At 38.9% G+C, this 72089-nt stretch overlaps 3 protein-coding genes across 9 annotated transcripts; 1 reads left to right on the top strand and 2 right to left on the bottom strand.

Moving 5' to 3' along the window:
* Positions 1 to 29437: 29437 nt before the first annotated feature.
* Positions 29438 to 55492, bottom strand: zc2hc1a (zinc finger, C2HC-type containing 1A). 6 transcript variants are annotated; one of them, XM_044023624.1, is made up of 11 exons: positions 55413 to 55492; positions 54595 to 54662; positions 53884 to 54000; positions 53209 to 53235; positions 52101 to 52242; positions 51284 to 51423; positions 47854 to 47959; positions 47500 to 47575; positions 46665 to 46766; positions 46160 to 46263; positions 29438 to 30609 (listed from the first exon to the last, which is right to left on the bottom strand). In XM_044023624.1, the coding sequence occupies exons 1-11, from the start codon at positions 55429 to 55431 to the stop codon at positions 30524 to 30526; spliced, it is 987 nt and encodes a 328-aa protein (XP_043879559.1). In that variant the 5' UTR covers positions 55432 to 55492; the 3' UTR covers positions 29438 to 30523. The 6 variants fall into 6 exon arrangements, with proteins under 6 accessions (XP_043879559.1, XP_043879570.1, XP_043879598.1 ...); XM_044023663.1 differs by lacking the exon at positions 29438 to 30609 and adding an exon at positions 39984 to 40058; XM_044023643.1 differs by lacking the exon at positions 29438 to 30609 and adding an exon at positions 40403 to 40474.
* A 1559-nt stretch (positions 55493 to 57051) lies between these two features.
* pkia (cAMP-dependent protein kinase inhibitor alpha) lies at positions 57052 to 62647 on the top strand. Of its 2 annotated transcripts, none has more exons than XM_044024475.1 (3): positions 57052 to 57156; positions 59635 to 59812; positions 60984 to 62647. In XM_044024475.1, exons 2-3 carry the CDS (start codon positions 59662 to 59664, stop codon positions 61058 to 61060), a joined length of 228 nt encoding a protein of 75 aa, XP_043880410.1. In that variant the 5' UTR covers positions 57052 to 57156; positions 59635 to 59661; the 3' UTR covers positions 61061 to 62647. The 2 variants fall into 2 exon arrangements, with proteins under 2 accessions (XP_043880410.1, XP_043880491.1); XM_044024556.1 differs by lacking the exon at positions 57052 to 57156 and adding an exon at positions 59352 to 59544.
* Positions 62648 to 63054: 407 nt separating this feature from the next.
* Positions 63055 to 69810, bottom strand: bco1 (beta-carotene oxygenase 1). The gene is made up of 11 exons (XM_044024223.1): positions 69560 to 69810; positions 69323 to 69451; positions 69073 to 69202; positions 68460 to 68607; positions 68213 to 68363; positions 67529 to 67746; positions 66910 to 67167; positions 66717 to 66822; positions 66125 to 66219; positions 65008 to 65119; positions 63055 to 64209 (listed from the first exon to the last, which is right to left on the bottom strand). Exons 1-11 carry the CDS (start codon positions 69735 to 69737, stop codon positions 64055 to 64057), a joined length of 1680 nt encoding a protein of 559 aa, XP_043880158.1. The 5' UTR covers positions 69738 to 69810; the 3' UTR covers positions 63055 to 64054.
* Positions 69811 to 72089: the final 2279 nt, after the last annotated feature.

Below are 72089 nucleotides of genomic sequence, written 5' to 3'. Positions count from 1 at the left end.
TCTGATACCCAAAGGTCTGTGTGGCTCCCCATCAAAAGCCCAAGTGCAAGCAGTCAACAGAGATGGCATCATTGATTATATCAAATCAATATCTCCAGCTATTGCTGCTACAGCATTTCTATGATACACTCCTGTCACAAAATGTGGTACTTTATTGCAAAAAAACAAGAAATCATATAGAATGGATTTCTATGAAGAGGGAATATTACTGACTGTTGCTGTTGTTGCCTGGAGCGCAGATGTACAGCATACATATACAAATGCACGTGCACACAGCTCACTCAGGCAGCCGGGAGGCAGCGAGATAGGTGACCTAGATAGGGTGCTGAATTTGAAGATATGCAGTAGGAACCATCTGCATACAGAGTTAGAGATCTCTGCCCCAACAGTCAGAGAAACCGGGGATCAGAAGGAGAAACAACTCAAACCATTCCACCAACAGCATGTTGTAGATTTCCTCCCCATGTTTTTTCTTTAGTTTGACATCAGGAAGAAATACATGAAACGGAAGACATAAGGGAGAAATGTGATTTAATTTCATCCCAGACCTTTACTTTCATAATTTCAGGGGGAAAAATATGTTTTTTAAAGTAATTAGACGTTATAAATTGAAAGAATTGGATCTCGACTGTGCCTTTGCTGCCATATTCCTAAGAAGCACATAATTCTCCGTAAATGCATACATTTCTTGGGATAATCTCTTACGCTGTGGCACATTTGCACCAATGGGATCAACAACATAACTGATGTACACATTTTAACCTTAAATTATGACTAGTGTGCAGGAATTTTAATCCAAACCGTAAACTGTGGGAGAACTGTAACAAGACATACAAATATGGCCATCAGACTTTCTGGGATTACAAATGTGACATTGTGCCTTGTGCCTGGGGGAAAAAAACCAAAAAAAACACAGCCCATAATCAGGTTTTATCACCTTGACTGGCAGACTAATAGATAGTGTTGCTCATTAACACGTCTGAAATAATACTGTCGCCTACCAAAGCCAGAGCTGTCAGCGGTGAGGCAGCGTGCCACAGATTCCACTGTCACCTACCAAACCGCAATCCTCATACTCCACAGCAACAAAGGCGGAGTCAATACAGTGGGAAGAGAGAAGTATATGAGCAACAGAGGTCAAGTAATCAAGAAGACAAGAATAAAATTTGGGTGGAGGATTGGAAAGAACCGAGGGACAAAGACAAAGGAGGTTGTTATGTATACAGAATAAATCAGGTGTTTCCATCCCTGAGTGTTGGCTCGCTCTTTTGTCTCAGTATTCTGTCACACCTGTCAGAACACGGCGCACCCGATAATCTTTTCATAATCAGCATGTCACCAACAATACAAACACACCCGCCTGCTTTACAATGATATTAACAATATACGGGATTTGCTCAATGTTGTGGAAAAATTGCATACAGAATAGTGGCAAGTGCTATGGCAATTGTCTCTTTTTTATAAAACAGGCAGCTAGAAATATTGAGCTCTGCTTTCCTTGCTTTCTTGCTTTTTTAATAATTTTTTGACATCTATCGGAGGTAAACAGATTTGTTTATATATATATAGAATTAGAGGCTCCCCTAGACACATGCAGCCCGACATATTTCTCTTTTATTGTGCTTGCTACAAAAAACCCACATACATCCATCCCTTTATCCTCGTTTCTCTCATTCTCTCCATTTGCAGTACAAAGTTATCAAACAGTAGATCTGTGTGGAGAATCCCCACTGTTCTATATAATATGCAAGCCTTACGGGAACTGCAGCGTCTGCAGTGACATATTTCCTGAGCAAAAACATGGTTCACGCAGTAAGAGAAAGCTTGTACATTCTTTGAAGACATCCACGTAATGACATGCAATGTCCCCAAAATCCATTTACGGCAGTGAATATGCACTGATATCCGTCTTTGTAAGAAGAACTGGGATAAAGACTAAACAGATAGCAGCAGCCTGAGGGAAGGCTATTCGTGGCTCAGACCGTTTCTTTGCCAACACTAAAAGTTACATTTAAGTCTCTGAAGCTTTGCCCGTGACTTATAATACAACCCTGTGAGAGGGCACACGCGCGTCAATATGCATCTCACAGGGTTTTTACCTGGGAGAGTTGCCTTTAAATCGACTGATTTTGAGGAAAGCCATTTGTGAAAATAATATGTATTTATCATCAAGACCCCGGGGGGGTGTCAGTGGATTACATTTTTCCAATTACATTTTTTATTTTACATCGCTCTCTCTTTAAAAGCATAGAGTGAATGTTTTCCAGTTCCAACATTCAGAAATAAAACATAACACCTTTCTTATAAATTCTAATTTGTATAAGTTAAGGATTTTTGCAAGGCAGACAGTCAGAGATTGTTTTAAATATGTGCTTTCTTTCTTTCCAATCGACACCTTTCTGACATTTAATGGTAAAGATATTACAAGTAATATGACTTCTCAGTAATGTGATAGGGTTTTTCCTATTTCTTAGAAAATAAAGGATTTCTTTTTAATGCCTTAGATCCATCTAGCTGGCCCTGCTGGGGAAATTTAAGCATCATTACCCCTCACCAAGCAACACAGCTTGTTCAGTCTGAGAACATCTTGAACAGTTCAAAGTTCTTCATTAATTAATGATTGAAAGGGGGGTCCAGACTGACTTCTGTGGGCAACTACAGCTCCAAAACTCGCCCTTGTCATTTTGCCGTTTTGGAAAATCGACTGATATTAATAGTGAACAGGCTTTCAATGGCCATTTGAGGACCTGTGGTGGAAAAGAGTTTGTTGATGGTCAATTGTGGGCAGAAAAGTTCCAAACAGGACAACAGTGTACATCCTGACAAAAAGCACACCACTATTTTCTTTCCCTGGACGCATAAGACAGAGTTAATGAGCTTTAGCTTTTGATATAAAACTCAAACTACAAAAAAAAATATCATCGATGTCTGTTCACTTAGAAAAGCAAGTGCCCACAAATCTCTAACCCCTGGATTACAATAAAAGCAAAAGCTTTAGTGACTGTGAGTAGGAGTACATAAATACTGACTGTATGGCCACGATATCACTATGAAGTGTTTTGAAATTCAAGAAAAATAGCAACATGTCACCATCATTCATCTGCATCTGCACATGAATCTGAGCCACTGACTTTTGTAGAGCACCAGCCAGTTGGTGGGTGATGGAGATGACATGTTTTCCTCGCAGTGCTGACAGGCGACGGGATAACGCGACTAGACCAAAAGAAGTGTTTTAAAAGGATTTTCAGGTTTTCCCTTTCCTTATAGCTTTAGTTTCATACCTTTTTTTATAAATCTAATAGGTCTGCTGAGTAAAAAGGTTAAGGTCTGTGGCAAAAAAGGAGACCTTTTACATTTTCTTTCAGACAAAACACAGCTACTTAAGTACATTAATTTGATTCCATTTACTTTTTATAAATGGTGAAAAGAGGTGCTACAACTATGTATAGAACAAGTGAACAATAATGCATATTTAGAATATCCCAGCATGCCAATCTATTCTAGTAGAGTCCCAAAATCTAGATTATGAACCTGTAAATGGCCATAAATATGAAATGTGAAGACACAGAGAGGAAGGAGCGAGAAAGCATGCGACTGAGACAAAGATGTTACACTGGCAGATGGAAGTGGGCTCAAGCGATAACCGTGAGAATAAAGTCCAAAAGAAAATGTGGCCAGTTTTAGATCTGTTATTAGTATTTATTTATTTATTACTGTAATACAGAGGTCAAATGTGAAATAAACAGAGGAGAAATAGAGCAATTACAGCATGTATTTAAAAGGGCACCTTCCAACAAGTGGACAGATAAAAATAACAATAATAATAACAACAATAGCAAGAGCAGTTGTTGGCATTTGTTGACAGAGATCACCACAGTATGAAACCTATGAGGCCACAGTACCGATGCTGTGCTGGGGCTTTAGAAGACAAATATACCCCAGAGAGTTGGATAAGATCGACAGGGAGCTGCTGGTAACGTGACTATAAACGTGCACATCCTGCTCTCGCACTATTTGACATTTGATACTTGACAGAAGCGCTCATGTAAAAAATGTGCACACGGTTGCACGCGTTACCCATGACACTAAATCCCTGATGACTTCCAAAATGCAGGAAGCATCTTTCTGGATTCTTGCTTAAGTTCCAATTGGCTTTGATCACATGAATGTGGGCAGTTTATCCTTAATCCAGTCTTCTTTCTCAAACTCCGTCAGATTGGATGTAAATTATGAAGAGACATCTTCAGGACGCTCTACTCATTATCAGCATGGCCGGGGTGAGAGAATCCATTGTCTTTGTTTGGATTTGTTTATTGTCGTAATTAATTCAGTGAGGCTACAGCAACTATATTCATCTCTACCTTTGGCTTCTTCCACACTCCCCCCGCTGCATGTGAATAGCAACTAAATCATTTGACCAGGACTTACGATAATATCTCATACCACAATAAAAGCCACTTTAATTTACCCTTTAACACCGAAGCCTCAAAAGACTTTTTTTGCTTATTGTAACCATAAAAAGGGCCAGAAAATGTCCTGTGAGTAAGTGCTTTTGCCCATTTTTCCTGAATAACTTTCAATATCTGGCAGTTATTTACAATGTACTGCATGTTAAAATGGTCTTTTAACAATTTAAAATGAAGAAAAACAGTCATTTAATAAACAAAAACACTGTAGTCGAGTGTGCAAACGAATGCTACATCACATGCTATGCAGCGTATTTAATAGACCCTACTGCTATAAATGTGAAATATGTATGGGAACAGTTGGCATTTACACAACAAAAACCGGGATGTGGTGACAGCGCACACACACACAAAAGGCTTGGATGTTGTTTCCATGCTCTTCCAGCTGCTCAGTCTTCCCGCTGGTTGTGTTTGATCCCTCTGAGGTGCCATACATTCTGTCAGAGGAAGGGAGATCCCATCGGGAGCCCGCTGCCTCAGTCCTACCAGCATGTCGTCATCCTCTCACTCACTCCCCTCTCCCTCAATTTGCCCCTTTTCTCTCCTGCCGTCACTCCCACTACTCCTCTTTACCAGCCTGCATCTCTCTTCTGCCTTTCATCCCACCTCTCATTGTATAATTCTTTACTGTGTAGCTGTCATGTGTCGTCTTCCAAGACATTATCATCTGTGCAAAGAAAATTGTTGTGCAGCAAATGCAATATTTGAATTCCCTCTGCTGTTTTGTGATGTAAATCATCGAGCATCAAAAGTTATAATTTGTTTCAGGGCTGTACAACAACTGTTCATTCTGTGTCTGATGTGCAAGCATATGTGTGTGTGTGCATTCAAATGTGGGAGGCAGGGATGTGTTAAAGAATTGCAGCTGTGCTGGCATTTCTGTTTCAATGCAATTGTCCTGTACTTCTTATCAGCCACTAAACACATTCCTCAGTCAAACGCATTGGTAAACTGTACACACACACACACACACACACACACATTCACACCAGGTTTAGCCATAATTGCAAAGGTTTGCTTGGCAATGCCTGAAGTGCATAATCATTTGCAAATATGTGCGCGTCTGTCAGAGAGACAGTGAAATAGAAGGGAGATAGGGCAGGCAAGAGAGAGAGAGAAAGAAAGTGAGAGAGATAAAAGGCATTCAGTGTGCACACTCTCTCTGGGTCCAAAGCCCTTGGGTGTCACAGAAGAGTTCCACTGTGTTAATCTCGGTGTAATAACTGAATCACAGAGAAAACAATAGCGCTTGGTCCCTTTTCACAAGCCAAAAGGCCTTGGGGCGGCTGGTTAGTGTGTCTGATTGTGTTTGTGGGTATGTGTGAGTGTGTGTTCGCACATTCAAACATATGCACGCCTAAAAATTGAGAACCAGATAGTAGCGTGTAGAGCACTGTGCCTGATTTGGATAACACGACAGAGGTTTGACACCGTTTTTGCCTGAATCCTGACTCATGCTATTTTCCCACAACAACAAAGACACACAGAAAAAGACGAAACATCGAATTCACCATAAATCCAACGCGCAGAACAATGACAACAACACAATGTCCACAATGCATCTTTCAGTGATGCCTCGTCAAGTCCAATCTCTGCTACTTCTGCAGTCACTCATTAAAGCACTTTCTTTATTTCCTCTTCTCAGAGGTGTGATCGGATTGCGAAGCTGAAATGGGAGTTGTGTGAGAGCTTAATGTCCTGCATGGAAGAGAACCCTCATCACTGAGGTTGGGTGCTGCCATCCATCTGAGACTATAAAAATAGATATGAATGAAATACTAATGAAATTCATCACATTTGCGTCATATTTTTGGGACGCATTATCAATAGAGAAATATATCATCGTCCTGTTGTCTTGGTATATTTGATTACTGATTAGGGGTGGGTCAAAATATCGATTTGGTGATATATCGTGATCCTTCCTCATGTAACACGACAATCGATATGCCAGGGCAAATGTTGATATTTTAATTAACAAATTAAGGTGCTCTAAGTAAACAGTCCCTGCCAGTTTCACTCGCAGGGTGTCACTACTGCATGTACTGTATTGCTACATGATCGTCTTGCAATATACTGATTATCACAGAATCGCTGTATCATGATATTATTAGTAGCAGGGACCATGTATCACGTATCATATCACATCGTGAGGTACCCTGTGATTCCTACCCCTATTACTGATACACTGGTGCCAACATCCATCCATCATTTTCTACCACTTATCCAAGGTCGGGTTGCAAGGGTAGCCGAGCCGAGAAGCCCAGACTTCCCTCTCCCCGGCCACGTCGTCCAGCTCTTCCAGGGGAAACCCTTGGCGTTCCCAGACCCAGGTCTCTCCAGCTAGTCCTGGGCCTTTCCTGGGGCTTTCTCCCAGTGGGACGTCCAGAACACCTCACCAGGGAGGCGTCCAGGAGGCATCCTAACCAGATGCTCGAGCCACCTCATCTGGCTCTCTCAGGGAGAGCCCAGAGACCCTACGGAGGAAATCCATTTTGGCTGCTTGTATCCGCAATCTTGTTCTTTCAGTCTCTACCTGCAGCTCGTGACCATGGGTGAGGGTAGGAACTGGTGCCAATATCAATATCTTCATTTAAAAAATACAGCATTCTAATAGAGCTGATTCCTCATGGTGGAGCTCATCACAAGAATTTAGAATCGTGTAACATGAAGACAAGTAAACTAGCCAAAAAACAGCATTGACAATAGTTTTTGACAAATTGTCTTGTAGCATATTGATCATCACTCATCATTGTATCATGATATAATTATCATGTCAGAATTAGCCATTGAAAAACAAAACAAGTTCATTCCAAATTGAATCTGGAGAACATTTGCACCTGCCCTGACCGCATCCTCTACCAGTGTGCATGAGAGGGTGATAGATGGACATACACAGGGACAGAGAGAAAGAACAAAAGCCCAATAGGAGAGTGGTCTCACATTCGTGAAAGCTATTCTATTGATTGGACTCTAGAGAACCAAACTATCAGTGTAATTTGAGGGGGTTAAGTCTAATACTGAGAGTCTTTTCAAGTGTTTTTGGAAGGGCTGCATTGGGAGTTTAGCACAAAAACCAATAACACATGCCTCCCCCAAGTGATGGCCTTGATAGACTGCAGATGATAAGAGTCTGGTGCACATGATGAACAATGGTTGCCAAGGGAAACGGACAACAAACGCAGCTCAGAAGTCAACAGAATTGAACGTGTTGCCAAAAATAACACAGAGGAATAGAAACTTAAAATGGCAATACCTGTAAGTAATGATTTTTTTATCCTTGCAATTTTAACCTCATTCTGCCTTCTAGTTATGGGGGTCGCATTACAATTACTAGTATATTAGCATAGAAATAAATTTTACATTTTTTTTTTTTTTTTTAAAGGAGGGGAAACAAATCAGAGAACTAGATTATTATGGTAGAGAAGTCTGAAAATACTTTTGTTTATCCATGTATACATTTGCAATTCCACAAAATGTTCACAAAAAGAACAGCCAGTAAATCCACCAGTGAGACTGTGGGGTGAAATCAGAAAGCTGTTGGTTTGATGGGAGAAGTCCAAATTACACTGATCCAAATTGCCTAATTGTATTTTGGCCATTTCATGTCTTTGTGGTCTTTCTTGATCAAAACTGCAAAACAGAAGAACCTCAATTAAATTTTAATCTCACAGCCTTCCTTCAAATTCATTTTCACTGTGGTAAATATATTTATTGAGCTTGGTCTGGAATTAACTGTGATCAGCTGGAAGGTGTCATATTATGTTTGTTTAAATAAACACTGAATGAATTCACTGGCTAGATTCATACCCAAGATCCAAGCAGATATTTTGTCTGCCGTGTTGCTTAATAGCACTGCACAATAACTATAAAAATCTGATTAACCATTTATTAAGCCACAACACTGGTACCATATCAACTGAATGATAATTTATTTATTGCCTCAGGTTTTAAAACCGTAATAGGTCACGCCGTTATATTTCTCTCACTCAGTATGCGTGCCTGGCTGCGACTGAATATTAGAATTTCAAATTCCGATTTCCATTCCAACTGGCGCTTTAAAGATGGATCACCAGGCCATAGTTAATAAAACCCCCGTCTGTTTATATATTCCCACAACTGACATTTATATTTAATATATAAGTGATAAATATGAACATGAGAAACAGACTGATACGATTCTAAAGTTACTAATTAATAAAAACACACACACATGCACAGGTATGTCAGAACAGCCTCATAACCAGCTAATTCTATTCTAAATCCATTTCACCAAACCTAAACCCAATCTACCACATTAGGGCTGCTGTTGATAAAATAGATTCAGTACCTCTTACTGTACTTTGATGTAATCTCACAAAGTCACATCCCCTTCCCTCAAATGACCCATTATATCAGTGCATCTCTGCAGTGGGCTGATGATCTCTGCTGCCATAGCAACCCAGCAAATAATAACCATGGCTTCTCAACTGGACACTCATTTCACCCTGAACTATTGCAGGTAACCCGCTGGCCCTCTATTTATCCTGTAGTGCATGCGACAACAAGACATTGGGGGTATGTTTTCTTCACAGATTTGAGTATGTGCACTTTGATACTTCCACTGTGTCTGTGTGCATGTACAGAAGAGTACAGTGTAAAACGTGAGTGAGTCACAGCACAGAGCCATCTCCACTCATTCCCCAGCAGTCAGCCAACAAAGAGCGTCCACCGCTGAGCATGAGGCTGAGGGCAGTGAGCCCCTACTGGAGGGACGGTGGAGACCTCTGTGCTAAAAATGACCGTTTTGGCCTCCTGCCGTCTGAATGAATGTGCTATAATTGGAGAAGAGTGACCCTGCCTGACCATAACATTCAATTCACTGCGAGCAATCATCCCAAAACCTCCTAAGATGTATTTTGAAACAAGTTTTTATGTGAGGTTTTAGCCTGTGTCTCATTCACAAAATTTAAACTACTGACCCATCAAATTTATGCTGGGGGTAAAAAGAAAGACTTTCAAAACAGGATTTGTTGCAATAATCTCCTGATGGAAGATGTGCAAATGATGTAACGCTTGGAAACACCTGCTCAAAAATGTGCGCTCCAGGCTCAGCCCTCCCGTCACAGGATTAATGCCGGTGGGCTAATAACCACCAGAAGATCAAAGTCAGATGCTTCACTGTGTGTTTTGGCTTCTTTAGATCTCGTGATCCGAGAGCTCAACAAACTATATTTTTCATAAGACGACAAATTCCCTTTACGGACTTGAGGTGAATTAAAAAACAAATGGCCCAGATGAAATGGGAGAGACGATGCTGAGAGAAGGCTCCAAAGAAATTACATTTCCAATCCCATGGTTGTTTTATGAGGACATAACCTGGCTGCCTCCCAGCAATTCTGTGGTAAAGTCCAACCTCTGACCTGTGGCTGTGGCTCATGAAATAGAGAGGGTTGTCCACTAACCAGAGGGTTGGTGCACTCTCGTCCATGTGCCAAAGAGTAGTAATCCTGAGTGAATTATATGTAGGGGTGAGCTGATATGAAACACAGAAGCAGAATGGATCGGATACTAGATACTGGATCACTCATCAGGGAAAAAAAAATCCCTATACAAACCAAAGAAACCTAGTGTCTATCATATGATGGTGCTTTTTCACTACACAGTTCTAGCACAACTTGAATCAACATGGCTTGACTCTTCTGGGTTAATTTTGCTTTTCCGACACAGGAATCAAACTGATGAATGCCTAACAGTAGATCAGTTAAACAAGATTTACATTTCCTGAAAACATGTGTTGTATTTTTAGAAACAGCCCTGCCAAAAGCCAGCGATCATGAGCCGAATCATAACCCCTTCTCTGTCTGCGCTCGGGTCATGCAGCAAGTACTGAACAATTCAGTGAACAAATCTTTTTTAATTAACTGATTCTAATGATTCAGTAAACCGAAAATAACTGCTTTGTTCATAACTATTTTATGCGTTTTTGTCGCGTAAAAAAATGACATCACAACAGTTCTGTGCTGCCGTGCTATGACAACCCTGCCCACGCTGAGGAGGTACTTGTAATGTACTATTGTAATGGAAAACAACGTGCCTAACAATAACAATCCGTGCAGAGTTGAGCAGTGCTAGAACTGCATAGTGGAAAAGCGCCATAAATGCTTCACTGACCACAGTTTGTAAAAATGAAATATTGAAAAATATTTGCAATGCAGTTGGTGCATTGTTTTTAAAATGACTGATTATGGCTAGGTGGTAAATGCATCAGGACAAATGCGTTGTGAAAAAGTTAGCTGAAATGTGTAAAAAGGACTTCCTACTCAAATGCGACAGTAAAAAAAAAAAGGCTGCAATGGCTATATGTCTGATCGGGTGAATGGATGAATGACAAAACTCAACTGAGGTATTGTTGCAAGGTCGCCCGTTAAGATCCTAGTTTGACCGAGGGCCTTGTTGTGTGTGCATGAGAACTCCGGCTTCCTTCCACAGTCCAAGGACATGCAGTTTGAGGTTTGGTTTCATTTGTGACTCTGGGAGTGAATTGTTGTTTGTCTCTGTATGTTGGCCCTGCGATGGATTGGTGACCTGGGACCCTTTAAGTAGAGGATAAAGCTACCGAAAATAGATGCATATTTCCTAAATAGGACAGTAAGATACATCTGAAAACAAGTAGCAATGATTATCAATAATTATCCTTTTATTTTACTTTGAGTCGAAACAGTGTAATTTTCCAGTACTTTGAGGTGCAGTGGAAACGCAAACCACACAGACGACCAGAAATTGTTTTCCCTAGATAAATAAGTTCCTGGAAATGTTGGTGGAAAAGAGGCTAATGTGGGTATTTCAGGTCAGGGAAAACTATTAATGACAGTCTACCAAAAATAAGGCTTAAAATGTACACTATTTGCTCACTATTCGATTGCTGTAGGTATCAGTATTTGTAGAGGCCTGTGGTTACAGGGCAACTGGTTCCTCTGACAGTCAAATACATTTAAATATCACTTAAGCATAATGCTGAGCAGTAAAGAAATGGCAATAATTAGTGCACAATACCCTTTTAATAATTAAATCAAAGCTCAATATGTAGCGACATGAATCTTTAATTATCTGGCATGCATCATAATAATTATCAATATCAACTGACATGATCATTTTTATTAGGACATGTATTTGGGCATATTGCCCAGCCAAACCTAAGCAGCCATGTAGCTGATGTTATTTATGTGAATTAATCACATATGGGACAGAGTTACTAATGTGTATTTTCTAATACAACCTCCAGTTGTTTTTTCTTCCATCTGCAGCCCACAGAGGGCAAGAAAGCCGAGAAAAGAGAGATGTGACTGACAGAAGTGGTGCACGAATCTGCGTTTTTCTTTCCTCTCGAATCCCTTTAAAAAGCCTCTCCCCAACACACAAAGATATTCACACCAAATCCCTGGCACAAGCCCAAAGCTAGCAGATTTCTAGCCTAATTGGCCAAAACAACAGCGAGGGGTATCTTGTCTTCACAAATCACTGTGGGATTGTGTAAAGAATGTGTGAGCAGCATTTGTTTGGTTTGTTCAAAGCTGAAATACCTTCTCCTAAATAGAACTGAGCATCGAAAATTGCAAAGTGCACAGATAATGTACAAAATCAAATAAATTAAATAAGAAAAAAATGGTATTTATATATGTAAACAGCCAATTACTATCACTGTTATAGTGTGAGAAAAAAACATCCTTCCCATTTCTAAACTCTTATTGCAGCATTGCTTTATTTCTATTTTTATCAATCAGTAACGGCGCAGACACGACCACATTCTGTTGTTGTGTCTGCTAAGATTCAATACTCCACATTTCTGCAACAGTACAAGCCGAATCCAAGCATATCACTATTGAGAGCCCTTTCAAAAATACATAGTGTTTTCCCCCTGCAAGCAAGAGACAACAAAAGGTGATGTACTGCTGTGATGCCACTGTTTACATACGCCGCCAGAAATTCATGAGCCGCGCAATATCTAAGTTAATTTATATGCAGATATCAACGGAAAGATACTGGATGAATTATACATCGCAGATGCAAACCCACAGAAGACAGATGAGTGAAATTAATGTGCACTTGCACCTCCACAGCCTGGCCACAGCTGGGATCTTTACAGTTAAACCCATGTGAAGAGATACCGCAGAGAATGAAGTAGTAACATCAAATGTTATTTATGAGGCAATTTGATGTCAAAGGAATAACCACAGAGTATTCACTGCTGTGAACAGAGTTCCCACAATTTTGTGCATCCTGCTTAAAGACTTTCATTTTAAAACAAACTGAATTTGACAGTGGAGTCTGGAGCAGAGAGTGAGTTTAACACTGAGCCTCCAATCATTTGCAGTGTCCTTGAGCAATGAGAGACATGGTTGGCTTAAATGTGCAGTGTGTAACTTTTGGTGATTTTATTATTCTGCCTCCGCTTGGTCTTTGTGAACAGAAACAAAACAGTAAGGGTGGCAATGATTAATCGATGACTAAATTAATCTTCAACTATTTTGATAATCGCTTAATCGGTTCCAATGTTTTTTAAAAAAAAATAACACCACTTTTCAGGTTGTTCAGAATACTTTCTGGTTTCTTTGCTCCATAAAACAAAGGGATCATTAAAAATAAATAATTTTGGTTTGCGGAGAAAACAACACTTTTGAGAAAATCATCTTGAGGTTTGAGAAACGCCAACATTTTCTAACACTGTGTGGACCAAACAGCTAATCCATGAATCGGGAAAATGTTTAACAGATTGATCAATTATGAGAATAATTAGTTGCAGCCCTAATAACAGCTTCCTTTATTCTGAAAATGGGCTTTCAATATTATCAGTCCTAACTGAGGCAAGGCAACAAGCATTTATCTGAAACTGCTGAATGTTTTTTTTGTGCAGTCGATTTTTGTGGATGCTTCTTTGTGTTTTCACTCACACCCCAACCTGTTTGCAGTTGTCTCGCTTTAATAGCACAATGTTGCCACTGCCTCCGTCTGTCTTGATATAAAACAAATCAGTTTCTGTGTGCAGTGTGGGAATTTCGCCAAGCGCCACGAGATCTGAATGCATTCCCTGAGAAATACAGAGGGAAGAGGCTAAATCAGCATTGTGCAAACTCGTTTTTACAACAGTTTGAAAGTAACAGAATGAATAACAGTATAAAAATATCAATGTATGTACAGTATGCCACAGTCACTCCTATACCGCATGCTGTTGTGTCGTATACGGAAGCTGGCAAAATGGAAAACGGGTATAGCTCTGTGTTTTCGACAAGCAGCAGAGTCAGAAGTGCAAGCAAGTGGATGCTGGGTGGGTGCAAAGAAATGTGCATTTGCATAGATATGTGACTACCAAATGAAGAAAGAAAGACGCGAGAGGTCGATGAAATATGGGCCAAACCATTTCAATCACCTCCTGATGACAGGCTGCAGTATAGGTCATGAAGCCCACCTCCTCCATGCTACAATGCTTTGTTTCTGTTATATTAATAATCAGATGCAATGAAATGAAGCAAAAACATCCAAGACTGACAGTAGAGACTGACTCACTTTTGATCCAGGGTGTGTTTCAATTTCACAGCTCACCTTCATTATCACCACTGTGCAGACTCTGGCTGCTGATGATGTCATCGCCAGCACAAGACGGCAGCATTTGTATATGGGATGAACTTTGGTACAGTGGTATGAAATATTCACCATGTCCTTGCAATCTAATGTCATGGGGGGATTTAGTAATGGAAAATGTCTCTCAATGTGCCTAATGACATTTATCTACAGAAATACACACTTTTTCCCCCTGTCATCCATGCTTATCAGTCACCTTAAACAAAGCATTCCTTTCTTTTAGGTCTGTGATATATAATTCATTGCCCACCACAGGCAACACAACATCTTTCCATAACTTCATATGTCTGTGGCTCTCTGGAGTTCCAGTTTAGTCTGAAAACAGCGACAGAAGTAACGTGTTGTGTTCCGTTAACTTAAAAGACAGCAATTTTGTTGTCAGGCATAATAAAAGGATGCCTCAGGAGGAGGTGGGCATAAATAAAAGTGCTGAATATCAGGAAAGAGCACATACAGTGTGTACTGACATGAGCTTTACGCGGAACAAGCACAATGTGGAGCTGGACACAAAAAAAATCTGTCTTTGTTAGCTCAGGGACTGTGAAATGAAATCCAATAATGTGGACAGCAGGAACTGAGGCGCGACTGTGGATGTAGCTCTCCAGTGTCAACACACATCAATAAACAACCTAATAAAAATGCCCCATGGTCAAAACATCATTTCAGCTACTGTTCTCCTCGCAGATGTGCTGGAAACACTCACAGCTAAAGCCTCGCTCAGCGTCTTCCTTACAAACTCTACTAAGTAGCCAGCGTCCAACAAGTAGCCGGCTGTAACTTCACAGTCGGCACATTCTACAACGCTGCAATGTTTTTTGCACCGTATGCCTCGTCTCAGTCTAGTGTCGTCTTTTTACTACCTCGATTTCATCGCCTCCGTCTCTATACATTCTATATTTTTTTCTCAGTCTATTGATTGAAGGGGGTCACAGACCTACATCCATAAACCCTGCACACCAGGGCAACCGTGTATGGGTCAGTCCTTTAATGGGCCGCGTCGGTCTGATCTCTATCGCTGTCAATCTCTGTCCTAACCATTATTTTCATCAAATAGCTTCTCTACAGGTGTGCGCCTGGATTTGACTGACAGGTGGAAGTAGCCACAGGAATCCACGGCTAATAAGGATCAGCGTGTGTCCCGCTGACTGGCCGATCCAACCGCAGTTATTGTTATCGATATTTATACCAATATATTTGTTTGCCTGAGGGTGTGTATGTGCTGTTGACAGGGATTACCCAAGATCTAATGAGCAAGTTTTGGAAAGTAACAGATATGGTAATGAGTATATAATGCACAAAAAAAAACATTTATTCATATTTTAAATGAATGAGAAGTTTCATTAAATTAAACTAAACCTTTAGGATAGATAATATATGGCCACTATTTTACTGTTACTGATGATATGCAGTACTTTTGTCATGATTTGACTGCATCATAAAACTTGGGTGCCAAATGGTTTTATATTGCAATTCTAGTATTATTGCAATTTGATAGTATGGGAAATGTTCTTATTGGGACAATAATCCAATAGTCACATTTCCAAAAACGCAAGTCAGTCCGTCGGTTTGACCTATACTAAACTAAACAGTGGTACATAGTACGTACAAAAGAATGCCTGTATTCTGTAAGTTCACTGCAAAATTGAACTGCCCTTGCTCATAATAAAAACAAAGTAGATCATTAAGTGGTTGGGTTTGGCCTACTCAGTGTTCACTGAGCTGTGCTGTAAAAAAATAAAATAAAATGTGCAGCCAAAGTAAATAGATCCCCTCAAAAACAAGATGCAGCACAAAATGTGAGCCTTCAAATTAATGTGCTTCAAAACATACAAAATGAAAAATGTCTTCTCAAAACCTTGGACTACAGATAACACTGATGAACACAACTTCCAATCCATTTTAAAGATAAACAAGCGACTGCTACTTTTGACCGTTTCTGTTCTTCAAGCAAGTAGAAATATCATGATACAATTCTGGGGGAGAAAATTATTCTTAAAATGTAAGCAACAATATATCATCATTATTATTATTATTATTATTATTATTATTATTATTATTATTATTATTATTATTATTATTATGTTTAACTACAAAGTTACACAACAAACTCAAATGAAACATAAAACACAATTGAATTTTATTGTATTAACAGCACGTATGCGGGTGAGGTGTCTTTTCTATACCTGTCACAACATGGTGAACTTTTTTAGTTCCCCTGATCAAACAAATACACATGCAGATTTTTGTGATTTGGTCTGGAAAATAAAGCAGGAAACTACAGTTTGCTCTCAATACATTTGACCGCAGTGAAATGAACTTAAGCATAACATACTGTATGTGTTAATAAAACACTGCGTTTGTGAGTCCTACTGTGAGCTTTTCTAAAATAGCATGAACTACGAAGTCAAGTCAGTTTCAGGATTTCACACTAATATTGCACCATATTGCACACGTCGTTAGTCATACTTGACATGACGTTTAATCATCATTACACCTTCACTGAGGTGTAGAAGCAAGAGAGAAAACATCTCGATTCATCTACTGGTTAATTATGGATGGGGATGATGTGAAGGTCTGATCCAAATCTTTCATGTTCATTATCAGACACAGTTTGATTATGGCTTAAACTATGTGAAGATGCATTTATGACCTCAGAGATCTATGCACTTTTATGACAGGGGCTCAAAAACCCATTCATTAAGAATTAGATAAATACCAATATCTGGAGATCAAAGCAGTTAACACAAATTAAAATACATTTACTTTTTCACCTACACACACATACATTATACACACACTGATAGATATTGCCTCATTTGTCCTTCTGATATATTCCATTTTTTATTAAACTATTACTGTGAACAGAGAGATAAATGGGAGTATACAACATGAAGGTTAATGACAGCAAATATAATTTAAGCTCGACTTTTGTTGCCACATTATTCTAGAATCATCCAATGATACTTCCCAATTAAAGCACTAAAAACTTGTAATAAAACTCCTTAGGCAGTAAAACTGTCTTTTTCAGACCAGTATTGTTTTATTGTTGTGTTGTGTAATTGTTTCTGGGCACTGTTCCTTGAACAGATGCTGCTACACACACTCACAAACTCAGTTTGTCATCACTGCATTTCTGTTCCACACCAAACTTCTTGCAGCAACAAGCTGAATTATACTGTTCATTTTTCATTGCCTGCAGCTACAAAAAGTTCACAACAGCAGCAGCAGCAGATGCTTCCTCTCTGGCCTGTAGGTGGCAAACAAACACTGGACAAAGCTGCAGGTCTGGAGCAGCAGGTCCAAGTGCACTTGGATATCAATTGCACGCCACCCTTTAGTCGATAAACAGCAATGTGTGTACACGCAAATAGCCACCCCCACAGTCAAATCAAGACACAGGTGTTCATATGCCTACAAACACATAATTTCCCACTTAACCAGGCACACAGATGACGATATGTTGCCGTGCAAAGAGACAAAGCTCCAAGTCAACGCTACACCTCCCTTTTTTCTTAACTCTTCCACTTCCCTGTAACATTTTTTTTTTTTGCAACAAACACAATTTTATGAAAATCACTTTTCAACATCTTTGGAAGTCAGACAAGTTGGCAACACTGAGGAAATTGTCTAATTACTTTATACTCCGCTGAAAGAGTCAGAGCCAGAAAAAGATAGTCAATAACTGTCCGACAGATATGGAAAGGTAGGCGGAGAAACACAAACCTATTAATATAATGTCAAAGAGCAGCAGCATGCTATAAAAACCTTAAACATACCCACACACAACCTGCAAAAACATGCAGACCTTCACACAGACTCCATGACCTGTAGAGATACACTATATATTATATATGAATTCTTATTAATAGCCATGCATACCATAACAGCCATGAATTCACTCCAGTGGACGAACACCCACACTTAGTCATAACAGTGGCCGGCACATTTTAGCCCGAGGAAAATCGAGATGATCTGTGCTCGAGCTATGGCTCGTCTTTGATGCTCAATTAGCTTTGACAGACCTGGCGAGCTGATCCAATTATTAATTCAGCTTGGCGAGTGCTATGTGACAGGCGCAGACATGATGTCATGGCTAGGCAACCACAGAGTTATTGCTTTCACTGCCAAGCCTGGCCTTAACACATGCCATTAGCTTTTAATAAGCAGCATTTTCACATAGCATGGTGAAAGCGGAGTGACTTTAAACTGATTACATTCGCTGCTATTGTTCCTTTTAAATTCACATTTTTTTACTATCACTTGCATTTAATGATTCCAAGTGGTTTGGTGTCTGCAGAACAAAGACAGGTAGGTGCAGGGAAGATGTGAATAGTAGTAATGGGAAAATGTAGGATATTATTGCTTCTTGGTATTAAAAGCACTTACAAAAAGGTAATTGTGGTGAATTTCTATTATCATGTTAATCGTGAATGAAGAAAAACATCTATATTTCCCAAAAGTGACTTAAAAATCATGTCAAACTCATGAGCAGACAGTGCTTCTGATCTTTTTCTTAATCTTTCCATTTGACTTATTACTCATTTGTCGTCTATGATCCTATGAAATGATCTTCCCCTAATGTCTCTGACAGAAAGCTGCAAAAAAAAAAACACTGTGCAAAGAACAAATCATGGAGCACAAACACAATTCTGATCATTGCAAACAAAAAGTGTATTGTGTTGACACAAATCTAACTCCATAAACCCTGAGCAGACAGTCGCAGTATTAAAGAATCTGAAAAGCAGCATGTGGAAACAAAACAAACAAAATCTGCAAACTCACCTGTTTCCTTTGCTGTTAGCTCCACCCAAGTGAGGCAGCGTGGCAGGAATCACAGACATGTGACAAATAATAACAATAATACTGAGAGTAAAAATAAATAATTCCAACATGTTTGTCTGTGTGTGAGGGCACAGGGAACATCTGAGTATCTTCATTCCAACTTGATTTTTGACAAAAGGGACAGTGCCAGGGAGGAGAGGAGGCACAGACACGAGGAAGGACAGGGATAACGAGACACAGGTGGAACTCATTAGGGGCGTGACAGTGCAATCACAAAGGCAGGAAGTAAAACAATCACAGCACAAATAAAAGGAAGATGTGTCAAAATAAAACAGGAAGTCCACACGGGAGTCCCCTGATAAATGGGCAGATCATGAGTGCCTTTCACAGTCAGCATCTTTGCCTCTTCCTCTACTCTCCGCTCATAAGTCTCTGCCCCTCCCCGCCGAGCTCTGTCAGGAGCTCCTAAACCTTCAACCTCTCCTTTCATTTTACAACCCATTTTTCACAACTTAACCCCCCATTTTGAAATTTCCCATCCTCTCACCTTAAACCCTCCCTCTCTCTCTCTCTCTCTCACTCTCTCTCTCAAGTCATTTTATGGTATATATATATTTTTTTTTTTTTCTTTATTTCTTGACTTCTTCCCTTTCTTTGTTTTCCTTTTGTACTAAAGACTGAAGGGAAGAAAAGAGCATAATGGATCGGGGGGGAGAGAGGTGGGCAGACAGAGGGAGTTCCATCTGCAGCGGGCTCATTAGAAGATGGGGAGGAGAACTGGCAGCAGAAACACACTATAGGCATCCATCCACACACACCCTCTCTCTCTCATACACACATATTGCTTCCTTGCAATTCTCATTTCAACACTGACACATTGCTACCCCCTTCTCTCTCTTTCTCTCTCTCCCTCTCGTTCCCTCCGTCTCTTTCTCGCCAACATCTTCCCGCTGTGATTCTCAAAAGTCCTGCACTCATTAATCACTTCAGTATACAATACACAGCGGTCGGGGAGTGTTTTTTACCTTTCACCATGAAGGCTGTATATATATTTTTTTTTTTTATTCGTCATAAATAAAATCCAAAGCGCTGTTTAACTTGGACAACTTTTCTTCTTCTTTTGTCTGATAAAGGGAAGGAAAAGACACGTGTGAGGCATCACTGACAGGAAGACGAAATGCTCAGTGGATACTTCTTGGTAAATAATGTCATCATATTGTATGTTTTATCATTGTCATAGATCATATCTAAAAATTGGATTCTTCCGGTTTCCTCTGTGAAGTCAATCAGTGAGTGACAATATGTCAAATAGCCACCAGGGGGTGACTCCACTGGTTTGAAAAAGAAGTCAGTTTGAGGAAGTCTATGGGAGAATGAGTCTACTTCTCTCTTGATTTATGATATTTCCCTGTTAGTTTTGAGTCTTTCTCAACATCACATGTTGTAAATAATGTTCCCATTTAGAAATGATGATGAACAGTGTGATTGACAGGTGGTATCATCCAATAGGGGCCTGGTTGCAGGTGACGTCTCTGAACTTTCGGGTTGCAAAACATCAACATAATAGTTTGGTGTGTCTCTTGGTTACTTCAGCTCTTGCTTTTAGGAGCCACTCAAATGCAAAGACGCCAAGTTCCAAGGCAATCAAAGCAGTCACTGTCTGAGCTGCAGTGATGTGATGTCAGTAATAATCTTTTTTTGGGGCTTTTATGTGAAGGTCAGCAGATAATGACAATCTAATTACTGTGCTGGGGAGCATGAAAGAAAGAGGTCATCACATCAGCAGAAGTATCAGGACTTTGTCCCGCGTTGTCAATTGGTTCAAAACCTCCAGAGAGAACTCCGTCATCCTGCTTTCCCCTCCCAACCACGAGATCAGAGTGTAAGAGGCAAACCGACATCCTCTGAGCTGTCCTGCTCAAGGACACTCCAGTGAGATAAATGGGGCCTTGAATCCAGACCTTTGGTCTCCTAAACAACATGATGAACAGCGAGATGTGAACATGACATCGCTGTCCACAAATACATCAAGTCACCTCTTCAAAACTCGACGATTGTGTTTTACATTTAAATAACGTTAATTGTGAGTGTGTATGTTATTATTTATATTATCATACATGGATATACTAAAGAGCTTTTACATTACAGACTGATCTACGACACGCCAGCTTGATATGAGCAGAAGGCAAAGTGAAAGGCACACATTCACTGTGAGGACTTGCAGAGTGTTACACACAGTCTGCAGGGCTCAGCTGGCTGTTGAGAATCAAATACCTCCAAATCACACCTGGACTTCTTGTTCAGCCCACATCCTCTCTGAGTTTTTTTGTTTTTTTTTGCTTTCACACAGATGTGACAAGATTGTGAAAGGATTTGGGCTTACTGGAAAAAGAACACCTTTGGATAAAACAGTGGTGAATAATTCCCATTCGTAATGGTAATGTAACTAATAACCTTAATACTGTCAATTTCCATATATCTACACTACACAACACTGTGGTAGGGAACAATGAATCATTTTCAAATTAAAATCATAATTTGAAACAACACAAATCTGCAAATTGGAAAAGCTGCTATCAAACTGATCTATATTTGATTGTCCTATAATTTTCTTTAAGTCGTCATCCTTGCATTTGAGTATAGTAGTTCATATTTTGATGGTATCTCATGTGATTATGCTCCAGCTTGTCTTAAATCTATGAAAAAAATCATATCACAAATCAAGTAACAATCGCAATATACGTCTGTATGTTGATATTTTACCCCAATGAATCGAATCGCAATAAGGCCTACTGCAGTTTTCAAATTGCAAATTGTCCTGACTTATACACGTCATATTCTACAGACTGAAGAAAGAGATCACCTTTGTTTCTCACAGATCTGCACAATTATCACACAAGTAATCATTTTAAATATGTTATTCAAATGAAATGAAGGATTATGTAAACAGATGATCTGGTGACTGACTGAAATGGACAAATTTGAGTTAAAAGTATCTCTTCAATGATAATAGCTGGACATACTGTATCCCACTAAGACAGTGGGTGCACTGCACAACACCCTTGAGGAAAAGAAGAGTGATATTAGAGGCTTAATGGTGTGTAGCATGTCAGCAATCTTGTAACAATTCCACTGTAATGGGGGATATTGTAAAATTGCCCATTAGCAGTGACACATCAGTGTTTTTTTTTAATATATATATATCATTAACAAAATCTGAAGCATCAACGTGAGCATGAAGACTTCTGACTGATGAGACCGTCAGTTAGGACTGCACCCTGTGTCGATGGATATGCATTTAATGCAATCAGCAAGTGGATCAAATGTCTGCTGCCTGAAGTCCACTCACACTACACTTCAGTAGATATGTAGAGGAAAAGACCTGTACAATAAACAGCATAGCAGGTAACAGAGCTCAAGGACATCAATGTACAATATCAAAGAATGCTTATTTTATTCTCCTTTTCCTCTCAATAGCGTTTCATGTTCTACAGCTGTTTGTTCTTTAGATACACAGAAATGGAATAATAAAAGGACGCGTACAGAGTATCTGAACATACGGATACTTTCCCCCATTTGTTGATTAAAGACGAAAAGTTCATAATGGTATTTGTGTAGCCGTGACAACTGCAACAAAAGCTTTTGTTTACTTCATTGTGACAGATGAACAGCATCAGATGCTGCCTCTGGGCTTGTGTCACACCTCAAAGAGTTGCCATTGAGGCTCGTCGCTCCTCTGGGGGGAAAGCATCTTGCATCTCCAACAGTCATCTAATCAAATATTTACTTCATTAAACACAAATGAAAAATACACCAACAAGGAGATATAATTTTAACTTGTTTCAGGGACTGAAGTGGAGATTTAGGATGTGTCTCGTGTTAACGTGTGTGTGACTCGGGAAGTGGCCTCGAGATCAACAGTCAGTCACCATAATTCCTAACTGATTTATGAAGAATGCTTGACCTAAAGACATGAGGAAAAAAAATGAAAATAAGCTCATCCCAAATCATCCCACATTTAAATTAGTAATTAAATATATGTAAAATAAAAGTAGGAGATGAGATTTCATCACTGGCATAGAGGCTCAAATGTCTATTACCAGACTGCTGTTAACTACGCATCCGCCATCAATCATACGGATTTGCTCACATGTCCATATGCCGTATACACCAGGGACAAACAATGAATCATTTTCAAATGGAAATTCCAATTTCAAACAAGCAGCACTGAATGGGGCCTCGCATCCCTCATGCACCCCTCAGAGGCCACAATAATTTGTTATGTCAGGCTATAGAAAATGTAGACCACACCCTGAAAGCTTCATGTCGCTGAAGGCGTACTTCCTTTTGCCAGTAGGTGGCGCAATAACTGGCTTTGAAGGTTATCATCGTTTATAGATTGGCCCTGAAAAGAAAATTAAAAAGAAAAAAACAAATAGAGACTGCTGCGTGTGCTATTCCTACAATTTTTAACTATTCGGATTGACCTTTTGTTCACAAACCTAAATTATTCGGTTTTAATTAGGGATGCACAATATTGTCGGCAGATATTGGCTTTAAAATGGGATATCGCAAACACACCGGGATCTATATCTCTACATCTGCTGCAAATATGCAAAATATAATGTAAATTTCACCACAGAAGAGACTAAATGACATCTGCAGTAACCGATATAAATATCGGTATTGGTTATCGGCCACAGCACCCCCAATATATCGGCATATCAGAAACTAGGACAATATTCACATTTAAGCAGCTGAAAACGCTTGTTGTAATTATCTTCTTTAAAAAATCAATCAATTGATTATTGGTAATATTGATTATTAATCAATTAACTGTCAAAGCTCTAATTGCAAAGGGTCATTAAAAGCAGTGTTTTCTCCAAATGGTTCAGCCCTCATAAACACCACGGCCTCTTCAAAGCCTGACGTGCTGTACATCTCTAATACACTACATTGACTGCATCACATCATATTTGACACCATGTGCACTAAACCACACCCAACTTTCACTCTCTGGTGATGGGAAAAATGAAATTCATATCAGTGACAGTATTTTCTCATCTCCCTGCCCCTGCTCTATGACTGGGAGGGCAACTATAACTCAGAAAGTCTTCCCCTTTCATCAGCACCGCTCTACGAGGCAACTGCCAGCCCAGCTCGTCCCAGCAACTCTTTGGACTGTCGTCAGCACTCCATCCTGTGGATGGCTGCCAGCGGCCCCTCCATCCGATCAATAAGCACCGGCGGCTGGCTTTCCTCCTTTGCTCTCACCCTGTCTTTCTCTCCTTCTCTCCCTGGAACCACATGCAGTATAAAGACTGTTCTGTTCTGCCAGCACAGCAAAGTGATTAGGCCTTAGGCCTGTGCTGCTGTGTGAATTAGCCTAATCTGTGTCCGTGATGAAGGACAAGGCGTTTCATGAACACTGGAGACAGCCACTGACAGGACATAGAAAAAGCTAATCTCCAGGAAATATATTGAAGAGTGTGAGGTTGTGTGAGGAACATGAGACACTTCCCACAGTGAGTGAGGTCTTTTGTAATGCTGCCTATCCTTAAACACCAAAAAAAGTGGAGTTTTTGAAGATGTGACTCATGAGTGGGGAGAGTGTGATGTTATCATCACTTTACACTATTGGAAAAGTGGATTAAGTGCTGGCTTGAACTCACTGAGCAGTGATGATCTGTGAAGGACACGGGAGGGAGAGAGAGAAATCTTTAGCCCCTATATGTTCCTGCACCAGAGGTGAGTTTAAGGGGAATTAAAGGGGGATTGTATTCTCCTTGTTGCATGGATACACAACCTGGAGTTGCCTAACCTGCAAACCTCGAGCCACGTTTTATATTTTCTCAGCAACACAGCCCAAAAGATAAACGTTTAAATAATATATGTCCGTCTATGCATACCTCTGCCTTTGCTGTCCATCATGTCCAAGTGCTGACATGCAGCTGAACATGAACCCACAGCACACAGCCCAGCCCTCCTCCTCCTCCTCCTCCTCCTCCTCCTCACCTCAAAATCATCTACTAGATATATTGTTCGCCCTTGACAAACTGCCAGTGCACAATCCCCCCTCCTGCAAATGTGTATTGATCAAAGTGCAAGTGCAGCTGTGGGAAAAGGTATGGAATCTCACCGACACTCTTATCCGTGCATCACTTCATACTCCACAACCACACATAGACAAAAGGAGATTCCACGATTGGGCAGACACAATAAGATTTATGGAATAATATTCAACAACACTGTAGAACCTGAGGCACAGAATTTTCTCCACAAAGAAAACCAGCATGTTCCCTGCCTTCCCTTCCACATGTTTGCACGGATATCACAGCCATTCTAGTTGGGAAGTGAAGTTGTCAAAACAAAATAATCCATCATCTGCAAAAGCAGACCTGCTGTGATGCCTTTTGTTTACATGGTGGGGGTTTTTGGGTACTTTTACGCACAGCCAATGGTGAATTTGGGTCAGCAGTCATTTGGACCCACATGTATAAAGTGTCTGGTGATCTGAGCACAGCCGGATGCTTGTTCTCAGAAGCAGGGCATTATTTCTTAACAGTTTCTTAAGCAGTTTCCAAATATCATCCAGCATCTCCGCGCCACTCTGATGAATGACAGTGGGATAAAAAGCAGGCGAATGAGCACCTTGTCACCTTCTCTTTCCTCTGCTTTGGGAAATATAAGAGGAGGACTTACCGAAATGGGACCCTGGCCACTGTCAGCGACCGGCGTCTCCTCGTTTTCCCCCCGAGCTTTGGTCTGTCTCTCCTTCAAGTCAATCCGCAGTGTGCTCAGATCAGAGGGGAGCAGAACGGTGCGCCTTCTCGCTGTGTCCTGCGTCCAGAGTTGCTGAAAGATGGAGCGACCATTTGCCGGGATGCTTGGCCAGAGGTGCAAGGCTGAGGCATGCGGGGGGAGGAGGAGGTAGAGGAAGAGACACGAGGGGAGGAGGAAGAGGGAGAGGCGCTAGGTGCAAAAGCCAGAGAGAAAGAAAGAAAGAAAGAAAGAAAGATAGAAAGAAAGAAGGGGAGAGAGAGACAGGAGAGAGCGGTAAAAGCACTGCACCGACCGTGAGGCAACACCATCAGAAAGGAGGCAGACAAGCAGCTCTGTCTCCCCCCGCGCGCACACGCACATGCGCGCAGCCTTTTGTGGCGCCACATAGCCGACATACGAGGATAGGGAGCGCCATCTTCAGGTGGCGCGTGATAGGAAGCGACTGGGTGTTGTCTCATACGTTGACAGTGTGTCATTATGTGCCCATTCACGTTGATTTATTAATTTGTTTGTTTGTTTGCCCCTTTGACAGACACCTGGATGTGTCAGTGTGTACTTACTGCACCACCTTGATTATACAGCGAAAGCTGTTTACTGATGTGTCCTTAATGTATGCATGTCATTTAAAACTGTCTCAAAGTCATCCATGGTATAATCCTTTGATCCATCTCACACACGCACACACACACACACACACATGTTTGTGCGTCCTTAGTCCTTTAGCATAACTAGTTAATGCCAAAAACCTAGCCTTAACCTATTCATAATCCAAATCTTATCCTTAACCAGTTCCTCGGACATGAGATTCTTTCTCATTAGAACAAGGTTTTTATCCTCTATGAGGACTACTGGTCCTGACAAGATCAGTGTTTATGCCAGAAAATGTCCTAAAGAGGCTGCAAATACAGGAATACACACACATTCCTGTACAGCATCCTTAGTGATGATACTCACAGACATTCCATAGCTCCTTGCGCTCATAATAACCCAACTGCATAAGCTAATACATACATAATTCTACTCCTAACCCTAAAACCAAGTCTTAACCCCCACACCCCCAACGCACGCACACATATGCATACTCCATGGCAACCAGCTCCCTACAGGCTTAGGATGATGATGATATCACCTGACTTGCCCTCCATCATTTCTCTACCCCACATGCTACCCTTTCACTACCTGCTTTCCCAAGGTTAAGAACTGCAGAGCATTTCAAACATGTGTGTCTATATGTTCCTCCTGGCCACCCCTGAATCACTATAACTGACAGTTCATGTGGAAATGGTTTCATATATATACCACAGCAAAATAGGAAAATACATGCAAGTATTTCATTTGCTCAATAATCACTAAATTATATAAAAAAAAAATGAAGATGTAATAGTTTAAAATACTGTATTAGTGGCTTCTTCCACTTTGTCTTCAAGAAACATTTCTGTTTAGTATAATAACGCCAATATTTGTCAATGCCTAATTTTTATCAGATATATACATTATTATATTACAGGAATTCCAAATTTGATCTTATAATTATGGGACTGAAAAAGGGATCCAGAGGTGCTACAAAAAAAGATGATAACAGTGATGAAGAAAAAAATAAAACAAACTTGTGTGTCCACTTCACTAGTAAGTACCATGACACAAAAGTACATCACAACAATGTCATTACGTGGAAGTTGAGGACAAAGGAATGGATGTTTACGAGACAGATGAGAGAAGAAGGCAGCATTTGGAGGGAACGTGTCAAAGTGGTGGACGGGGAATCTATCTAGGTTATGTCTGTCCACCACAGCTGATTACAGGCCCACCAGAAAAAAATACAATTTAAGAGGCAGATCAAGTTGAGCAAAGGTGGGCGAAATATGCTTGAAATGACCAGCGACCCAGGACCTGGATGAGATGGTGAGCTAATATGGAGAGCAGTGGCTCTCAAATATTGATAACTTGATGGTATGCAACCATGCAAAACAAAGGAAATCCAAACTGATCCACTGCATGTGAATATCAAAGTCAAAAAAATATGGATGGTTATGTTGAAGAGGCTGGGATGATGAGCACCTCAGGAAGTCAAAAAACACTGCAAGGCATCAGGTTTCAGGGTTAAGACAACCATAGGGGGTATGTAGCCTGAGCATAGAGGACGGGAAGAAGACAAGAAGGTTAAAGTCATGAGTGGAAAAGCCCCAACTGTGAAAGCGATCTGTTTCCACAAGCCTTTGATGACCATACTAACGTGGAAATCGGCACTAGACGTATAGGCTACAATCAGTGACTCCACTTAAATTTAAAAAATAAACACATTCCTGCTCAGTTGCTCTAAATGAACGTGGGTGAGAAAACTGCAGAGGAACACGGCGACCAGAGAGAGGAACATCACAGCTGGTACGTGGTGTGAAACACCTTAAAAACAATTCCAGCCACTTAGGTAGAATGAGCGAGCGCTCGAGGCCAGGACAGCGTCTTCTGAAGTAGTGGAGACATTTCCCAGCTGTGGAGCTAATTGAATATTGTCACTGAAAATGGTGAACTGCTGTGGGATGAAAATGTAATTCTTGGGAGTTCTAGAAAGAGGACTACAACAACAAATCTGTGATGTTGTTATAAGTGTGAAAGTGGGCAAGTTTGGGGATAAACCAGTTTTGAGGCAGCAAAGATTAATGTGAGTCTGCACATAAACTATGTGACAGCTGCAGAATGAAATCAATGGTCACTTTAACTGTGACACCATCAGAGCTGGTGATTATGGACTTCCGAGATTCCTTCATCATTCATTCCCCAAAGTAAGCTTCTTGAATCTTTCTTTATATCGCTGCCAGGAAATCAAAAATCAGAAAAGGAAAGTATGTGATTTTTTTGGGATCCATGCCATGCGCTGGAGATGTTCAGTGTAAATCAGAGTTAAAATGAATTAGCATAGTTTTTCTGTTAGAGCCCAAGCCTGAGTGGTGAGGAAAACAAAACCTATTAATTACTTTACTGGAGCTTGAACTGTGCAGTCCCTACTGAACTGAAATATGGCAAAAGGCAGAATAATCCTCCAACTTCAGGAACACAGACATTGTGAGACATAAAGAATTCTTGATATTTTAGCCAAAGATACTGTCACTCAGCGATTGTACCGTGTAAATAGTTGCATTGAGTCTGTAAAGGGTGTATGTGAGGGTGTGTGTGCATGTACATGTTTGAAGAAGCACCACTAGATGGTGCCAATTAGCAAAATATGACTTCTACCAAAACCAATGAATACATGACTATTGAGTTTGTTTGTATTATAAGATGCTATTTTGGGGCTGTGTTTGCAACTCCTCAGCCTTGAATATGCCCATGAATGAAAAGGGTCGACAACAACATACTAAATCATGTTCTATCAAATGCAACAGACACGGTTTGTCTTCTGAGATGTTTTCCATTAAATTGTGTGTGATTCACCTTTGTGCTCTTCATTGCATGTCTGTGAGTTTGTTTTTTGTTGTTTTTTTTAACTTGAACAAAGACAGTGAGAACTTGTAAACATACAAATCGTGTGGGGATGAGGTTTGTCGTTGAATAACCTAAAACGTCACTGCCTGACTCTGGAAAATCTGAGACTGGAAAGAATGAAAAACAAGTTTCACTTTCAGCCGTTTTGCGGTGGATTTCTATATAAATTGTGAGGTGAAAGTGTGGTAAAGCCACCCCCTGGTTGGTTGGTGTACAACGCTGTTTTGTCCAGTGTGTTTACATCATAATTTTACTTCCAACCATGTGGAAAAATAGAGACTGGTCACTCTCAAATACAAAAACACTCAATATTGAACAAAAATGTATTTTATTTGCACAATGTAACAGAGAGCAACAGTGTTATATAATCTAAAAAAAGGTCAAATAGCAGCTGTGGACATCAAAAAGAGAACACGTCTCCAGACTTGTTCACACTAATCTGTGCTGAGCTATTGATTTATTTAAGGTTGTCATCGTGCATTCAACTTGTGCATTTAAATCACAAGAGAGCACAGGTGATGTTTGCTGACCATCTTCAACTGGAACATGGCTGTAAATCTGCGGTTATAAAACACAACCACTGTTTCAGAGTCAGACTTTCCAACATGTTTTGGAATCTGGCCACCTTTGCTCTCTTCTGTTTTGAATTCTTCTGAATTTGTGTAGTGATGTGGGGCAATGAAACCTAACTACGAATGAACTAACAAAAAAAAATATTTTAAGCTGGAAATTATCCAGCTAATGTCATGTTATCTTCACTGTGAGCACTTATCAAAAATCTCCCCATTCATAAAATGTGTTGCAATACAGTTTACGGGAAATGGTCTCAGGAAATGTATTTTTCACTCAACAATATGAAGCAACAAGTTATTCCGGGATGTCACACCCTCATCGCTCTCTGTCACTGTGAAAAGCTGCATACAGTATCTGGGTGTGTGTGCGCAACACATTTTCAACACACACATACAAGTGGACAGATGTCTCTGTGTCATGCTTATTGTTTATTAGGCCATCAATTTGACTATTTGTGTTGTATGTTGGCAATTAGTGGCCACAGTTTTGTGTCAGTAAATCAGGAACATGTGAGAAACTACAAAATAATGTGGATGTCACATACAATAATAATCAAATTTACAGACCTTGTGATGATGTCAGCTGTTAAATATAAATGACATAGTCTTATTATACATTAAATAAAAATAAAGTGTGCGTTATGAATACTTGGCAGGTTAACAAAAAGGAGGAGACACACCCAAAATTGGCAATAATTAATCAACCTTTATTAAAGACAATAATAAGACAATGGTAATAAACGCAATGTAATAATATGTAATAATTACTCAAAGGTTTGGGGGTCATCTTAAAATGAATGTTAACCTAAAAATAAAATAAAGTTCCTATCGTGTTGTACCTGCTGTTATAAGGGTTGCTACTGAGTGACCGATGGTGCCGTCTCTCCCACACGGTCCACACTTCCTGTTGCCTAACGAGACAGAAACAAAAGCAATGTTAAAGTAATGTACAAAATGATTTTGACACACGCAACGACTCTCAAAGGAAATGTTCAAGCTGTAAATGATTTAAGACCAGTTTCTACATCTGCTTAAACTTTATATGCTAATATTTTCTCTGGTCAGCGCATGTTTTGTATATAAATGAGCTGAAACAGGTCTTTAACACTTGTGCAATCATTTAATGGCACAACACATACAGCTGTTATGAAGGTAATGAGATGTTGACTGAAATGCTCCATGTTAAACACCTCCACGACATCTCACTGTGCTAAATACCACTGAGGCTTGTGATTGGAAAGTTCCTCCCTAACTTTAATCAAAATCAGGGCACCACACCAGTGTATTAAGGGATACTTAAATTCATTATACAGGTTTATTCATCTTTTAAATCTTGTTAAAACTCCGTAATTGAATAAAATATGACACATTTTTAACAGTATTAATTCATTTTTTGTTACATTTTATATTTCCACATTTTGATTTCTACCGCTTTACTCGTTTACTGCTTGTTTTTCTTGTGAAGCACATTGTAAATCTGTTTTGAAGGGTTATTATTTATTATTATTGTTATAAAGATAATTATTATAATGACAGATGATAGAAGACAGATCTTTGCTCTTGAGCGAACATTTAAGAAACCTTTAAGTGGTTCAACAGAGAGAGAACACATCTGAGGAAAAGCAGGTGCTTGCTTTTGTTTGAATAAAAGTAAGAAAAGAAAACAATAAATAAATAGCATTCTAAGTATTTTAATATGTTGTACCTCAAAGTGTGTTTGTACAATATATGAACATATCTTTACATACTGAAGGTAAATCGCCATATACAAATTTCTTTTGCCACCTGTCATAAAAATGAGGAAAAAAAACATTTTAGAAATCTTTGAAAAACTAAAAACTGAATTCAAATTTTTATACCCAAATTTGAGCCGGTTCACTGGGCTTCTACTGAGAAGTCAGAAATGAATTAAAAGTGTGGCATTTTTCTCTTCAGAAACGCAAGTAAATAACTATAATTTCACATCGTAATCAAGAAATAATAATGTGCTTTACTTTTTTGTCTGCTTTGTTGTACATCTGAAAATTATTTCAAAAATATATTATTATATCTTAGCATTAAAAATATCATTTTTGGTTAAAGAGCTTCTACATACTGGTGTTTTAACCATTCCAGAAACATAAAATGTTTTTTATAATTACCAATACTGTTAATTTAGGGCACCTGTGGCATTGGGTGCACTGTTAAAAAAGAAGACATTAAAGTTGGTTGAACTCAAAATTGTAAGGCAACAAACTTGAACATTTTTTAAATTGTTAAGCAATCAAACTAAATATTCTAGGTCATGCCGTTGAGTTTGTTCAACTTACGGTTCTAAATTGTTCATATAACTTAAGATAGATAAGATATGGATTTACAATTCTTCATTCCAATAACTTTTAATCATAATTTGTGCTCACTTCATTAAAACTATACAGACAAATAATTTTACATTACAGTTATTTTAAATCTTAACCTCCGCTGACTTGTACATAAATTGTAATGACATATCATTTTACACTGTGATAAGTTTGATTCCTTTCTTCAATTACCTACAAAAAGTTGTACTAACTTAAAATGTTAGAATGTGATTACTATGAATTGTAAATTCTGTAGACCTATAAGTGCACTTACATTTGTTCAGCACTGTGTTTCCCCAGCCCTTATGTAAGCATTTGTGATGTATTAAGAAATTAAAAAAAAAAAAACCGAGGAGAAAGCACCATGGTGGCCACAACAACATGGCACATGACTCATTGTCAGTGCTGAATGTCTGAACATCAAAGACTTCTTATGAAAAGTGACACGTTCAAATTGTGCACCCTGCACATAGTTTTTAAGTGAATCACAACATGGCTTGTGTTTGACTGTCGTTGTCATGGTAACCCCGGTCATGTTTCCTGAAACCACTGTCATAAGCTGATGGATGTCTTTAATTAGTGCAGACTCACATAACACTCCTCCACTAAGATGAGATGATACCAACTCAGTCCAGTACACAAATTCTATGCACTATATTGTTTTCATTCCACATCTATTGTTGCTGTAGGAAGCATTTTCTGCCCTTCTGCCAAACAAAGCATTCACCTAACAACATCTGCCTGCTGCTCTCCTGATGACACTACAGTGTGTGTCTAAGCTTTGTCAACACTTTCTGTGATGCAAAACTACACGCCTACTTTACAAGAGATACAAGATGCTTCGCTGTTTACTTGACAGAAAAGAGGTCACCGGTTCGAATCCCGGTGGGAATCCCTCAAATTCAAGGACGACAACAGCTTAAGATGGAAGGGCAACTTGTGTCCACTTTTACTGGTTTGTCCTCTGGATCTTGAGCAAGTCAGTCTTAGTCATATTCTTTGGTGAGCCAGAGGTTAGGAAATCATATTCCCCAAGTGCATGGAATCTCAAGTCAGCTGCAGAGAGAGAGGAACAGTGTACAGTCAAACGTGTCACCGGTGATACGCTCGGTGTAAGGTTGTTTTTTTTAATTTCTTTGTTGCACAAAATTCAACCACCTTTAGTGACCCAAACTTGCAAGTAATTCAAGGACCGATGGGAGTAGTTCATAGTAGCAGTAGTTAATAGTTAAATGGACACTTTAAATTGACCATAGGACTGAATGGTTGTGGGTCCACATGTGGCCCAATGGCTCCAGCCGTCCTGCGAGCCTCAAGTGTAGGACAATGAGTGACAAGCAGGAGGTGAACAGGTCACTGACAGCTGTTGTGTTAACAGTCAAAAAGTTGTATAATGTATATTAAATGACATATAATTTAAATCCACTCTATGATCAACCATCATGCATTTGGCCACTGAGAGATTTTAACAGCTAAGTAAAGTTAAATGCAAGTTCTTCTGAATAAGTCACAATGTAATAGATTCTATAGCAACCCTCGCATTCACTAGTCCAGTACATTTTGAACTATATAAAAAAATAATGACTTTTTGCTGCTCGCATCTGCCGCTAAACATTAATGATTCCAGTTGGCCACCATCAGAGCCCAACCCCTTTGTCATAAAGACTGTTTACAGGCCATTTAATGCTACATTTATTGCTTTAGTTTGTCTTTCATTGGCATTGTCTTTTTTATGAGCATTGGTATAGACCGTCATTGGCAGACAACAGTGTTCTTATAGTTTGAAAGGACACGTCCAAAAACTATAAAGACAATTTCACTTATCTAGCTTGTAAACCTAAAGATTGAATTAAATTATTTGCCTTAAAGATACAGTTTGTGCATCTCATGTATTATAAGTGTAAGTGGATATTTTAAAGTCCTAAAATGTCTGAAGTTGGTCCCAGCTGAACGGGAAAAAGAGGCATAAAATGAAAAATTAAACAATAACTGACACTTTAAGTACCTGGAACTGGTTGGTGGTCAATTACCCGGAATATCCCTGAAAATCAGGGGTCATTTTATTCACTCCAGGACTGGTCGTGACAACCTGCATGTTTAAAAATGTGTCTGCAGTAGAAACACACTTGTACCCACACTTTACTACTGCAAGCACTGGCACATCAATAGTACATCATATATTAATTTCAGATTTATGAAACAGTGCTTGTTATAGCTTACAGTACTAAAGAACACTTAAATATTAACATTAGACATTTAATGAGGAGTGAACATCTCCTGGCCCTAACCCAGGGGTGTCAAACATGCGGCTCGTAGTCCAGAACCTGTGGCCCACAGGATGAATTGTTAAAATTAAAAAAAATTCAAATACTATGTTTTTCAGTTCCTGATACCTGTAAACTTAGGCATTATATTGTTGAAATTTTTCATAATTAAATTTGTGAAAAGATTCAATTCAATGTATTTGTATAGTGCAAATCACGACATACATTGTCTCAAAGCATTGTATATTGTAAGGCAAAAAGATACTTCATTAAAAATAAACCAAAAAGACAAAATGTTGAGTTGTTTATAGGTTAGATTGCAAGAAATTTACTGGTCCAGCCCACTTGAGATCAAATTGTGCTGTATGTGCCCCCTGAACTGAAGTTTGACACCCCTGCCCTAACCCTGGACCATGCTGGACAGGATTCTGGTTCTTACATAATAGATAATAACAGAGATTCAGGGTGCAAAGTAGGAATGAAAATAAGCCAAAGCATTGTACACTGTAAGGCAAAAAGATACTTCATTAAAAATAAACCAAAAAGACAAAATGTTGAGTTGTTTATAGGTTAGATTGCAAGAAATTTACTGGTCCAGCCCACTTGAGATCAAATTGTGCTGTATGTGCCCCCTGAACTGAAGTTTGACACCCCTGCCCTAACCCTGGACCATGCTGGACAGGATTCTGGTTCTTACATAATAGATAATAACAGAGATTCAGGGTGCAAAGTAGGAATGAAAATAAGCCAAAGCATTGTACACTGTAAGGCAAAAAGATACTTCATTAAAAATAAACCAAAAAGACAAAATGTTGAGTTGTTTATAGGTTAGATTGCAAGAAATTTACTGGTCCAGCCCACTTGAGGTCAAATTGTGCTGTATGTGCACCCTGAACTGAAGTTTGACACCCCTGCCCTAACCCTGGACCATGCTGGACTGGATTCTGGTTCTTACATAATCGATAATAACAGAGATTCAGGGTGCAGAGTAGGAAGGAAAATAAGCTGGGTGTTTTTAAGCTAAAATAGACAATTTTTCAACTTAAACTTCATATTATGATGGTAAAAGTGAGTGTAATATTGAAAGAAAAATTATAAGACTGAACCATTTTCAGATTCAGGAAGGAAGACAGCTTTAGGTTCTCATAGTATGTAAAGATATTGCTTATTCCACCTACTCACAGCTCTATGATGCATGTGTCTCCCACATATTAAATTATGCTTCAGGTATCTGAGGATATAGAGAGTGTTACATAGCAGATTCTACACAGAATAGAGCTGTAGGCTGTTTTTAAAAGTAAGTGCACATAAATGTGGTCCTATTCTGGCCACTCAGGGCGACATGGGTTAGATTCCCGGGTCAATAAGACATACATATGAAATGATACGATTGTGCAATCAGCTTAAAATGCCAGAAAACAGGGTAAATAAGAAGATTTTAATTTGGAGTAAATCACACAATTCGCCATCAACTAAAAGGGACTGAAGCTATTTTTAATAGTTAAGTTAATTTACAATATATTTACCTTTGTTTCTAAAGCCTGGAAAAAACACCAGGATGGTTTATTTGTTCAAGATTGTCTGTAATATAAGAGATGGCTTTGGGAAATTAACAGCTGCATCCCACTTGGAAAAGATCACGTGCAATCTAAAGAAATGAATATGACACAATTCTGAAGATCTGGCAGCCATACTTATGTTGATACTTTACCAACACCTTTGTCAGATTTTGCATAAAAGTGTTAATGGTTTGATACATCATTGGTTGGCGGGATAAGCCAGGATTAATTATTATTTCTTGAGTATTACCTACTCCTTTTGAGTTTAGTCTCTTTTAGTTTGTGGGTGGGACCTGGTGCCATGTTTGTGTGTTTTCTGTGCTGTGTATGTCTAGACAATAATGTTAAAATGGAAAATTGAAAATAAAACATTCCAAAACAATTGTCTGTAATGTATGTATTGTGATTTATGTTCTAGTCTGACTTGCTGGTCTGTACTGTATGTCTAAATAATGATGTCTTGTAAGGCCATTTGGGCAGTGTATATTCTTGGGGTTATCAATCAATATCTACCAATAAGCTGTTAGCAACCACCTTTAACCATAACCAGTCATTTCTAAAACACAATTTTATTGTTCTATTATTCATGTCTAAAGTGTGATTGTTTAATTTTGCTCCCAAACAACAAAAACAGCATATACTGTGATACGATCCAGTTTAAACACTGTTGCTGCTTTTGTTTACATTTTACGACCTGTACTCAGTGAAGTGTTTATAGTGATATTTAGGATTTCACGGTCTTCTTTTTTCCCCCAATATCTGATCCAATTATCGCACTGATACTGCTCTAATCTAAATAACAGTGTAATGCTGCTCTCATATGCTGATGCTGCTTTTTAGTATAGCTTTTTAGTTTAGTATTTAAATAATATTTAGGGTTTTTGGATTTCACATTAGCTTTTTCAGATGTCTGATCAAGTGAATCTGACCAGTATTGGACCGATTGGACTTGATCTTATTATCTCATCACTAAATGAATGACACCATCACCCTATAGGGGACTAATATAATGGTGTCACGTGGATGAAGGCAAAGACTGCAATTAACGGCAAGAATTCTGTCTCCATGACAAGAGAATGTTGAGTTCAGTATCCCGTTTTAAATGGCAGATTATCGTATGATGACACAACACCAACTAATTCGCTTGTGACATAAATTCTGTCATCCACATAATGTGAATGTGAGCACAGCTCCAGTTTGAGTCGGTGCAGGACATACTTTTTTTCTCAAAACAATGAAGAAATTGGTAACTGTATATTGCTTGAGGCTATGTGAGGACGTTTGCTGCTGGTGTGTGCACATGTACAAGTCAGCGCAAGGAAGTACAAAAGAGTGTAAACTCCAGGCCAAAAAAATCCAACGATTGCAATTGAATATGAGCTCCGGTATGTACAAGTGGAACGCTAGACTGATGCAGACCCTCACTTTAGTGTGAATGGGACCGCAGGCATGAACATAAGTGGGATATGACCCATTGACTGTGATGCTTTGGAAAGAGTTTACCAAACACAAAGTGGGTGGATTGAGGGGGAAAACATTGATCTGTTTATATCAAAACTGTCCAATAAGGGCAGGATTAGAGAGGTGAGCACCTGAAACCACCACAAAAGCACTGGGTGTGGACTGGACTGACGAACATTAACATCTGGAAGATAGCAAACCTGGCAGCAGTGCTGTTTTTGGATTAAATAGCGAGGTTTTTTCCCAGCAGCGTTTCAGTGTTATGCTGATATAGAGCAACTGGTGAATGAATGAATGATTCCTAACACTCGGCCTGTGTCCTGCACCTGAATGAGCAGCGGTGCGTAATTTGTTAAAAAAAAAAACGCACTTTGCATCACAGCATGGAAGCGAATTTTCACCGTTTAACGCGTTAATTCGAGAGTAAAGTGAAACCTCTGCTTGTGAGGACGGAAGTAAAATCACATGCTGCGGTGTGCGAGGACCGAGTTGCGCAGGACGTGCACGGGAAAGGACTGTGTGAAAAAAGAAAAAAGAAGAGGTGCCAGGCCCGTGGAGTTGGAAGGACTGAGCTTATTTCTCAGTGAGGAGCAATGAGTGGTGAAGGCGAACGCAGCGAGAGCCACGTGAGTGTCCGTGTCCACCTGTAGCCCACGGAGAACATGAATGAAGAATGACCAATGGTGAGTACAAAGACAACATTGACACTACTGCATTAACTCAAGTGGCCTGAAATGGTGACGCACTGAATAAAAGTGAGGTTAAAGCCTCCCGACTGAAGCCGAAGTGAAGCTCGAGTGTGACATAATGTGTGTCACGTACGGTATAAGAATAGCAGAGTAACAGTGAAGCCTTTTACAAACTTACCGGGAGCCGATTACACAACCATCCGTCACGCTGCCCTCTCCGCCGAGGGACTGGCGCTGATTTACTCCGACTTGTGCTTTTAATGGCTTTTCCAAACAGGGGAATTCCGTGTGAATAACTTCCCATCTGCCACCTCAGAAGGAAACTGAAATAATTCCAGGATTTACGGGAAACGACTGTGACTTTACAAGAAGTGTAGACACAGGTTGGGCTGCTTTAATTTTCCACCTTCAGTGACAGGTTGCTTGTTCAGTTGACCGCAGTCAGTATTTGGCATGGGGTGAATGGAGGGGAAGAATAAGTTGTCACAATTGTACAGAATTGCCTTTTTGTGCGGATTGAGTGTGGATTCTAAAAAAAACAGGTATGGGTATTTTAATATTTAAATAAGGATTTAATCAATTAGAAAAAGACTGCCAAAATCAATATATATATATATATATATATATATATATATATATATATACATATACATATATATATATATGTATAGATAGATAGATAGGTTAAATCAAACAAGGAAAAACAAAAGCACAAACAATACAATGTGCAATTAGAGTACAATTAAAATGGTACGGGGCCAGACAAGGGACAAATAGTCAATATTTTTGAGAAAAAGATATCTAAATAACAATATTTATGATATTTCACATAGGTTTTTTTAAATTATTTTTTTAAAGTGTTTGTTTTGGCAAGAAACAATAAATAGTTCACAATATAAACTTATGCAGGATGCAACATTAATCTATTAATAAAGAAAAAACAAAGAAACTTGTTCATGTGGTTCATTTTGAAAATAAAACTCTGAATTTAGCTTGTTAAATGTGAATTCTTCTGTTGCCTTTGCCTCCTGTGACAATAAACTTGCGATCTATTAGTGGTGGGAATCACAGGGTACCTCAATGAAATGATACAATATGATACATGGTCCACGATACCAATAATATCACGATACGACAATTCTGTCATAATCAATATACTGCAAGCGATACATCACGATATCTGTTAAACGTTAATGTGAAAAATTAAAAGTGAAGGATTTCTCTGTTTATTCACAACATAGAGGACATAGTGCATAAAGTCTATATATTGAACCTAGATGGGGCCTCTCAACGTACCTTTCTCCCCCGTTATCCCTTGGTAAACTCCCCCCTCTTCAGCCTGGTAACTTCCGCCCCAAGTTTCCCTCATTCATTTGAGCAGCGCCGCCATGAGGAGACATGTAGTAGCGACACCCGGCGAGTGAATTTGTAATTTGTTAATTAAAATATCGATATTTATCATCGCATTGAACGAGGAAGGACGATGATGTATCACATAATCGATATTTTAGAGATTTGGCAACAGTGATTGACATTGTGTGGCTCAGACAAGGAACTGATACTGATACTTGTCGCCGTCTATGTGTTTCTGAAACTTTTCGTATGGGGACCAACTTTTAACTACCACGTTCCTAACTTTACATTGTTAAGCATGAAGACATTCTGATGTAATTTTTTTCTGCTTTTTGAAATAAACATAATTACATTGTCAGTAAGGTGTGGTTCTGTGGTTTTTGAAATTAAGTATAATGTGACTTATGGACATTTGAGATCACAGTAATAATAATAATGATAACAATAATAATAAAACAACAACATAAGAGTGAGATAATTTGGGCTGGAGGGCACAGCAACAAGGCTGCATTGCAAATAACGGAATATTTACATTTTTGAGGAGCATTTTTCCTTTAAAATATGAATGTGTCGATGTTTTGTGCGCAAACATTTTGGATCAGGTGACTGACCTCTCTGTCTCCCTCTCTCACAATCCCTCAGCCTCTTCTTTGCATCAGTCTCCTCGCTCTTCTTCTTCTACCTCCAACTCTGTCCTGTGGCAGCAAAAGGCCTCATGAAGAAATAAGAAACGATTACATGGCAATCGTGCAAACCGATCTCAACAACACAGTAAGACGCTGATTCTGTTTGTTCAGCCTCATGAAGGGTGTAAAACGTACGGAGTAGATTGATGGTGTATAATAACACCTGAACCCGTGGGGACAGTCATAATAGCTTGTGATGAGAAACAGACAAGTTAGAATAGCGTGTAAAAAAAACGTAGAGTGAGCAAAAAGCAGCTGCAACTTTGTATAAAGTAATTCACCATACAGCCAGATTTAATTGCCCAGTTATGAAAGGTGAAGTTGGTCGCAATAAAAACAAGGTGACAAGCTTGTTAACAGGTTTGCTCATTGTTAAGTGACAATGACATTTTATCTAAAACTTGCTTGGAGATCTTGGTGAGCCACTGAAAAACATGAAGAATATTCAGGCTTCTTAAGGAAAATTCTCAATCCTGCACATGTATTTTTTTTTAACAATTTCCTGTATGAGCACAGTTTCCAAGAAGATACAACAAGTCTTTCAGGTTGAGTGTATATTGGTATCACGTGGTTCTCTAGACAACTTGCTCTGGTCCTGCTCCACAAAACCCTCACTTGTGTTATTAACATTGATCATTGTCACATTCTCATTTATTCAAGAGAGAGAAAATCACAGCCTTGATGCCCAGCTCATCTTGCCCGGCGCTGAAACACAAGCTACGAAGCTGCACGCCTAACATCACGGTGAATTATTATGATTATTATTATTTTTTGTAGTTTTATTGACATATCTATATGCTCCTTTATGTTTGGAACCAGGTAATGGAAAACTGTTCAAAGAAATAGAACAGTGTGCGGAATATTCATCAGTGCTAATATACAAATGCTGCACAAATTAAATAACTAATTTCCTAGTATATGCAGCTTTAATGTCCACATTCATAACTTATTCAAGGAAATCCCTGTCCCTGCTTTTGACATGTATCTGCTATATACACCTCTGAATTAAGTAAGTGTCTTAATTTCTACAACTGCAGAAGCAGAGAGATAAGTATAGTGGCAATTTTAACAAACTAATTTTATTTAAATTTACAGAAAGCAGCAGCATTATATGCAGTGGTGGCCCCTAAAGGAGACGCTGAAACAAAAACTGGAAAAAGAAACCGGAAGCCTCCCTGTTAATAGTGCCCAAAACATTATCACAATAACAATTTTCTTATTAGTGAATACCAGTAAGTATAATAAATAAATAAATAAATAAAATACATTTTACTTTTAAACTTCTTTATGCTTTCAGAACTCAAGGTTCAAAGAAATGATAGGTGTTAGATCTCAAAGTGTGTTTGTTCGGAACACGAACATTATAATGGATGTACAGTACAATGTTTGTTGTATTGCTACCGAGGTCATTTATACTGCGTTATAATCACTGCGATTGTCCGTCAACCTTTGGACAGCTGTGCACTACCCGAGGCCAAAAACTGTGCTACTGAATATGGGTTTCAAGTTCTCTGATCACTGTGGTTGAACTCTGCATTGCTGAATTGTTTTCAAGAGACTCACATTCTCTACTTCTGCCCCGACAGAATATTGAGAACACCTTGCACATCCTAGCCTGCAAAATGAAGAACCTAAGGCTTTCCCACACAGACAGACTGGCAGTAACTGTCCAATATTCAATACGATGCCCTTGTCCTGAGAAATCGGTAAGTATAACTATCATAATCTGAATTATAGTTTGTGTAGTCGAACATCTCTAATGAAAGGAGCAAACACAAGGTCGTAAGCTTGACAAAGCCAAGTCTTTGAGTTTGTGACTTGGCAAATATGCTGTATTCTCACACAAAGAATAGAATGTTGGCAGGCTGAAATGTTTCTTTTTGCCACATAGTGAGTGACTCACTTATTACTTGATGCTTACATAGCTGGATGTGTGACTGTATCCAAATATGAGCCTACTTGTTTCATAAGCTTGTTACTTTAAAGCCAGAGAACAAAGCCAGTGTAGAATACATAAGAACTTAAGTGTGTTTGGTTGCTCAAGTGGAAACAACATTTTTCATTTGTCTATTCATGTCCCACAAGAATGCCATGAATTCAGATACCTGTGTGACTTCAAGAAGAACTTAGAAGTGCATCCGATGATGCAGCACAAATAAAAGCAGTTGGTATAGGTTTCAGTGAGCATCTGTATTTCATTTGTACAGCCTTACATATACAAAATCAAATATTCTCACTCTCATTTTTAGCTTTAAAGGTCCAGTGCATATGAATGAGTAATGGTGAGATTGCCCTTTCCCAAATGTGTCAAGAAAACTACAGTGACCAAATACCTCCTTCTCCTTCATTGGTTTATGTGAGCGGAGCTGTTTTTCTTTGCTGTTTGAATTCTAAGCTTCCAGTGCTGCTGTGGAAACATGGCGGGCCTCCGTAAAGCAAGGCCCTTGCACCTAACAGACTTATTCTAAGACAAAAAGACAAAAAACATTTTTTTAAAGCCAGTATACACTTATACAAACACCATTATGGGTAGAACATTACATTTCTGCCAATACATGTTCCATGAAACAAGTCCTATCAAAAAGTATGTATCTAAAACAAAATGGTTGCCAGATTTTGATTAATCTTAGACAGACATCCTCACCTTACCTTCACTTTGATAGGGAAGACATATGCATTGATTATTTGTAAGGCCAACACCTCACAATCAGCAAAGCATAATGGTATTATCACACTAACAGCAGGACTTGTTAAACCATTACGTATGACAGTAGTAGTTATAAAAATAAAATGTTTATTTACTGATGATCTGCACTAATTATGACATTGTGACTGTGATTCCACCAACTAGACTAAAGAACCCAGCTTGACGTCAAGACCAGCGAGAAGACGGAGGAGGAACCAGCACAACAAGAACAAGGAGATTAAAAAACTTTGCAAAGCCAAAGTACTCCTGTCAACTGTGACTCAGTGCTACGAGATACTTAACGCCATATTAACAGACATCTGAGCCCCGGCGCGCTGTGTAGCAAAGAAAACACAACCGGCAGCTCTTCTGTACGCTACATCAATGGATTATACGAGAGGATGTTTCCACTTCATTTAAGCAATCCTGTCAGGCACTAGTATATCTTTCCTGCAGCTGCTGTGGGTGTTGAATGACTACTGACTCTTTGGATGTATTTCCAAGCTACACAGGAACAAAGGCTATTAAGCCAACTGGAAAAGAAAATATCTAAGCCCTTCCCACATACTGTGTGCAGAAGTCAGCTGACTGAGTCCACAAGAGGCGCATGATGCTCAGCACAAAATTGTTATTCGGTTCATAAGTGTACCAAAAAATTGCAGCTACAAAGTTGTTTTTTCTCAACATTGTAAAAGAATATGCTACATTTACTTGCACTAAGTAGTGACTGCTGAACCATGACTAAGGGAATACTGAGGTACTCAACAGTTTTGCTTTCATTTTGGATAGCATGACTAGTCATGCATTTTTTGTGTGTGTGTGTGCGTGTAATGGGAGTTTGCTGTCGCTTTCAGATGTGTTGATTAATCATGGGAGAGCGATTTGATATCTTAAAGGCATATTCTGCCACAGTGAGGTGGTTTCAGCTCACGGCTCAGCCTGACTATCGCGTTCAGTAAGTTCTTTGATGAATAGCATCTGCTTAATTTATATATATATATATATACACACACATATCTATATATCTATATATATATGTATATATGTATATATATATATATATATATATATACACATACTGTATATGCAATATATAAGGGGGCATACAGGTTTAACTGCCACATATTTTTAGTTTATGTATGTATATGTTATTTTTCAAATATGTCAGTTGTCTGTCAAACGTACATGTAAAATGTAAGCATGCAGCCTCAGAGACCATACACAAAGCATTATATTACAGCTTATATCTTTAAAATGAGCAACTAATATTTTATATAATCGATGGACTATGTATTCCAAATATATTTATATGTGAAACAACGCAAAGGCTCATCATCCTAAATGATCGACATTATTCAAATAGTAAGTTTACTTGCTTATTTCTGGACACTAATGAATGGGAACTCATGTTAATTGATCACATAGCAGTGTGTCTCAAACATTTTACACCAAGTACCACCTTAGAAAATATTCTGCTCTCTAAGTTATACCATTATCGAAATACAGTCAAGATTTATTCCCAAGAAGATCAATTGCACTCTCATCACCCTCATATGTATAAAATTTGTTTAATTTCCTACGCACTGCGGTCAAAATTCCTCAGCTCCACTCCGACCACATACCCTGGTACATACAGTAGAACAGTATTTCAGATTTTCCTCCAGGGACACAGACAATTCAGCAGAAATCAAAGGTCAAAGACTGTAAAGACTAATATTGGTGTTTGACACACACACACACACACACACACACACAGATACCACCACACAGATCAGCCACATCATTGAAACAGTTACTCTTCCGGGTAAAAATATAAATGACGCTGGAAAAGTGGGGGAAATTCCCCAACATTACTGAATCTCCAAACCAAATCACAAATGTTAAGGCTGTTCTATGAGGTCTCCTTTGATGGCAAGGGCAGAATTGTTTAACATTTCTGTTCATGAAGCCTCACACCTTAAAAAAACTATCATGCATATTTTTACAGCACCATCTTTCCTGCTTCTTTTCTCTTCAAAAGGACACCCACAACTCCGACAAAGCTTTCCTCATCAAAGTTTATTGATGGTGAATATACATGGCATTAAGTGCACAACTGTAAGTGAGAATGTGTAATCACGAGTACAGGAAAACATACCTGTCCGGTCAGTTCAAATATTTCCTGTCATGTTGTGTCATGTGCTACGTATTGCAGTAATTTTATTTTTGGAACTTGGAACAAAACTCTCATTCTGAAAGACATCTGTTCACGATTAAAAGACCTTTCATACTGTCCCACCTGTAAATGAACTGTGTGGGGGTGATAAATAATGTTAATGGTTTTATCAAGCAGTTAAAATGACTGTAGTGTTACCATACTGTTGATCCTACATACTTTAATGCACTCAATACTGACTCAAGAGAAAGCCTCTCAAGAAGAAAACTTGGAATAATTCTCAGTCCACTGAGGTGTTGTAAAAAGTGAAATAAAACTAATTTGAATGCTAAAGAACATGAATAAAAAGATGCAGCCATTATACATTTGGGTGAAATCTAAAGGGAATAAGAAAAAAAACAACTAATTTCATAAAATGAGAGGGGCGGTAAAGGTGATGGAGTAAATGCTACATTTGTCGAGAAACACCAGGCCTATGATAGTAGCATTAAAAGAGGACAATTCCCTGTTAAATCAGGGCGATATCTCCAAAGATTCCTCAAACGCTTCCTTTTACGTAAACATGTTGTTTTCTTCAGTAGTCAATCATATTGCACTTCAATGACAAAACATTGTCTGTGAGAAAGCAGATGCAGGTGGGATTAAGGAATGTGTTTTGAATTATGGTTGACTGGGGATTCACATACAGGAGCAGTAACACACACCTCTAATGATTTATCCAACTCTTTTCTGTCTTTAACTTTCTTGTTTTTCCAACATTTTCCAACCCACCGAGCTCGACTCGTCGGGATTGACTCTACAGGCCACCGTCAATTCGAATTATCAATCCTCCATGAACTTCTACTTTCACAGCAATTTCTGATGCATTTGGAACAGCAGCCAGCAGAAGAAAAAAAATAAGAATATAGCTGATAAACTTTACCAGAGTTGCCCCTGTTTCTGTCATATTAGTTCCCTATATCATGAAAGTGAAGTTATTATACCTCTCCGATGTAAAAGGGCAGAATTTACACTCTTCAGCAGGACCATGTGAGAAATATGAGATAACGTACCAGTCCTAATCCTCAGCTCAATGTGTACAGTGATAAGAAAGGAAAACAAAGTCGCCGGCCACTTCACTGCTGTGAAACAAAAGTTTGAAAACATGGGGTATAAATGAGGTTTGCTGAGACTATCTGATGTGACCTTGAGTGCTGCCATATTCTAATTTCCCTCTACCTTCTACTCCTGAAAACCATCAAATACACATCCTCCTGACTCCACACTCACAGCAGAATTTGGCAGATTCAACAGGGTACTTGGTCCCACACGAGTGACAGAACTTGCTCTTCATTCCACCGTTATCGACTTCATCCCGGCCATCCACTTCATTCCTGAGAAATTTCACAAAGGAGAGTTGATATGAATATCTTAAAAGGGCTGGTACTTTCAATCATGTTAGTCGATGCTAAAAATGTTGTGTACATAAAAAGTGTTGTGTGTGGAAATTACATCCTGGACTTCTGTGACTTACATTTATAACTGCATGCTGTAAAGGTTATTTTGTGTAAGACACCATTATGCCAGAATATGCATAGTAAAAAAAAACCTGAAAAACAAGCTGATAATTAAAATAACATTCAAGTCTATAAGCGTCCTTGTATGTCTACAGGATGGGGCCAGATTAGTGAGTTGTATGCAATACAACAACAATCCACAAGAGGTCAGGGAAGCTTAGTCAGACAGTGTCTCATTTGACTTTCTGTCAAGCAAATGGCCGAGTGAATTAGCTCACCTAGATATGTTGGGGTCTACTCTCTTCTTGAGTCCTAGTCCAGAGTGAGTGTTCCTCACAGAGCCATAGCTAGAGCTCACAGCACGTGTCTTTGTTCCAACACTATCAGAAGAATCAGAGAGAAGACAAAAGAGAAAGTTTAAAATACAAGACCCTCTGATTATAGCAAGTCACAATATAAGCTGTTAGTGACTTCTGACTGGTATCAGCCCATTAAAAATATTGATAATATTGTTTTATCAACAATTTTATTCAATAATAGGCACAAATAGATCCACAGCAAAAGGTTATAATATAAAGGTAGATTGTAAATGTAATATTTTTGCCATATTGAGCTCCAGGGATGTAAAGATATTCAACTTCCTTTAATCACAGGAAGGCATCATCATGAGAAAGTTCGCATTAGACAATCTAATCTACAAAGTAATCATATTGCCATTGAGTTATTATGATTGAAGATCCTGTCATGGCATGTTCTTTATCAATTCAACTTGTTTATCAGGCACACTCCCTTAACAGCTGGGTTCTCGGAAATCAAAGACATAAAGCAAAATAATGTAGGTTGTAATGTAGCCTGTAAATAAAGGAACAATAAACTGAACTAACAATTCATCACATTATCTTATGGTTTGGGGCTAGCAGTGTGTGCGTGTGTATACTTGTATTTAAAACCCCTTAACCAGGTCTTAACCCTGAAATGGGTGTTCAGACTTATTTTAAGGGACATGGTTAGGCACATTGTTGTGATGGTTAAGGTTAGGGTAAGGGGTAAAGTTTGTGTGTGTGTGTGTGTGTGTGTGTGTGTGCGTGTATGCGTGCATGTTTGTGTACTGACCCTGATGGAGGGCTTGTGAGACCAGAGAGATTACTCCTCACTGAACCTGCAGAGGGGACTTTACTAGAGGGGATTCCTAGAGCAAGAGAGGGGGTGAGACACTTTGGAAAGATACATGATAATACATGACAACATCATGGTAGTCCACTTCACCTGGCCAAACAGAAACTTGATTTTCCAATTAATATTATTAAACAAAAAAAGAAAAAACAGAGCCATAGTTCACCAAGAGGCTATCTTTCATGGGCAGTTATAACTGTGTCATGCTAAAAACAGAATATAAAAACGAAATAGGGTGGTGTGAAAACACTACTCGGTGAGATGCATGAGAATGACACAGCAGTGGTTTCTCACCAGTGGACTGTCCAGGACCTGATCGCTGTGGTAAACGAGAGGAGGGTGACGGGATGGTTGACACAGCAGGAGAACTGGTCTTCTTCACAGGAGCTGAAGGTTTGAACTGAAGACGAAGAAGAAGAAGGAAAACCTCAATAAAAACAAATATAGCAAGTATAAAATACAAAGCAATAATACAGGCACAATCCATGGAGAGACTTGAATAAAACTAGGGATGCACGATATATCAGCATTAATATTGTTATCGGCCGATGTTCGTCATATTTTAACATATCGGTATCGGTTCAATGAGTAAAACTGCGCCGATTTTAAAAACCGATGTTTATACCCGTCTAATTGCTGTTTGTGTATGTGTGTCGGGAAGGGGAGGCCATGCGGCATTTGTTTGGGCATATGACAGCGTCAGTGGCGCAAGCGCAGCACAAGATGTGTGTGTGTGTGTTGAGGAGAGAGAACGTCAGCGGTGTGGGCGATTTTTCAGGGTGTCAATAGAAGATACGCGAAAAGCATTATGCAACACTTGCAAAGTCGAGGTAATGCGAGGAGGGTTCCGCGTCAAGTCATTCAATACCACAAATTTGATTATGTCATTTGAAAAACCGCCACCCTGAAGTACACAAACAACGGCAGGAAGCTAACGCTAGTAACATTAGGCGGCAGACAAAAAGAAAGCAGCGCAGCTGGGACTCGACCAAAGGAAGACATTGGAAATGGAAATGATTGCTCTTGACGACCAGCCGAGGGTTCCGACGGTTAATAGCGCATATTGAACCCCGCAGCAACCTGCCAAGTCGGCGCTACTTTTCCGATGTTTTGCAATTGAATAAATATCTGGGGGGTATTCCATCAACGTAGCTAAGAATTGCCAGACTTAGGTGTAAGCTTGAAGCTTGAGTAAGCGCCATCTCCCAATCTAGCTCCAAGCCGTTCCATCAAGTGAAATCAGCTGGCTCCACTTGACGCTTAGTCAAGTCTCACCTGTTAAGCCTCAACTTGTGCACGCCCACAGGGAAAATAAAAAGCCCATTCTAGTCGAGCGCGGAAACTTTCAAAAATGCCAAAAAGCAAGGGGAAAGAACGGGCAGAAATGTTCTCCGCAGTGGAGCAAACCCTCCTCATGGAGGTTTATGAAGAGTATAGCCACGTAATCCGAAAGAAGGGCAATACCGCGGCAATGAATAAAGCGAGGCATGTGGCGTGGCAGAATATTGCCGACAGGCTGAATGCGTAAGTGACAAAGAAAATGAAGTATTTCAGCATTATCATGTTATAAATCCTCCATCAAAGGGACAAAATATATGTAGACAATAATCTACCAATTGATTTCTTGATGGTTTTTGTTTTAAACTAATCAATTATGTGGAATTAATGCAACCAAAGCCCTAAAATTAAAAGGAAAATCCCCAAAGAACAAAAAAAACAGCACTAATAAGTAACATTCATATGAACATAATTAAAATAGCATTATTGTTTCACTGCAATTTATGTGAAATGATCCATATTTGATCATTTGGCAGCCCTAGTAGTAATGTTAGAACGTGATATTCATTACATTTATCAACTGAATGTTATGCAAATCGATGGGATAGCTTTCATTTATTTCCTGCATGGCCAATTGTATAGAATTGATATCATTTTCAATTAAGCCTGTCATTTTTACATGCTGTATTTTGTCCCAGATGCTATATGTTGTATTTTCATCTTATTTTATGTAAAGCACTGAATCACTTTGAAGCACTTTAAATCCTACATTTACATTTTTTAAATAATAATAACATTTAATCAAAGTATTTTACATGACTCATCACATTTATCATACAATTGATGGTAGATTATTACATGAAGAAATGCAAGGTTGGATATCATTCTATCATTCATATGACAGATCTATTGATTGTAAAAAAGTTATTATTTATCTAGAATCATTTTAGCAAATCAAGCAATTCAATGGAGACGAGGACCCTATTACAGTAAGTGAATGCAAGTGACAGCAAATCAATCATCTATCTCCTATCAATCGGAGGCCCTAACCCTTGTTACATCTAAAAGAATGATGATCTCTTTAGATTTCCTTTTATTATATTTTTTTGCTAATTAGTTTAATTTTGTATTTATTTGTGTCTTGTTTTTTATTATATTTTATTTTGGTGATAATGTTCTTTAATGTACTTAATATTATATAATATATAATATATAATTATTAGTATAAATAATTTCTTTAATACATTTTATTATATAGTTTATGTTTTACATATTATTTTATCATTCCATGACAGTTGTGTGTGTCTCTGTTTCTGTCTATTGGCCATTCTTTGATCATAGATGGTGCTAAGCTTCACTTTTAGCCTGCTACAGACCAGGTTTGCCCGGCAGCATAAGTTACCATGGTTACTTGGCTGGCATTCACATTAGCCACCTTGGTGGAACAGGGTTGAGGCTCAGATTGATGGAACGGAAACCTGAGCCACAGTTATGGCTTAGCCATGGTTGAGGCTTAGCCAGAGTCATAGTTTCCATGGTTATTGAGTTGGGGCTAATCTCAGCCTCTTTGATGGAACCAAACTCTCACTCATATTAGCCAGACTTGGCCATTTAAGCTTGGCTTTGCCTTTAGCCTGCTTGATGGAATACCCCCCAGGTTGCCATGAATACTGGCAAGTTTGATAAAGTATTTTATTATTATTATAATATTATTATTATTATTATTTATTATGGCAGCTCTTAGTAGAGCTTGTCAGGTATTGTTTCTCATATTTGTTGTGTAGTTTTATTGTGAAGGGAAGTGGCGCGGTTGTTGTTGCCGGGAGGAAGGGTTGTTGACTTTATTTACGTACCCAGTATAGACGCCCTTATCTCGGTTACAGTAACTTTGGCAGGGTATTTGTATATGTTTGTAATTTATGGTCCAAACTTTCTCACAGGAGTTTAGTGAGTTGAGGGAGTTAAACTGTACTTTCATTTAGTTACACACTTGCTACTAGTGGTAAAGGTTTCTAAAAACCTTTACTTGTAGTTGGTTACTTGTGTCTTATGTGACCTTGTTATTTGGAGGTAAAACATGTTTTGAAAATAAAGGAAGACATTCAAAAATTCAGCTTGTGTGATTTTCATTCTGTACAAACTTTTATCATCTCAGAAACTTTTTTTTAAAACATATATTGATATCGGTAGATATCGGTTATCGGCCATAGCAGCAATATTAATATTGGATTTCGGTATAGGCAGAAATAGTCATATCGGTGCATCCCTAAATAAAACACATGATTTTTTTTTAACAATCATAGAGCTGTAAGTAAAGCAGCCCATGTACATGCATGTAAATCTGGCTTAATACATTGTGCATTAAACCAGATTTATAGTGGGAAATGTCTTTCATCACAAAACATTGTTTGTTTGTGTGCTCTACACGTTGTGAGTGTGTGTGTACCTGTGTGCGACTGGGGGCCTTCTTGGTCTCTCCTAACTTCTTATTGGTCATACGGGCGGCCTGCTCCTGGCAGAACTTGATGTGTCTATCAGCTGCACTCTCATTAAACCTCCGCTGACAGAAAGGGCACTGAACATAGTCTGAAAACAGCACAGGTGGTGAGTAAATAATACACTAAAGTAAAAACACCCTGCAAACACATAAATCCAATCCGAATTCTGATAATTACCAGCTTACTTCTTCTTTACTGACATATAAACTTTCTAGTTATATAGCCCGGCTCATGAGCTATTTTGTACTAATTTCGGTTTCAACTGTTGTGTAACTTTTAAATTTAAAAAAATATACATTACATTCCTATCAACCAAAGGGTTAAATGAGTTCACAAAGCTTGATCAACCCAACTCTCACTTGTTTCTCTGCATGGTGGTGTTTAGACCTTGTGTCGCCTGGCAACATTTACTGGACTGCTACAAAGGTTTTCTGCAGTGATTCAATGCCCTGAACAAGGGTCGATCCACAGACGTAAATAATTGTAGTCACCATAAAAATGCAAATTAACACATGACACGTTCAGACAAAGGTCATAAATATAACTGATAAATAAAAGAGGGCCTAATACAGAACCCCGCAGCACCCCCTTGTGGACAGTGAGAAAATCAGAATAGAGACCATGACGTCATCTGCCCCTGTGCTGCCATTATATACACACAAACACTATCCTAATCAGGTCTGATAGTTTTGCTTGACAGAGCCTGTTTTCAGCATACAAATAATGTAACATTATGTCTGTTACATAGTTACATGTTTCTCTTACCTGGGTCATACGTAGGAGGAGGAGGTGGAGGTAAAGGTCCCCCGTCCTTAATGACCTGAGTGAGTGTCTTGGCAGCTCGGATGGTTGCAATGAAGTCATCATGTTTCTTGCGCCAGTTGGAAGGCTTCTTGGGTGGCTCTGCCTGACGGAAGCAACACAGACCGGATGCTTTAACCGTCTTTTTCATGTGATACCATGGCTTGTGTCATCATGACTAAAGATAATACGATTCAATATTCTCCTTTACTTGTTCCCATGATTAACAAAGTAGGAAAAAGTTACTGAGCCACCATGATGCTGAAATTATTGCTTTAGCCAGACTTGATGACTTGGATGAGTAATGAACATGTAAAAAACTCCATAAAAACAAAAACCTGTATCCTTGCATCCACGGTGGCAGTTATATAAGCTGACAATTTCTGACAGAGGTTGTTCACTTGGTGTCCTCTGAACTGCTTCAGTGGTAACACAAGAACAAAGTGACTTTGTACTTCCTCCTATCAGGTTACAGTCAATTACATTAAGCATGTTTGTCTAACAAACACTGAGAGAATTTGCAATAATTGTTTCCAGTTGTGCCCCATTTACTCCTCATCCCTCAAGATAGTGACAACAGGAGGATATTTTTTCTTTGGTAACATCACAACAACTGACAAGCAACAGACTTCAAAGTGGGCACAAACAAGGCAGAGTGCCTTTCACTGCCTTGATCTAAGAAGAAGTGATATAGATGAGTTATAGCTCCAGGTTGACATTAATTTAATTTTGAGACTTTACCTTTGGCAGAGGTAAAGCAATAAAGAGCCCCGAGTCATTCAAGTGTAATTTGAATCTTTGACAGATTTAAAAGGTAGTCGTGAAGCCAAAAAAGAAAAGGACATTCCATTTGACTGTTTTGTGTTGACAGGTGCAGGTGGGAAATTCATTTTTCCTTTTAACAACCACCAGTATGAGTTTAAATACTCAAGCTCATTCAAGCCATTGTTTGAAAGTAATGTCAGAAAAAGTGAGTGAAATGTTCCTGGGCTGCAGCTGGTTAACTGTGGTGCTCCACATTGTATAAACAGAAAGAAAAGACAAATAGAAATGAAAAGATAAATCAACTTACTTTCACAGTAGCAGATGAACTTTGTGACTGAAATACAATTGAAAGTGGTTTACATTTAAGATTCATCTGCCAATACAAATTGCTGAATGTCCTGAATGGATCAGCAAAGACAAAAGAAAATACAAAGAATGCTGCCGCATTTGCTTCTCTTTGGTATGATTGATAACCTCGAAACAGGGAATATTAGATAGTTCTTCATTATACATTTTAAAATACCTTGATTCATTAAACTTTGATTATTGACATATTTCTATGAATATATTGGGGATATTCAGAGCTGTCTGAAATGCTTGGACCCCACTGCATATGTAAAAAAGAAGAGTATACAGTATGTACAATATGTGAGAGAGAAAATAGAAGTATATGAAAATTGATTGCATGCATGTGAGAGGCAAATAATATATTGCGTCTCATGAGACCCTGTATGGAAAAGAAAAAAAAGTACTTGAGATTCTCCTGACTTGTGAAAACTAGCACTGTCAATACCAACTAGAACCTGACCATGAGCAGATCATTTCACAACAGTTTAATTAAAAGTCTAGAACAATGTGAAATTTGGCTTTAATCAATTAAGATTTTTTATATGTGTAAGTTTGTCTTAAACTAATAATCAAATTTTACTCTCTTAGATGTTTTGTGTAATATGTCCACCTCCATCCTTGGGTAAAGCATTACCTTTGGTTTGATAGGTTTCAGTGTAGGGATGTCTGTGCCCTCAGCTCTCTGTCTACTGGAGTCAAAAACTTTCCTCCTTTTGGTCGTTGTCTTTTGGCAGATTTTAGTGTGTTTTGCCTGTAAGGAAAGAAAAAAGTGTTGCAGACTACATGCAATAAAACATACAGTACATGTCTTTGACTGTTATTGTAAACACAGTCATATACCTTCACAGGTAAGTCTACAAAAATAATGCACCATGCATGAATGCTTTTTTCCTAGCACTAGCATCATAATAATAATCTTCATCAAAGTTTTTAATTACAACAGTCAACAAATACTCTCATTCAGACTCTTATACTTTTATGTTTAAATAATAGTAAGATAAGATTAAATAAATAATTTTCTTAGTGCATCAAACCCAATGTTAGAATTGACCTTTGAAGTGATGAAATGAAATAATATGGCATTTGTTTTTCCTGTTTTCCTCAGTTATAGACTCCAGACTATACAGCACACATCAACAACCTCCCTCACATCTTGTCAGCTGATAATCACTGTGGAAAACATGGTTACCACAGCAACCACAGAGGGGTAACTTTAGGGGGTTAAGGTAAGGGAAAGGTGAAAGGTAATGCAACACTTAAGTTTAACAGTTATGACTTTCATCTGAAATCTCTGCATCGCAGACATGATGAAAGGATAGATACATGTATATGTATGTTTTTTTACCAGGACTTTAGGGAAGAAACATCTTTTGCAGGTGTTGCACTGAACCAGCTCCGGGGGAGCTTCATCATCTGCAAAATAAAGGAAAACAAGTAAGTCAAGAGATTACTACATTTAAATATAGGTCAACTGATTTGTAAGGCCAATGCCAAGCTATACTGATGTGATGCTGATATTTTTGGCCAATGTGTTTGGACAGTTTCCTTCTTTTCTCCTGCATGTGAACAGTCTAATATAACTTTGCAAGATCAAAACAGTGTAAAAATAACATAACTAGTAAATAATTAAAATAATAATTGGGTCAGGGTTATGTTTATATATGTGTGTGAAGCAAACCAACAAACATGTTTGGTCATTGCTGTTCTACATGTTGACAAACTGTGTCAACATGTGTCAGCAGTGTCACATTAATGCCTTGATTTATAGTTCATTCGAACAATTAAAACGTACATTTGTGGCCATTAATTATTAGTGACGTCAGTCTAAGTGTATTTTACTGCTTGACAAAACAAACAAATTTCTAATGCACTGCTTTCATTTTTTTTAAGCATGATTTGGTAGCATAATGCTAACATTGGATAACTACGGTGGCAACTGTGGGGATCACACCCAGAGAGAGACGGCCGTCACCATAGGTTCATGTTTGGCCCGGACGCTACCTAGCATAACAGGGGCTAAAGCGTCAACAAAAGCAGAGGTTTTGCCACCAAAACCAGAGACCGAGAGCATTATTGAGTCAACTAAAATAAAATGAAGGGGCAATTACACAGAACATTACCATAGAAGAGCTGTAATTACGTCAACAAAGCGGTTCCTCTCACCTTCCAGTCCATCCATCATCACGTTAACCCCTTGCCTGTTTGATGCTGCGGCCGTTGTGACTGCAGGCGAAAAGAGGAAGCAAGATGACTCACTAATATACACTTCCGGTTTCGTTCAAACACAACTTACTGGTCACAAATACATGAAATAAAAGCTATCTATATCTTACAATTACTGTATGTTGTAACGTAACACTTTCACACCTTGCATGAAATGTCTTCATTAGCTGGTATCATTTAATTGTGTTTCCTTAAATGCAGACAGTTCCGTACAGGAAGTTAATTAAAGGGTAAACAAATAGCAAGTCAGCGTTTATAACTTTTATTTCCCGGTTGTTTTTGATATCACATATTAAATAACTTCCTATTATTCCTATTGTCGTCGGTAATTGTGTGTTATTATTCCGTTCTAGAGCAAAGACAAAGTGTGCAGAAAGGCGAGTGTTGACGTTGATCTATCTTGACGCTGCTCATCTTTGGCAACCAATAGCAACTGGCTAGTCAAATGTCGCTTCATGTCCTAACATTAGTGCATTTGATTGGCTGATAATAAACAGCACCACAGTTTCAGTTAATGCAGTGTGCACTTTGAACAGCAGGTGGGGCCTGGGAGGCAACCTCTGTTCTCATGTTCCCAGTATAATATTCCCAAATATGGCCTTAAAGCATCTCACCATTTTCAATGAATAAGATATCAGTTGTAACCCTTCCTTATTTTCAGTGAAGTCATCAAGAGGTTGCCAACAAAAATATTTTATCGCTGCATTTGATTCTTCTTAAGTAAAATCTGAAGAATAATATAGCCTACAGCTTTCACTTCCCACTGACCTCTGAATATCAAGTTGGGACATTTCCCCCCTTTTGTTGGCTCAACAAGCACTCAGACTTCCCAGTTTGGCATATTGAGCACATGTGTGTCAGCTGAATAGACTAATTCACAGCCAGATGTAACAAGACCACAGTCAATGTGACACTGAATACTGATGCTGGCCTCTGTGCACTCATCACAATCAGATCACTGTTCTGACCACAGCTGTTCTCTCTCTTGCTCTCTCTCTCTCACATACACACACACACACACGCTGGTTTTGCATTCTTTGTGTGGACACTTAGACATAACGCATTCCAAATTCTAACCTTAACCCTAAAACCAGGTCTTTATCCTTAAAAATCCTGCTAAAGCTCTGTGGACCAGGCAAAGTGCCCTCACAAGGTCAAAATGTCATTACAAAGATAGGCTTGTTTGACAATATTGGTCCACACAGCCTACTAAAGACATGTACAAACACACACACCAAACAGTCACTGCCCTGTCCTGTACTGCCATGCTGACTTGTTCGATTGTATTGCAAATTTCCTTGTTGTGTAACGGACTCAATATTACAATAATAGAACTTTATATTTTGTGAGATAAAAATCTCCCGTGGATATGTATATTTCTAAATCATGTGGGCTTGTTATTGTTATCTTTATAAATATACTCTGTTAAAAGATCCTGTGTGTAAACATACTGGATGATGGGGAAGTCTATATAATTGAATAGGCCTTCTTGACCATAAAGCACACAGGGTTCATTTCAGGCCCCGCTTTTATTTTGAAATTTGTCCCGGAAGCGTTTGTTCTGTATCGGTGACTTGACGTTAGTGAACCCTCGTTCTGGAGCGCAAAGGGGAATAAACGCGGTGCACAGATGTGATGTGATTGATCCCTGCCAATACTCTGGAGCCCTTCAACTCTAAAACAGGTACAACACTGATCATGAACATTATTACTGCAGCAGGAAGTGTGCGTCCACCTTTATTCACGTCGTAAATCAACATTTAAGGCTGCGTTGACTGAAGTCCATGTGGGTCTTTGTCATGAGAGAAGCTGTTTTTGTATGTGTGATCACTTTGAGCGTCTTGATCCTGCATCATCTAACAACAACAACAACAACAACAACAAGGCGTCTTTACGCAAAGACTCCATCTTCAGTTCACAGTGTCAACAGTGTGAGGGATTTATTGGAGAAGCCCACTCACTGCATGCACACGGATACATTCACTTAAGCCCTTAATGTGTTGGAGCATATGAATGATTAAGACCACATTGGACTAAAAAGGCAGTTTAATGCAAAGGCACTTAAATAATAATCACATGATTAATAACTCATCATGTTACCATGGCAGCTTTTATTTAGATTTAAAACGATGCACAGCCTTCAGAACCTGCTAAGATATTGGTTGTAAACAAAGGATGGATAGATTGTACAAGTTATGGCTCCTAGAATAACAGAACCCTATTCCTGCACTGCCTCATCACTGCCAATTCATTCTCTGTTGTGGCTTCAGGACAAATCACCATGACAAATGAAACAGTAGCACACGAGCCAAGTTTTTCTCTCCCTGTCCGTCACTTCTCGGTCAGTAACAAAGAGAACAGAGCACATGGGCCTGTTGTATTATCAAGTGACTTGATCATTTGTTTTGTGTCTGCTCTCGTTATATCAGATTTTTAGAGGAATATTGTGGTGACCTCATCTATCCCTCTCTCTTACAAACACACACATTTGCATCATTCATAGTAAGGACATTCATAGACATAATGCATTTCCTAGCCCCTTACCCGAACCTTAACCAGGTCTTAACCCCCAAAAAGCCCTAAGAAGTGAGGACCAGCCAAAATGTCCTCACTCCGTATTGTTTATACCAGGAGTGTCAAACTCATTTTAGATCAGTGGCCACATACGGAACAATTTAATCTCAAGTGGGCACAAGAATCTATTAACAATAAGCACTCCAAATGTTTCCCTTTGTCTTACATTAAATTAAGTGTCTTTTTACAAAACAACATGACATTTCTCGAGAAAAATAAGTGCAACTTCAACAATGTTATGCCCAAGTCAACCATTTACAAAGGCACTTAAACAGTCACAGGTATCTGGAACAGAAAAATACAATATTTCACAAATTCATCCAGGGGGCCGGATTGGACCCTCTGATTGGGCCGTACGCGGGCCGTACATTTGACACCCTTGGTATATACGATGTTGGTCCTCACAAAGCCACAAAGCCATAACTAGTCCAGTAAAAGCCTGTAACCTTAACCTAACCACAATTTAAATTTAAAACCTCTGTCTCAGTAGGACCAGGTTTTAGTCTCCATGACTAGCAGTCCCTACAAATTCAGCATTTATGCCAGTAAAAGTAACAAATACACATAAACACACATATTGCACAACAGTGTGACTAAATAATGTAAACTGTCAATCAATATTTCATAGAATATGAGCACAGAATATGTCATTAACATTGTGTCACTTTTAGCTACAAATATAAACCCCCTCTTCCATCTAAAATATCTTTTTTTTTTTCTCTTCAGCAGTTGCTAATCGACTTAAAGAATAAATAATGTTGACGAATAATCAGAAAAGCCTGATGCTTCATGTGAAGACGACGCACTCGGTGTCTGTGAACGAGAGGACAAGCTGCTTGTATCGTGTTGTTGTCGGGGTGTCATCTGTTGTGTCCCCATGTTGTGTCTGTGTGCCATCATCATGCGTACACGTACAACATCTGTTGGGCCTTGCCCCAGCGTGACGTGGCTTTGAGAGTGACAGCTGAGCGGGATCACGCTCACGTGACAGTGGAGGTGTCCAAAAATAGCCGTGGACGGCCACAGCTTGCGCGACGCTGGAAATAGCCACAGATGAATGTGTGTCTGGAATGTTCACGTGCTGAAATTCATGAAGTAAAAAAAAAAGACAGACACATAAATGGGGGCAGGGGGGGCGGGACCTATATGTGCTGAAGGGCGGCCTCACACATGCACAGATTGACACAGAGCATGGACATGTAAGCAGAAGGATTTAACCTAAATCTGTGTGGCAACACAGTTCCCATCATGCTCTTTGTCTAGTACATGTGGGATGACATTTGAGTTTGGCACAGCCTGCCTTGGCACCATAATTATCCCTCTGAGTGTGTGGTTTCGGTCGTTGTGTTGCATTAGTTCACCCTCACTTGTGTTTCCCCCCCCCCCACAGTTTGTCGCTTCTGTGTCACCCGTGTCAACGCTATCCTACACTGAGATTAAAGTAGATTAATCAAGGATTAGTTCACAAAATAGAAGAAGGGAGGGATGGAGTGAATGGGTAACACACTGTGTCACTTTCTTCACTGTCAACAAGGCAGTTTTTTTTCCTGGAAGACGTAGCATGTGTTCATCTGTGTGTGTTTGCCAGATCCTGCTATGGTGAGGTTTGCCAGCTATGACGGATGTCGAGGTGACCTACGAGGACTTCATTGCCTCGCGGCGGTCAGGTCGCAGAAACGCCGTCCATGAAATCCAAGCAGCCGCTGGAGCACAGGGACCCAGTGACCTGTCACAGAGTCTGGCACAGCTCAACGTCAACCAGTCAGGTAAGGAAATCATTATTTCCTTCCAAAAACAACAACAACAACAACAATTCCTCTGGTGTTTTCTGCTCCAACTCAAATGGCAACCAGTAGTGGTCTTGCAACTGGAAATTCACAGATGTCCCCTGCAACTGGACACCAATTGGACAATACCGGCTGTATAGGTATACTGTAAATCATAAAAATCAATAAAAACATAAAACAATATAATAGTAACATAATAAAATAGTAAAATAGTAAAAATCCAGATTAAAGTGTCCAGGTTGACTATTCTTATCCTGAAGTGACGGCCAAGGAGAAGAAGTGGGTCTTCAAAGTGATTTAAAATGTTCAGTGGTGGGGGCAGATTAGATTTCTATGGGTAAATCGTTCCAAGGTTTCAGGGCGGCTACAGAAAAGGCCTGTCAAAAGACGAGCGGTAAATCATTGTAAATCAAGTGAGAAGTGGGCTCATTTTCCCACAGACTATGTTTCAATTACAACTCTTTGTCTGTTGCTTTTACATTTGAAAAGGAGTAGGCAGATGAATAAACTTTAAGTTCCTACAGGCCCTACATGAAACCCCCACTTGATTGTATGCCACTTTATATCAGTGCTATTAAAAACGCTTCTGTCATGAGCAGGGAGCAAAGTTTTTATAATCATAATAAATCACACTTTTAAATGTATTTAACACAAAATGATATACATATGAGCATGTTTAGTGTTTTTATATGTTATTTTGATTTCAATTTCCATCACAAATGTTTTTTTTTATTATTGTGAACTGTATCATTCCATGTAACACTTTTACTTTGAAATTCTGTGAAATATCATTCATGAATATTGTATTTTCTTTATTGTGATATGATTTTAAACCTATTTCCCACATAGTTCCCACATGAACAGAGTGGACACTTGTCGGGCCCCTGATGTTAATAGTTGGAGAAAAGGTGAAGTAGTCATTGGGTTAGGAACATATAAGTTTATACTTAAGAAAACCTCAAAATGTGAGTTCCTGCCAGATTTAATTTAGCCAAAAATACACAAATCATCAAGTATAATATTTTTATAAAAGAATATGCTGCTCTGAGTTATTTACTCTTATTTATAGCCAACCTCGTTCACACCACTGCTTTCACTCAAGTCTCAACTGATGCGTCAAACTCACTTCCCGTGTCTCTCTTTGTCTCAGGTGAAAAAGGAGAAGATGTGGAGCAAAGCCAGGGCTCTGCAGCCAAACAGGAAGACTCTCAAGGTGAGAGCAACTAAACGGCAACCAGCGCTGGATGTTTTACGGACTCAACGCGGCCGCTAGGAAGCCGACAGCACCATCTCTTTCAATAACGACAAACACGCACAGCGAAATCCTCTGCTGCCAACATCCTCCTTTCCTCTGTGCCTTTCCTTTACGGTTTGTTGATGTGGCACTGGATGTGATGTACAGTATATGACGTCAGCAACCAGAGCCAGTTTGTCTGTTTGTCTGTGTTTTTGCAGGGTGAAGAGGGAAGGGAACAGAGGTCAGTCAAGGATTTTAGATCAGGCTGGAATGTTTCCTCTGAATTAGTCTCCTGTCCCCTTTTATTTAATTTCAACAGGTACAGAACTACCTATTAATGCCAATTTATAATCTCCTTAAATTATTTCTCATGTTTATTTATTTTGGGTTGAGCATAGATTTCATCCATCTCATTGGTGTTGGAGTGGAACTAATTTCTAATTGACGTCCTAGGGGAGGCAATGTATGTATGTATGTATACTCGACTTTATATACTTTTTCTCTTACACACTGACCCACAACCTTTCTTGTGTCCCACAGATGCAGCCAGTGTCTGATTATACAGAGTGCAGTATATTAAGATTATTTCTTAATATGAGTTCTCCTAACTTTTTTGCAGATGTTTTGTTTTTGTTTTTTACCAAGGAATAGGAAAATCTTTGAAAGTGTCCAATAATATATAAAATGCAACTGACAGACGATTTACAACTGTGATTCACATTGTGAACATTTTGTACGAGACAAAAAAAGCCACCTACATGGTTGCTAGTAGTTTTGTAACAGCATTTTTTTAATGACATGTAATCTTGTGTATTCAGTCATATTTAATTATCCCTCTCAGTGTCAACATTTTAAATACACTATGGTTTGTTCAGCGTTATCCAAATATGATTTGTTGATAGTGGGTGTTAAGAGAAATCATTTATTTGCTGCTGGAGATTAGAAGAGTTACAAGACTGACTGCACTGATGGACACCGAGTGTGTTTTTATAATTATTATTATTATTATTGTTGCTCTGTATTTTGTGAATATACACATCACATACTGTGGATTATAGGGTCCGCCAGATTAGTTATTGTTGGGATTGTACAGACTACCGGTGATTTTCTCAATTTCAAAGTCCCATTTTGTATTGATTTACCTTTTTTATAGAGAATGGAACCAGCCCTCTTAATACCACAATAGTAGCTGTGGGATAAACTGCCTTTGTGATACTAATTAAACATGCACTCAAATTAATGTTGTATAACACTGATATATTTGTGTAATTGTTACTTTTTTTATTCCATCCATATCTGATCAGTTCATTTTCTGTTTTTAGTAAGATTTGAAATGGTATAGTTCTGTTTATTTATATAGAATTTCATGTCAAAAATCGGAGTTTGTGGGCATTTTGTTTTTACAACGGAGCTACAAGGTCAAGGATAACTTAATAAGTGAGGTTTGTTTGGCGTGTATCGTCATTCATGAGTCATGTTTTCTGTGTTAAACTATGTCATGTCCCCACATTTGACTTTGCCAGGTTTGACGTGCAGTTGTAAACACTGCTAGTGAAAAATTAAACTCTTTCAATGTGTGTAGGGTCCTGTCAACTGCGAGAAAGACTGAGTAAACCAAGTCTCTGTCTCCCTCTAGTGGTCAAAGAAATGTCAAATCCATTTATCCACTCTACTGCTTTATCCTCCACATATAGACACACAAGTCACACACACATCTATGGTTAATTTGGGTTAACTTGACCCCCTGAGAACACACACAGGGAGGACATCCAAACCAGTGACCTCCTTCCTACATTTTCACCAGGTCAGATGCAGCCGCATAGTTTCGTGACTCATTTCGAGGAATAATAATTAACAATACCAGCCACAGTTCCACCAATGCCAAGTCACGGGTCATAATTGTATGTAAATGATACAGACCTTGACCTCATCACTGTAAGTGAGTGAGTAAAGTTTATTTATGGAGCACATTTACACAGATAAAAAAAATCACAAAATGCTGTCCAACCATAAATAAAATACTACAGCAAGGACAAACACTACGCACAGTTGTCATACACAAATTAAAAATCAATCCTAAGTAAATAGGGTTAAATTAGAGAGATATAAAGATATATATGGATATCTATATATATGTGATATCAACAGAGTCCATACAGCGCAGGGGCAAGAGAAGTGTGTTCAATAACCGGAGGGCTGCTGCCTGGAAACGAGTTTCTGTGAGTCTTAAAACAGGTACGAGGAGCCATCAAGAACTTTTGTTGTGTGCTGGGGAGCATGGCACAAGGATATTGGAAAATATAAGGCAGGACTTGGCCTTGCAAAGCTCTAAAATCTTCTAAAATCAAGGGGTCATGTGCTCCCTTTGCTTCCTTGTAATCGACTAATAACTTACAGGTCTGTGTTACTGCTCATTTTAACATGTTCCTCCTTTTTCAAAGCTTAATATGCAATGTGTGCTAACTTATTTTCAGTATAAGCTTTTATGACAAAGTACATGAAGACGCTGTGACACAACAAACCCACTTCTCAGAGAGAAAGCTCTCATGTACTGATAATCTCTCAAATCACGTAGCTCCACCTATCAACAGTGTTAAGCTCGGGTTACAGGTTAGACTCCGAGATAAATTGCAAGGTGACGCTCGCTGAGGGCAAAGTGACAAAGGACAAATTGCACCCAAAGAGAATGTGTAAAATCTTGGGGGGGTTGGTTACATGTATTTACTTCAAACTCACAAACAGTCATGGCATGACTACATAAAAACACATATATGTACACGCTTCAACAAATCAGCTATAAAAAATAATGTTTAGTTACAATCCAAGTGATTTTAGAGAGATAAACTTCAGTATGTGGATCCTCGTTACACGAAACAACACAAGTGTTCTTCATTACTCAAAGAGATGTGTGTGTGTGTGTGTGTGTCATACTGTAGTGGATCACTTTTCCGCAGGCATCATCATATACTGTATATACAAGTGACTTAATATACTTGTGGAATGAAGAATCCGTGCACGTCCTTGTGGAGCTCGGTGTTGACGTTTGCTCTTGCTACTTCCTTGAATGTTCGGCCGTCGAGGATCAGAATGAAATCCGACTGGCCTGGGTTGGAGTTGATGACTGATACTAAAACCACACCTGCAAATATAGAAAATAAAGGATTTACTGTGGAGACAGAGCAGAAAAACAAACGGCAACGGCACAGAAATCACATCCGATGGCAGCAGGTTTTACTTTTATTATCATATTCAGTGGTCAGTCATGTGATATCTAAGTAAACTAAGAAAGTATGTCAACTTTATTTATATAGCACCTTTCACAAATATGAAATATTTTTATTGCTTCACAATAAAAACATAATTAAATAATAAAAACAACCAAAGTACAAAACATAATACCAGCCAGGTCTTAAGCTGCTTTTTTAAGCGAGTGCACACGTTACGCAGTAAGTAACGTAAGTGGTAAAGCATTCCAAAGTCTAGGTGCTACTACCTGGAAGGCAAAGTTGACTGGGGAACCACTAATAGCCTCTGATCAGCAATGTATGAAGGAGTCTGACCATTTAAAGCTCTAAAAGAAGTTCAGAACTTTCAAATTTATTCTAAAAATGAACTGGTAACTGGTGGAGATACAGTGTGTGCTCTTTTGCCAGTGTGAGTTAAAAGTCCCGCTGCCAAATTGTGGACAGTCTGCAGACGTTCAGGCTGCTTCTTATTAAAACAAGTCAAAAGACTATTGCAATAGTCATGTAGGATCATTTCTAATTCAGCCTTTGACACAAAAGATCTCAGTTTGGAAAATGTTACTTAGGTTCGGCCGAAACAGACGCGCCTAAGAACCGATATGACCAAGGTTTCTGTCTCGTCGGCATTCTGAGGTCTGTTTTCGAACCAAATTTGCTCTCTATATCAAACGTCACATAGTGCAAAGACTCACCATCATCCTCTGACTCTCCGTTTGGTCTGGGGACGAACACCGGCTCTGACGGCCAGCAGTTGTCTTCATTCCAGTAAACAGTTTTCTTGGTTTCGGTGTCAAACTTGCCAATCTTAAGTAGAAAAAAGAGACACATTCTGAATTGACAGGGCTGGTTTCTGATGTTTTATTAGAACTTAGCATTCTGACTTTACTCCTTTATTGTACAGCAATGGAGAAGGGTGTGGCTACCTAATAATTAGCTCGCAATATCCATGAACGAAAGTAGCTTTTTAAGGTTGTGAGTGCAAAATCATTTTCTATTCTTAGACTCTCTCGTGAGTCATTGGAATCTAATTGAATTCTCAATGGTTTTATCTGGAACAACACATGAAATACATTGAATAAATTGTTTATCTTGTAGATAAGGACTGTGTGTCAATCACAAGCCATATACTCGGAACAGTTATAAAACATTTTAATAGACCATAGGTCGGCCAGCAGGCTGTGCATGTTAGAGAACTGACAACTGTTTTCCCAGTATTGACTGGGTTCATCTCCGGGGTCACTTTTAACCCTTTAATCAGTTGTGTTTTGTAAGCAATGCTCTGAAATATCAGGAATTTGAGTGCTTTTTTTTCATTTATTTGGATTCCATACTGTGTAAAACCTCTGTACTCTTGCATCACATGTCACTTGGGAATGTGTAAAAATATCTAATTGATTAATTCATTTTACACCCTCCTCTTTGTAGACATGATATCTCTAGATTTTGATGTTGTGGGCACTTTTATCGCTTCTCTCCATTGTTTCCGTTTACGTACACGGATGCCCGATGGAAAAGGATGTGTCAGCTACATCCATTAAGTGGTTTGATCTTTGTTGACACGATTGGTAATTCACATTCCAACAATGCATAACAACTACAGTTGCACGGTCAGGAGATTCCCAGGTGGTTCAACTGGCTTCTGTGATCTGCAATAACAATGCTACCATGGAACAATTGCTTTCCTGATGGCCTTGAATCTAAAGTCTCTGCCAGGAGAGACCAAGGCTGCAGAAGAACAAAGCAAACACGCATGAGATGAATGAGTCTCATTCATTCATCATCTCTTCTGTTCCGCAAGTCGAAAAGTACCTTGTTTGCCAGTGCAGATTGTGCCACGCAGTTCCCATAGACAAAGCGGTTTTTCTTGCCGTTGACGTCATAATTAATTCTGGGTAGTTCAAAACCTGATTAAAAAAAAGAAAAAACAAAACATACAAATATTGTTTATTTAACCCTTAGAACACAGAAGTACAGTATATACAGAGACTATAAGAATGTGCAATATAGAAAATTACATTTTCACCAACTTTATAAACACACCTGGGCAACAAGTACTTGCTTAAATGTTTAAAATCAGATTGAATTTGTGAAAGTTGAACGTCACAGTTCAAAGTTCACTTCACTCGTATTTATGAACAAAAAGAAAAATAAATGACTTCTGCACAATGTTTGCTACTTTATATTACCAATGAAAATGTGACATAAAATGAATCATAACTTTGACTCAACAACACATAAGAAGAAGCATTTTTAAAGCCGGAATATGTGACCTATAAACACACACCCCCAGGATGTCCATATAAGGAGTTGTGTATTATTCCCACAGCAATTTGAGGGTTAAATTGTATGAAAAACAAATTTACAAACACCCAACGCGAGAAATGAGAGAAGCACTTTTTACCTTCACACATAACTTCTGCCTGGCACAGGAGTTTGCCGTCTTTCTCCTTCACTGCGCTGGCTGTGGTGTACTTGAGTTTCACCAAGTCCTCGCCAATGGCAACATCCTGGAAAAAAAAAAAAACCCAGTTAGAATCTTATTTTTGAGGAACATTTTCAGGAAAGACATCAACATCTCCTGTTCTTAAGCCCACCTTGTCCGAGTAGGTGGGAAGCACGAATCTCCGGTAGCTTGGCTTGAAATACTTGTTGTCCTGGAAGCCGGCGTTGTCCTTCAGCTTGCTCAGGTAGAACATATCATAAAGGCTGTTGTCATTGTAGGCGATGACATCAAAGATCACGTGACCGTCCTCTTCGAAAGCGTTCACGTGATGGTAGACGACCATTGGTCCAGTGTAGTATTTTGTCTCGACCACTTTGCGCGTCTGTCGGTTTATCAGGTGGATCAGAGTCTGGGGAGGAAAGACATGTAAGAGTACAGTAACTAGCTCACACAATTATGGTAATATCATTTTATACAATGGCATAAATGAGATAATATTACAGTAATACCATGTTATTTCCAAAGTAATGTATGTATATGTATATGTATATGTATATATATATATATATATATATATATATATATATATATATATATATATATATATATATATATATATATATATATATATATATATATATATATATATATATATATATATATATATATATATATATATATATATATATATATCCTCATTACATCTTAAATCATTATAGTCACTGTACTATTATAGTACTGTGAGCACATAGAGAGCAAAGTTTCCTTACATTTTCCTCAGGGCAGAACTTCATACAGCTGGCCCAGCTGACTCTCCTCATGTATGCAGTGGCCATCCGGGCGATGTCCAGTTTGAAAGGCTGCTCGATGAAGATGAAGTAGTTGTCCGTCATGCCAAAACTGTGGTAGTAGCTCGGTGTGAGCAGGGAGCGGCAGGGAACTGTGCAGAACACCTCCGCGCTCTTCAGAACGGGCTTTCTTACGTCCACTTGCAGAAGGAAGTAAAAGAAGAAGAAGAACTGTTTAAGGACCAGGATGTAACATAATATGTTCAGTAATGACAATAAATATGTTTGTACATCGTAAATGAAGGAAAATTGTTGGTTTTCATAGCCTGAGAATAAGCCAGTAACATGCAATTAAGAGCCTGATGTGCTCGTGAACATTTATGTTCATAAAAGCAGATCGTAAGAGGGATCTATTTTGATTTGCTGTTGGGTTTCAACGACTGAAAACTGGAAAACTGGATAGTACATATGCAACTATCAATTTTGATTGTGGAAGACCTGAGATTTCCAAACAGTCAGTGGGGACAGAAAGCTGCAGGAACCAAATCACTCCAAATTCTCCAAATCACTTTCCTTTTCTCTGCAGCTGCAAAGTCCATGTGATAGGAGGAGAGGTAACGGGACAGCGTGGAGCAGGTTATCAGGTTATCAGGTTCATGTGCATACCTTCCTCTGAAGCTGCAGGGACTTTGAACAGAGTGTATTTCGTCTTTCCCCTCTCGGCTATTGCCGTTCCAAAGTTGTAGGCATTGCCCTCCTTGTCGTAGTGTGGATGGGATGAGGCCAAGTTCACAGGCAGGAACTTCAAGTAGTCCACCTGTGTGACACAGAAACACGTGAGTTTTCAAACACACTCCTCACCTCATTGTGTACGTGTGTGTGTGTGTTAAAACTGACCAAGAGAGAGTTTTACCTTGTCCAGAGTCTCCAGTGTTACAGGATCAATCTTGCGAATGTAGTTGGTTTCAGAGGTGGCGTAGTAGTCGTTTCCATATTTGATGATATTGCTCGCGCCGTTGTCAGTGAAGTCAGGCACTGTGTGGTTGAGAAAGGTGATTGCTCTGAAAAGAAAAGGCACATTTGAATCGGAAAGGCGATAAAGGCAAACGATCCCTCACAAAAGACTCTACTATCTCCTCACGGTGGGTGAGAAATGTGTGGCTCATTTGCATCTGACAAAACAGCATGCAACCTAGCACTGATAATCCTCATGCATAGGCATGATCGAGAAAAACATGAAGAGAGATGGGAGCAGCGTGTAATGAATGAATGACGGAATCAATTTGAAGAAAACAAGAAGAAAACAAACCAAACAAAACCTTTAAATGATATTTATGCACTACATATATGTAGGAAGTGTATTAAGTCTCAAGATCACCGAAATGTCCTCAAATCACAGCAGATATAAAGCATTAAAGAATCTAAGGAGAGGGGAAGTGCATTCCGTTCTGTACATAATTAAAAATACAGTTTAAAAGAAGTCAAATTAAGCTGATGAAACAATAATAATTGGGGAGTATTCTTACTTGAAAATGAAGTTCTTGCTCGGGTCTGGGTAAGCCATTGTGCCCATTTCCGACACAACTATCCTGTTTGCAGCCATGTTGGCTTTATAGGTGTCACTCTGGAGGAATCTGCTTCTGTGGGTCAATTCACCTTTAAGACACAAAACAAAGCCACAAACTGCAAATTAATCATCATTTTAAAAAATAGCCTTCGGACTTTCTTTAACAACATTTATTTCAAGTCGTTCAGGTAAGAAGTGACCGCACAGACCGTCTTTGAAGGCAAAGCTGTGGATGATTGCCATCCCATCAAACCAGTGCTGGTAACTGGTTTCCCCCACAGAGAAGAGGCCGGGGCCATTTCGCAGCAGTGTGCCCTGTAACCAACTGGGAATGTTCCCTTTTTGTTTGTTTTTTGGGTGAGAAAAAAAAACATTAAATCAGTGACATGACAAATCAATGCATCTATTGATTTGACAAAAGTTACAAAAAAAAAAGCTCAACCTACCTATTATTTCTGCCTTTTGAGGCTCCGGCCTCTCCTCTGCATTCCTGGAAAAGTCTGTGGCCATGCTTGCAGACGGAGCAACAAACAAACACTCGGAGGTGTCTGAACAACAATGCTGTCCCACAGCTGTGCAAACCACTCCCTTTAAAGCTCCTGCCTTTGTTGGCAAAGGGTGCATTATCTTATCTGTGATGGACTCTCCTTGAAGTTTTCATAGAAAAAGTAGATCCCAGATTAGGTTCCTTGAGTTTTATATTGTGTCTTTTCATAAATAGCATGTAAATAAATGATTGAACTCAAAGGGATGAACAACTTGAACAACTTGATTGTTTTTTTTGTTTTTTTATGACATGTACATGCTTCTTTCCAAGAATTTGCTGTGCCTTCACAAATTGTATCAGTTGTACAGAAGATCAGGGTCAATCTGAAGACGTATCTCATTTCTTATCTAAATTCGTTGACGTTGTAGCAATTAACTGGTTTTATTTTTCCACCAAGGGTCTGAAACGAGTTCAGATTGTGTAAACACATGAACTACAATCCCATGATTCATCTGAAGACCATTAATAAACGTTTTTTAGCACCACAACTGTGGTGCGACATTATGTAATATCCTCCAGTCATTTTGTTGCTCTCAATAGTTTTCTATAGATCAGGTGTCTCAAACTCAAATGACCTGGGGGCCACTGAGCACTGAGCCTGGTCAGGAGGGGGCCGGTCAATTTCCCAAAAAGTCCTACTTTTTCGTAGGGATGGTAATCGGTATCGGTCCAATACTGATCAAAATCACTGTATCGGACAGATAAAAACGTAGAATCAGATACAATCCAAAAATCCTATATATTGCATGCTTCACTATGTACAGACTGTAAACATTTAAATGAAATAAAGCATTTTTGCTGAGTAATGTTTGTGCTGTTTATTTAATATGTGTTACTTTCTGGAGAGAAATATGAAAATGATATGAAAACGATATCAAACATATTGCAATAACAATATTTGTGATGATTTCACAGAATTTCAAAACAAGTCTTGATATGGAACAATATAGAACTGGAAAATGAAAATGTATTTGTGATGTTAAATGAATGTTTGCCTTAAAAAACATCCAGAAATAACTTGGTATAAAGTGGTGGGCCACAGGAAATACAAAATAGGTCAGAAGATCTCTAAAAACACCAAGAAAAAGGTGTCCACTGTAAAGACCACCCACTCCTCTTATCATGTGCAGGTAATATTAACTCCAGTTACCCAGTTGAGGAGCAGACACGATCGCTCTGACACTATTACTTAAATAGATCCATCCAGACTACCATTCCTGGAATCCTTATCAGTGATTCAAACAGACAATGATAGACCTTTGAAGTGACTTGAACTAACACAAACTTGGATCATTTAACACTTCCAGAGTGAGTTCAACTTTCAAGACACAGTGAAGGCAGTTTGGTGCAAATCACTATAGAAATAAGATTTGGTTATGAAAATAGAATATCTTGGACATGCTGCATGGATGCTCTGTACAACATTAAGATCACATACACTTCATTGATGCCACACATGGGCAGGGAAATTGCCCTTTTTGTCACAAAAGAGGGAATGAATGAGCAAATGTTAATGTGAAATTTGAATAAAATCATTATATGTATATATATATATATATACACATATATATATACATATACACATATACATATATGTGTGTATATATATGAGTATAGAAGTAGAAGTATAAACATAACACACAGATGAGTTTTGTGTATAGAGAGAGTACAAAGCACACAATAATATGATGTGCACAGCTACAGCTATGTAACCATGACTACCAAGACATGTTCATCTTTTCTTCAATGCAACTTCCTTCCTTGATAAGTGAGTATTTTGAGGTTATTGTTATATGTTAAGTTTCTATGCATATTTTCCAAATCACAAGCCATATGATCTTATTCTTTAACCTTTTTTTGTATTTGTCACTCATGTACTGATGACCCTTTTGCCCGATGTGAAACTAATCTAACCTAATCTCATCTCAATTCATTCATTCACTCATCTTCTACCACTTTATCCTCCACATGGTGGTCACCATTGCCCTCCGTGTCCGTGAAAACAAATACGAGAAAACACTGCCCTCTGGTGGCTCAAGTAACACATTACCATTCACTTGGTACAACAACATAACGCTGATGATCAACACTGGATTTATTCATAACACAAAAATACCTGTATATTTTAAGACTAAGCATTTTCATATTATGTAGAGAAGCTATGAAGAGCTTTGATGTAAAAAAAAACCAAAGCACAGATCAATAATAATGCAGTTGTTTAGTGTTTTATAAACAAAATGTGATTACGGACCAACAACATGTAGTAATAAACTGAAATTAAATGAAAATAAGTGAAAACGCCTCAGCCATATCAAGAAGCATTACTTCGTTATTCTCTTGTACCCTTTGAAATAATATGCCCTCCAGGTGTTTAAGTCATTATAATTAAACACATCAAGTACTGCACAAGCTGTCATGAGTCAGTAATT

Source organism: Solea senegalensis, linkage group LG1, assembly GCF_019176455.1.
Source record: "Solea senegalensis isolate Sse05_10M linkage group LG1, IFAPA_SoseM_1, whole genome shotgun sequence".
In the NCBI taxonomy this organism is placed as follows: Eukaryota; Metazoa; Chordata; class Actinopteri; order Pleuronectiformes; family Soleidae; genus Solea; species Solea senegalensis.
The sequence above is the reverse complement of the archived record's forward strand: the minus strand, read 5'-3'. Positions and strand labels throughout refer to the sequence as shown.

What these genes read in the sequence shown, in the direction of transcription:
- zc2hc1a (XM_044023624.1), bottom strand. An exon ending in GTTCATCTGCTACTGTGAAA is followed by an intron (nt 52,243 to 53,208) that starts GTAAGTTGATTT and finishes TGCTTCCGTCAG; the next exon opens with GCAGAGCCACCCAAGAAGCC. An exon ending in AGGCCCCCAGTCGCACACAG is followed by an intron (nt 47,960 to 51,283) that starts GTACACACACAC and finishes CTTCGTCTTCAG; the next exon opens with TTCAAACCTTCAGCTCCTGT.
- pkia (XM_044024475.1), top strand. Translation starts at nt 59,662, where the DNA reads ATGACGGATGTCGAGGTGACCTACGAGGACTTCATTGCCTCGCGGCGG. An exon ending in GCTCAACGTCAACCAGTCAG is followed by an intron (nt 59,813 to 60,983) that starts GTAAGGAAATCA and finishes TCTTTGTCTCAG; the next exon opens with GTGAAAAAGGAGAAGATGTG.
- bco1 (XM_044024223.1), bottom strand. Translation starts at nt 69,737, where the DNA reads ATGCACCCTTTGCCAACAAAGGCAGGAGCTTTAAAGGGAGTGGTTTGC. An exon ending in CACTGGAGACTCTGGACAAG is followed by an intron (nt 68,364 to 68,459) that starts GTAAAACTCTCT and finishes TGTGTCACACAG; the next exon opens with GTGGACTACTTGAAGTTCCT. An exon ending in AGTTCTGCCCTGAGGAAAAT is followed by an intron (nt 67,168 to 67,528) that starts GTAAGGAAACTT and finishes TTTCCTCCCCAG; the next exon opens with ACTCTGATCCACCTGATAAA.